This window comes from Lactuca sativa, chromosome 5, assembly GCF_002870075.4.
Source record: "Lactuca sativa cultivar Salinas chromosome 5, Lsat_Salinas_v11, whole genome shotgun sequence".
Classification (NCBI taxonomy): Eukaryota; Viridiplantae; Streptophyta; class Magnoliopsida; order Asterales; family Asteraceae; genus Lactuca; species Lactuca sativa.
In genome coordinates, this window is record NC_056627.2 from 141,599,636 (window position 1) to 141,671,724 (window position 72,089).

General features: G+C 37.8%; 2 protein-coding genes and 1 long non-coding RNA gene across 4 annotated transcripts; 1 reads left to right on the forward strand and 2 right to left on the reverse strand.

Annotated features, from left to right (window-relative positions):
- Window positions 1–20,454: 20,454 nt before the first annotated feature.
- LOC111920606 (putative cyclic nucleotide-gated ion channel 7) lies at window positions 20,455–23,097 on the forward strand. 2 transcript variants are annotated; one of them, XM_023916183.3, is made up of 4 exons: window positions 20,459–21,486; window positions 21,716–21,781; window positions 21,865–22,013; window positions 22,323–23,097. In XM_023916183.3, exons 3-4 carry the CDS (start codon window positions 21,942–21,944, stop codon window positions 22,848–22,850), a joined length of 600 nt encoding a protein of 199 aa, XP_023771951.1. In that variant the 5' UTR covers window positions 20,459–21,486; window positions 21,716–21,781; window positions 21,865–21,941; the 3' UTR covers window positions 22,851–23,097. The 2 variants fall into 2 exon arrangements, with proteins under 2 accessions (XP_023771950.1, XP_023771951.1); XM_023916182.3 differs by lacking the exon at window positions 22,323–23,097 and having other exon boundaries at window positions 20,455–21,486; window positions 21,865–22,287.
- A 438-nt stretch (window positions 23,098–23,535) lies between these two features.
- LOC111920611 (ER lumen protein-retaining receptor A) lies at window positions 23,536–31,317 on the reverse strand. Its single transcript, XM_023916187.3, has 5 exons — window positions 31,288–31,317; window positions 25,635–25,750; window positions 25,410–25,483; window positions 25,221–25,317; window positions 23,536–23,548 (listed from the first exon to the last, which is right to left on the reverse strand). Exons 1-5 carry the CDS (start codon window positions 31,315–31,317, stop codon window positions 23,536–23,538), a joined length of 330 nt encoding a protein of 109 aa, XP_023771955.2.
- Window positions 27,057–27,776, reverse strand: LOC128126234 (uncharacterized). The gene is made up of 3 exons (XR_008223998.1): window positions 27,720–27,776; window positions 27,237–27,296; window positions 27,057–27,145 (listed from the first exon to the last, which is right to left on the reverse strand). It is a non-coding gene; the product is annotated as an uncharacterized LOC128126234 (long non-coding RNA).
- Window positions 31,318–72,089: the final 40,772 nt, after the last annotated feature.

Consider the following 72,089-nt stretch of genomic DNA (forward strand, 5'->3'; position numbering starts at 1 on the left):
ACTTGTTTTTAAAATGAAATTTTTGGCTCGTATTTTTGGAATGTTATAGATGGTGTTGTGGCAAAATTGTTTTACGGAACTAGCGGGGTTGTTTAAAGGCAGTTAAGAGGCGGTAGGGTTGAAGACATGAAACAAATAAGGAATGGGCGAAGTAGGCATGTATGGGGTAGGTGGGCCCTTAATTTATTTTATATTTTTTAAGATTAGAAATCTGTGTTTCGATATGGACCAAGGGACGTTCAGTGTAATTTTCGAAAACCACATGGATATACTTGTGATGCTAATCTTTTCTAGATGATATCTAGTGACAACTGCTCTACAAAAAGATATGTGGGACAAGTTATATGAATTCTTCCTCAATAACAACATGTCGTGGATGCTCCAACTACAAGAGCAATTTCGAAATAGAAAGAAAGGATCATTTTCTATCATTGAATTTTGTCACTCATTGAACAACTTAGCCAAAGCTCTTGCAGATTGTGATTCAAAGAATGATCAAATAGAGATTAGTATGCAAATTCCATACCTGCTCCCGCCCTCCTACCACAACATTGTTGATGTGATCACTAACACCAAACCATCTTGTCATTCCTTGATGCCAAGAATATGCTACTCCTACATGAGTCTCATGGTGAATCCATTGAGCCAACCGAGGATGCTACACTAACTTTTTTACACTGCACTGTAGTCATACGCCTTAAGCAAAATGAAAATCAAAAAAATAATTATAATAGTTCAAAATCAAGCTTTTTTTAGCGACTAGGGACCCTTGGTTTAGCTCCACAGTCGGCCCTCCTAGGCGCTTCGCCAGCTGCTGTTACACCTGCTCGCTACGTACCTGCTGGTGTCTCTTAGTATTCGTAAGCTACTCCTTTCAATGTTGCTTCCTTCGGTTCACATATGTTGTTGCCCATTGATTTTCCAAATCAAATCCGATTAGGTCCATAATTGAACTTCTACTTTTGGTAAACCCTAAAATATCTCATGAATCATTAATCATGAAGGCATAAGAACCCTTTCTCCAAATTACAACCAAAAATTTCATGAATTATAATTTTTTTGGGGTTGTTTTATGAGAAAAATTACTTGTAACACTCTTGTTGAAAAAAAAAACGAAACAAAAAAAAGGAATAGGGATTCGGGGAGGAGTTCAATATTTTCTATGGTGTTTTTCTTTCCCCTGTTGACCTCATCGGAAAAAATCGAACCCGTATATGATTTCCGCTCCATCCCCACTAGTCTTGTTGCCTTGGTTATTTATGCTATTCTAGTTGTTTGCTAGATCCCTCATCTACCACCCAATTGGTATCCTCTCCATAGTTCTGCAATTGCAATTACGGATTGATCACTTCTCCTTTAGCATCAAAGGTTTTTATCAGCAATTGAGTTGTAGAGTGATGGTGTTGTGACAAAATTGTTTTACGGAACTAGCGGGGTTGTTTAGAGGCAGTAAAGAGGCGGCATCGTTGAATACATGAAACAAATAAGGAGTGGGCGAAGAAGACACGTACGGGGTAGGTGGGCCGTTAATTTATTTTATATTTTTAACGATTAGAAATTAGTGTTTCGATATGGACCAAGGGACGTTCAATGTAGTTTTCAAAAACCACATGGATATACTTGTGATGCTACTCTTTTCTAGATAATATCTAGTGACAACTGCTCTACAAAAAGGTATGTGGGACAAGTTAGATGAATTCTTCCTCAATAACAACATGTCGTGGATCCTCCAACTACAAGAGCAATTTCGAAACAGAAAGAAAGGATCTTTTTCTATCATTGAATTTTGTCACTCATTGAACAACTTAGGCTAAGCTCTTGCATATTGTGATTCAAAGAATGATCAAATAGAGATTATTTTGCAAATTCTATGCCTGCTCCCGCCCTCCTACCACAAAATTGTTGATGTGATCACTAACACCAAACCATCTGTTCATTCGTTGATGCCAAGAATATGCTACTCCTACATGAATCTCATTGTGAATCCATTGAGCCAACCGAGGATGTTACACTATATTTTTTTTTCACTGCACTCTACTCATACGCCTTAAGCAGAATGAAAATCAAAATAATAATTATAATAGGTCAAAATCAAGTTTTTTTAGCGTCTAGGGACTCTTGGTTTAGCTCCACAATCGGGCCTCCTAGGCGCTTCGCCAGCTGCCGTTACACCTGCTCGCTACGTACCTGCTGGTGTCTCTTAGTATTCGTAACCTATTCCTCTCAATGTTGCTTCCTTCGGCTCACATATGTTGTTGCCCATTGATCTTCCAAATCAAATCCAATTGGATCCATAATTGAACTTCTACTTTTGGTAAACCCTAAAATATCTCGGGAATCATTAATCATGAAGGCATAAGAACCCTTTCTCCAAATTGCAACCAAAATTTTCAAGAATTATAATTTTTTTGGAGTTGTTTTATGAGAAAAATTACTTGGAACACTCTTGTTGAAAAAAAACAAACCAAAAAAAGGAATAGGGATTCGGGGAGGAGTTCAATATTTTCTATGGTGTTTTTCTCTCCCCCGTAGACCTCATCGGAAAAAATCGAACCCGTAAATGATTACCGCTCCATCCCCACTAGTCTTGTTGCCTTGGTTATTTATGCTATTCTAGTTGTTTGCTAGATCCCTCATCTACCACCCAATTGGTATCCTCTCCATAGTCCTGCAATTGCAATTACGGATGGATCACTTCTCCTTTAGCCTCAGAGGTTTTTATCAGCAATCGAGTTGTAGAGTGATGGTGTTGTGGGAAAATTGTTTTACGGAACTAGCAGGGTTGTTTAGAGGCAATAAAGAGGCGGCATCGTTGAATACATGAAACAAATCAGGAATGGGCGAAGAAGACATGTATGGGGTAGGTGGGCCCTTAATTTATTTTATATATTTTAAGATTAGAAATCAGTGTTTCGATATGGACCAAGGGACATTCAGTGTAATTTTCAAAAACCACATGGATATACTTGTGATGCTAATCTTTTCTAGATGATATCTAGTGATAACTTCTCTACAAAAAGATATGTGGGACAAGTTATATGAATTCTTCCTCAATAACAACATGTAGTGGATCCTCCAACTACAAGAGCAATTTCGAAATAGAAAGAAAGGGTCTTTTTCTATCATTGGATTCTGTCACTGATTGAACAACTTAGCCCAAGCTCTTGCAGATTGTGATTAAAAGAATGATCAAATAGAGATTATTTAGCAAATTCTACGCCTACTCCCGCCATCCTACCGCAACATTATTGATGTGATCACTAACACCAAACCATCTTGTCATTCCTTGATGCCAAGAATATGCTACTCCTACATGAGTCTCATGGTGAATCCATTGAGCCAACCGAGGATGCTACACTATATTTTTTTCACTGCACTCTACTCATATGCCTTAAGGATAATGAAAATCAAAAAAATAATTATAATAGGTCAAAATCAAGCTTTTTTTGTTGTCTAGGGACTCTTGCTTTAGCTCCACAGTCGGGCCTCCTAGGCGCTTCGCTAGCTGCCGTTACGCCTGCTCGCTTCGTAGCTGCTGGTGTCTCTTAGTATTCGTAACCTACTCCTTTCAATGTTGCTTCCTTCGGTTCACATATGTTGTTGCCTGTCGATCTTCCAAATCAAATCCGATGAGATCCATAATTGAACTTCTACTTTTGGTAAACCCTAAAATATCTCGGGAATCATTAATCATGAAGGCATAAGAACCCTTTCTCCAAATTGCAACCAAAATTTTCAAGAATTATAATTTTTCTGGAGTTGTTTTATGAGAAAAATTACTTGGAACACTCTTGTTGAAAAAAAAAACAAAACAAAAAAAAAGGAATAGGGATTCGGGGAGGAGTTCAATATTTTCTATGGTGTTTTTCTCGCCCCCGTAGACCTCATCGGAAAAAATCGAACCCGTAAATGATTACCGCTCCATCCCCACTAGTCTTGTTGCCTTGGTTATTTATGTTATTCTAGTTGTTTGCTAGATCCCTCATCTACCACCCAATTGGTATCCTCTCCATAGTTCTGCAATAGCAATTACGGATTGATCACTTCTCCTTTAGCATTAGAGGTTAGTGATCGTGTTGTGGCAAAATTGTTTTACGGAACTGGCGTGCATGTTTAGAGGTAGTAAAAAGGCGGCATCATTGAAGACATGAAACAAATAAGGAATAGGCGAAGAAGACATTTATGGGGTAGGTGGGCCCTTAATTTATTTTATATTTTCTATGATTATAAATCAGTGTTTCGATATGGACCAAGGGACATTCAATGTAATTTTCAAAAACCACATGGCTATACTTATGATGCTAATATTTTCTACATGATATCTAGTGACAACTGCTCTACAAAAAGATATGTGGGAAAAGTTAGATGAATTTTTCCTCAATAACAACATGTCATGGATCCTCCAACTATAAGAGCAATTTCGAAATAGAAAGAAAGGATCTTTTTCTATCATTGAATTCTGTCACTCGTTGAACAACTTAGCCAAAGCTCTTGCAGATTGTGATTCAAAGAATGATCAAATAGAGATTATTATGCAAATTCTACGCCTGCTCCCGCCCTCCTGCCACAACATTGTTGATGTGATCACTAACACCAAACCATTCTTTTCATTCCTTGATGCCAAGAATATGCTACTCCTACATGAGTCTCATGGTAAATCCATTGAGCCAATCGATGATGCTACACTAACTTTTTTTCACTACACTCTACTCATAAGCCTTCAGCATAATCAAAATAAAAAAAAAAAATAATTATAATTGGTCAAAATCAAGCTTTTCTTAGCGTCTAGGGACCCTTGGTTTAGCTCCACAGTCGGGCCTCCTAGGCGCTTCTCTAGCTGCCGTTGCACCTTCTCGCTACGTACCTACTGGTGTCTCTTAGTATTCGCAACCTACTCCTTTCAATGTTGCTTCCTTCGGTTCACATATGTTGTTGCCCGTTGATCTTCCAATTCGAATCCGATTAGATCCATAGTTGAACTTCTACTTTTGGTAAACCCTATATCTCAGGAAGCATTAATCATGAAGGCATCATGTCACACCCCGCTAAAGCAGAAACGCAAGATATGACAGCGATAATGGTTTCATTGCAAAAGATAAAGATATATCACCATAGCAGTATTTAAAAGTTTACAACCCATAGCTTAAAAGAAACAAAGTACAAGTTTTTCCAAAACAACATTGTTCAAAATATAACTTCATAATAGCTTAAACACGATGCAGCATGCTCTATGATGATGAATCTTTACATCCACTTACTAATTATTTCCTGAAAAAGCATGTAAAACGAACGTCAACTATGAAAATTGTTGGTGAGTTCACAAGTTTATAAAATCGAGCTTGAAATAAGGCTTTTCGTAAATACAAGTACATTGCTTTAATGATAAACAGAGTTGATTGCTATTAATAAATACAAGTTTATTGCTATAACGAGAAACAAGTTTGTATGTGTATGAGCAAACAATGAGTCTCAACCAAACCTATGACTGAAGCCCTATCGAGATCTATGCTTATCGTTCCATAGATGAATATGGTATCATGCACTCCAGCGATTCGGGAGAGTGAGGAGTTTTCAATTCCTAATAGCGCTATCCATAATGACCATTGGCTCAAAGAGTTAATGGTTAAAGATAAGGGAAGGGCCTTAGTACGATAAGTTCTCATGTTCCGTGTTGCATAGACATACATATAGAAACATAGCAATACAATAGCAATCATGTATGATAATAATCAATTTAAATACAACATGAAAACAATAGTTTTTCTGGACATGCTTTTCCACCCCAAAACATAAAAACTAAAAATAGGGGAGTGCGTGAATACTCACAATATGAAAAATATAGCAACCAAGTTTATACGAGTAAAATAAATACAATGAACATAAAAATAGTTTAGGACATGCTTTTCCACCCCAAAACATTTGAAAACCGAAAATAGGGGAGTGCGTGAATACTCACTATGTGCAAAATATAGCAGTCAAGTTTATATGAGTCAATTAAATACAGCAACATAAAAATAGTTTAGGACATGCTTTTCCACCCCAAACCAATTAAAAACCGAAAATAGGGGAGTGGTGAATACTCACAATGTGCAAAATATAGTAATCAAGTTTATACGAGTCAATTAAATACAACGAACATAATTAGTTTTTCGGACATGCTTTTCCACCCCAAAACATAAAAACTGAAAATAGGGGAGTGCGTGAATACTCACAATGTGCAAAATATAGTAATCAAGTTTATACGAGTCAATTAAATACAATGAAGGTAATTAGTTTTTCGGACATGCTTTTCTACCCCAAAACATAAAAACCGAAAATAGGGGAGTGCGTGAATACTCACAATGTTTCGAGTAGATACAAGTAGTACTTCGGAATGCACCAACGTCTTACTACCGGGATCCTACGACATCAAACACACATTAGTGAGTTTCCATGTCGAAATCTAATGTTAATATACTAAATTCTACATATAGTGAAATGCCAATTTATGTTTTAGTATTGGATTTTATATTAATTGGTTACACTTTTTCTGAAATAATGAAATTCTACAAGTCGTGCGATTAATTACAACTTTGGAATATAAATTTTCCAAATTTTTTAGTCTTTATAACAACATAAATTCATGAAAAATAGCATTCACAGGATAAAAATTCTCAAACTTTTTATTTAACTGTTATTACACAATACTAAGCTGGGAAAAATATAAAAATGGGTTTCCAATCTGCTTGATTATATTTATGATTTTTGAGCATTTATTCCAATAAAAATTAGAATAAATAGAAAACAGTTTCTAAAATTACCCAAACTTTTTTGTAACATCATTTACGGTATAAATAACCTGGGAAAAATATAAAAAGTGGTTTTCGTAATGTATAATCTGGTTTTGGGTATTTATTTGTAATTAACTTTAGAAAATAAGACAAAAATAGTTTACAGTAGAGAAAAATCCTCAAAATTTTTATGTAACCTCCTACTGTACAATATGAGGTTCTGGTAATTTTTCCTAAATTTTGGATAAGCAGAACTACTTTTCCAATTTTAAAACCATTATAATTACCAAAAATCGGGAAAAATAGCAACGCATGATGAAAAATGTTGATATTATTTTTCTGAGTCAGCCATCACACTTAAAGTATGAGAAAATTGTTAGAAAAAGTTTTCACACTTTCTAAAGTGGTTTTGAGATTTATTATACCCTAACAAAAATAAAATCGGAAATCATACCAAACAGCAACAAAAATTGATGAAATTTAGTGAGGGGTCATTATTCAGCATAAGGGTCATCCATGAATTTATTCCGGATTTATTGACTTCTGGAAGTATCTTTATGTGATTTATGCCCTCGGTTTCTTGCAATAATTTTAATAAATCAAAAAAAATGATAAAATCTCTTGAAATTTTCCAGATTATCACATGCATGTGAGGGCTTTCAAAAGAAAAAATGTTCAAAATTTATTCAGAAGGGAAATAGGGATATTGAACCCAAACAAGTTAAGAAATGCTACATGCAATGGTGCATGAGATGTAAATGTGGCTGAAGTTCATGAATTTGTGTAGCTTATTCAGTGGGGTTTTAAGACACGAAATTTAAGCCATCATTCTCTGGATATGTTATGTTTCTAAATTATTTTTCCCCAGATTTATGGTTGGGTTTAAGGCCATTGATCATGCAAGGCAAAAATGGTGATCACAGAAAAAGAGCTGTTTGCGCAACCATTTTGTAAAAATTGCCAAAAATCGGATATTTAATATTTTACTGTGATACCAGTTGGGTTTGAAATTTAACTCGTGGAGCTATCCAATACAAAAAGAATATCATGATTTGGTTAAGTAATGATCGAGTTATGGCCGTTCAAAACTGAACAATGTAATCTGGCAGATTGCATGTTTGCTTTGAGTGCATTCTTAGGATATTTTGACAAGAACATCATGCATGCCTTTGTTAAGGTCCGATTTCTAGCACATGCATGGAGTGAATGAGCATCCAAGATGTACTAGAAATGGTTTCAATGCTTTTGGTCATGCAAGAACACAAAAGAAATGGAGAAGGAGATGTAATACTCGGTTTCGAAGTCACATGAACACATGTGCATCTTTTTCACTCCTTGCATGGGTTTGATCCCGGATTTTCACCATCTCAAACACATGCATTGTGTTATGGTGAGAATCTACAAACCACAAGGGAAAAATAAGGATTTCTAGCCATGGAAAGTCATAGAATCCGAAAAGAAGAGAAAACTAAGAAGAAGAGGAAGTAGAATCATGAAATTATGGGAGAAGATGTTGTTGTTTACCTTGGTTTTGATCTTGAGGGAAGTAAGAACACTTCAAAGTCTTCAAAATCTCGAAATTTGGCAGAGGAATGAGAGAAATTCCGTGAGTTAGAGAGAGAGAGGAGGAGAGTTTATGTGTTAGGAGGGTGGAGTGTGAGAGAGTGAAGAGGGAAGAGGTAGAGTGTAGGAAATGAGTTAATGATTGAAGTTTTTGGGAAGAGAAAGAGCATGGGGAGAGGGGATGCCAGATTTTTGAGGGTATTAAAGCCTCCTCTCTCCTAAATTCAAACTTTATAATTTCCCTCTTCAATTTTTATAAAACCATAATTTTTATAAAAATGATTCTTTATGTAATTCTCTATTCATTTAAAAATCTTGTTTTTATTTAATAAATTATGATTAATGTATAATAGTTTAAATTTTTATTTCATTGATTATAATCCATAATTTGATTAATAAAAATTTGATATTAGGAAGCTTATAGCCAATTTTATAAAGTTTTTAAGCTTTAAGGTTTATAAATTTGGATTTTGTCTCTTTAGTGTTTTTGGAACATTGTTTGATATTTACCATCATATTGAAATATAATTAGAATATTTTAATTTATTTTTAGGGTTTTAAACCCTTTTTCAATTGTAACAAAGTTTGAAGTTTCATTCTAATTATAGCGTAGGCATTTCCTATTATAGTTAAGCCACTTACTAGAATCGTAAGTGTCAAGTATATTAGTACTAGATCTTAGTTGGATCCTAGTTTATGCAAGATTTTGACCTAATTTGTACTACTAGGCCATGGCATGTTGTGCATGAATGGTTTTTATAAAGATGCATGAGTCCGAGAATGACCTGAATTGACAGTTGTCACAGTATCCCCCACTTAAAAAGAATTTCGTCCCGAAATTCATTCTATGTCATCGTTTGTCGTCGCAAGGGAAAAGTTGTGGATACTTTTCCTTTATGAAGTCCTCGCGCTCCCAAGTGAACTCCAGCCCGCGTTTTGAGTTCCATCGAACTTTCACAATCGGGATCTTACTCCGCTTGAGTTGTTTTACCTCCCTATCAAGGATTTCTATCGGTTCCTCAATGAAGTTTAGCTTATCATTGATCTTAATTTCCTCCAGGGGTATTATCGATGCTTCGTCGGCTAGACATTTCTTAAGGTTGGAGACGTGGAATGTGTCGTATTTCTGTCGGGGTTTTGGGGGCTTCCCATTTCTTGATTGCCTCGATCTTAGCTGGATCTACATGAATTCCTCTTTCGCCGATCACATGACCAAGAAAATGTACTTCCCGAATCCAAAATTCACACTTAGTGAACTCGGCATACAATTTCTGCTCCTTTAACAGCTCCAACACTAGCTTCAGATGTCTATTGTGATCTTCTCTGGTTTGCGAGTAAACAAGTATGTCATCGATAAATACAATTACAAACTTGTCTAGGTATGGTCTACAGACCCTATTCATCAAATGCATGAAAACAGCGGGTGCGTTCGTTAGTCCAAAAGGCATGACTAAGAACTCATAATGTCCATAACGGGTTCTAAATGTTGTTTTGATGCAACTGATCGAACAAGTCATCTATTCGAGGGAGGGGATATCGATTCTAGATTGTCAACTTGTTTAGTACTCTGTAATCAATGCACATTTGGAATGAACCATCTTTCTTTTTGACGAATAACACCGGGGCTCCCCAAGGTGAAGAACTTGGTCGAATAAAGCCTTTGTCTAGAAGTTCTTGAAGTTGTACGGATAGTTCTTGAATCTCGGATGGAGCAAGGCGATATGGTGCTTTTGCTACTGGTGTTGCTCCGGGAATTAAGTCTATCCGAAATTCGACCTATCTGTGAGGGGGTAAACAGGGCAATTCCTCGGGAAACACTTCGGGATAATTTTAAACCACTGGAATCTCCTTGAGTTGCTTAGCTTCAGGTTCTCTTTCTAGCACGTGGGTCATGAATGCAATACAATTTTTCTTCAGGTACTTGTGAATCTTCATGCTTGTTACTATGTTTAAACTTCTTCCTGGCTTCTCACTGTGTATGATAAGGGTTTCTCCATTAGGGAGAGGCACTCTAATGACTTTCTCGTAACAACCAATGTCTGCTCTATTTTTGGATAACCAATCCATTCCTACTATCACATCAAAACTACCTAGCTCTATAGGAATTAGGTCAATGCTAAAGAGTTTATCAGCTAAATTCAGAGTACAACCAGCAATTATATCATTAGCCCTAATTCCATACCCATCAGCAAGTTCAATAGCATAAGCATTCCTCATCTTTTTCGATTTCAAGCCAATTAACGGTCTAAATGCTAAAGAAACAATACTCCTATCTACTCCCGCATCGAATATTACTGATGCAAAATGGTTGTTCAGGAGAAACGTACCTGTTATCACTTTAGGGTTCTGACGAGCTTCTACTGCACCAATCACAAAGGCTACACCTCTTGGTCGTCCAACTTGATTTCCTTTGGAAGTTTTGCCTGGCTTCGCCTTCTCCATTGTTACCAGGCCCTTTTTTTAGTTTGGGACATGCTCTACAGAGATGATCAGTACTCCCGCACTCGTAACATGCCCTTTTTCCCTCCTTATTCAGATTACAATACTTTGAGTAATGGCATGTTTGCTTACAGTTTTGGCAGACTAGGCAAGCTCCCTTGTGATGAAAGTTACACTTATTGCACATCAGAAGCGGTCCTGAGTACTGCTTTCTCTCCTACACTTCCATGACTCCCTGATCTGCTGGTTTCCTCTTGCTACTAGAGTTTTCCTTTGTCGATGCTCCCATCCTTATCACATCATTGGTTAGTCGATTTGCTAGACTTACTGCACTCTGAATAGTAGTTGGGTTTGCTGAGATAACCATTCCCCGAATCTCTGGTGCCAGACCCCAGATGTAACGATCTATCCATTTCTCCTCAGGAGTAACCATGTGAGGTACCAGTTTTGCTAGTTCATGAAATCGGACTGTGTACTTCTCTATTTGTGTTCCAACCATAGAATGGTTCCAGAATTCAAATTCAAGCTTCTGAAGTTCATCCTTGGGATAATACTCCTCTATCAGCAGCTTCTTTAGGTCTTCCCAAGGTAGCTGGTATGCTGCCGTACGGCCTCGGGTTTGCACTAGAGTATTCTACTAGGTTAATGCCCTATCTTGGAGTAGGAAAGTTGCATACTCAATTTTGTTGCGCTCGAGGCATTTGCTAATGTGAAGGACCGACTCCATGCTGTCAATACATTTCAGCAACCCGACCGTACCTTCCTTTCCGTGGAATTCCTTAGGTTTACATGCCATAAAGGACTTGTAGTTGCATTCTCTTTCATTGTTTCCCCGGTTTCCTCCACTACTTCCTTGGATAGCATTAAGTCCTTCGGTTACTTGAGTAACAATGTTTGGGATTACTTCCATAAGTTGTTGGGCTACAACTTGAGCAACATCGGGTGTTTCGTTCTGTGGGCGCCTGCGATTAGGTCTTCCTGACATGGTTCTAGCGGATAATATGTTGTCATCGCATGACCTGCCTCTCGTCTAGCAGCACTAGCAGTGTCAGCAGCCTCCATCGAATGCTGAAACAGGATTTCCATCCTTGTCATCACTTCATCCAAAACTTCCCGATGCCCAGCTATCACAGCGAGACTGTGACGTAGGCCCGCTACCATCGACTGCAATCTCTGGGACTCCTCCGGGGTCATACCTGGCTGCCTGACAGGTATCCCTATGACTTGCTGTGGTGGGGGTGTTCTCGGTCCTGCAACGCTGGGTCCTACCCCGCTAGGTCCAGCCGTGTCAAGTCCTGCTGTGCTGGTGGCTATCCTTCCTGGAATGGGAACACTCTTCCTCACCGTCCTCCGAATACGAAGTCCATAAAGTGGCGGCTGTGGCAACACCGATGCAGGTGATGCCTCGCGTCGTTGACTCGGGGCGTTGTCATTGCTGATCTCCACCGAGTTTCCTGTACCTTATGTGTCCTCCGATGGGTCTTCTTCTACCGAGGCGGGGGATTACGTCGAGGGATAATAGTGACGTAGCCGGACTCATCGGCTGAGGCGGTAGTGCGGGAAGATGACGATGTTGACATAGTGGACTGGGACATAGTTTCAATGAGATATGAAATAAATGACAATGCATGCCTATAATATGCAATGCTTACACACACCAAAATTAACCTTTTGAAATTTTGAAATAAAGTTTTCTCAAAAATTTTGTTGAACATATTCCCATTATATTTAGCTCAGGCTTTGTATAAATCTTTCCTTAATTAAACATAGGTGATCAGGCTATGTTTAATCGAGGTCCAATGATACAACTCCCAACCTAATTATACTAGTAATATGTTTGATGTAAAAAGAATTTCTTTGTAAGTTTTAGTTATAGGTTGTGTTTTCTTAAAGAAAAACCGATGTTCTCTATAACTTTAGCTCTGATACCACTTCTGTCACACCCCGCTAAAGCAGAAACGCAAGATATGACAGCGATAACGGTTTCATTGCAAAAGATAAAGATACATCACCATAGCAGTATTTAAAAGTTTACAACCCATAGCTTAAAAGAAACAAAGTACAAGTTTTTCCAAAACAACATTGTTCAAAATATAACTTCATAATAGCTTAAACACGATGCAGCATGCTCTATGATGATGAATCTTTACATCCACTTACTAATTATTTCCTAAAAAAGCATGTAAAACGAGCGTCAACTATGAAAATAGTTGGTGAGTTCACAAGTTTATAAAACCGAGCTTGAAATAAGGCTTTTCGTAAATACAAGTACATTGCTTTAATGATAAACAGAGTTGATTGCTATTAATGAATACAAGTTTATTGCTATAACGAGAAACAAGTTTGTATGTGTATGAGCAAACAATGAGTCTCAACCAAACCTATGACTTATGCCCTATCGAGATCTATGCTTATCGTTCCATAGATGAATATGGTATCATGCACTCCAGCGATTCGGGCGAGTGAGGAGTTTTCAATTCCAGAAGGGCCTTAGTATGATAAGTTCCCATGTTCCGTGTTGCATAGACATACATAAAGAAACATAGCAATACAATAGCAATCATGTTTGATAATAATCAATTTAAATACAACATGCAGACAATAGTTTTTCTGGACATGCTTTTCCACCCCAAAATATAAAAACTAAAAATAGGGGAGTGCGTGAATACTCACAATATGAAAAATATATCAACCAAGTTTATACGAGTCAAATAAATACAATGAACATAAAAATAGTTTAGGACATGCTTTTCCACCCCAAAACAATTAAAAACCGAAAATAGGGGAGTGGTGAATACTCACAATGTGCAAAATATACTAATCAAGTTTATACGAGTTAATTAAATACAACGAACATAATTAGTTTTTCGGACATGCTTTTCCACCCCAAAACATAAAAACTGAAAATAGGGGAGTGCGTGAATACTCACAATGTGCAAAATATAGTAATCAAGTTTATACGAGTCAATTAAATACAACGAACATAATTAGTTTTTCGGACATGTTTTTCCACCCCAAAACATAAAAACTGAAAATAGGGGAGTGCGTGAATACTCACAATGTTTCGAGTAGATACAAGTAGTACTTCGGAATGCACCAACGTCTTACTACCGGGATCCTACGACATCAAACACACACTAGTGAGTTTCCATGTCGAAATCTAATGCTAATATACTAAATTCTATATTTAGTGAAATGCCAATTTATGTTTTAGTATTGGATTTTATATTAATTGGTTACACTTTTTCTGAAATAATGAAATTCTACAAGTCATGCGATTAATTACAACTTTGGAATATAAATTTTCCAAATTTTTTAGTCTTTATAACAACATAAATCCACGAAAAATAGCATTCAAAGGATAAAAATTCTCAAACTTTTTATTTAAATGTTATTACACAATACTAAGTTGGGAAAAATATAAAAATGGATTTCCAAGCTGCTTAAGTATATTTATGATTTTTGAGCATTTTATCCAATAAAAATTGGAATAAATAGAAAACAGTTTCTAAAATTACCCAAACTTTTTTGTAACATCATTTACAGTATAAATAACCTGGGAAAAATATCAAAAGTGGTTTTCGTAAAGTATAAATCTGGTTTTGGGTATTTATGTGTAATTAACTTTAGAAAATAAGAGAAAAATAGTTTACAGTAGAGAAAAATCCTCAAAATTTTTATGTAACCTCCTACTTTACAATATGATGTTCTGGTAAATTTTCCTGAATTTTGGATAATCAGAACTACTTTTCCCATTTTAAAACCATTATAATTACCAAAAATCGGGAAAAATAGAAAGGTATGATGAAAAATGTTGAAATTATTTTTCTGAGTCACCCATCACAGGTAAGGTATGCGAAAATTGTTAGATAAAATTTCCACATTTTCTAAAGTGGTTTTGTGATTTATTATACCCTAACAAAAAGAAAATCGTAAATCATACCAAACAGCAACAAAAATTGATGAAATTTAGTGAGGGGTCATTATTCAGCATAAGGGTCATCCATGAATGTATTCCGGATTTATTGACCTCTGGAATTATCTTAGGTTATTTATGCCCTCGGTTTCTTGCAATAATTTTAATAAATCAAAGAAATGATAAAAGCTCTTGAAATTTTCCAGATTATCACATGAATGTGAGGGCTTTCAAAAGGAAAAATGTTCAAAATTTATTCAGAAGGGAAATAGAGGTATTGAACCCAAACAAGTTAAGAAAAGTTGCATGCAATGGTGCATGAGATATAAATGTGGCTGAAGTTCATGAATTTTTGTGGCCCATTCAGTGGGGTTTTAAGCCACGAAATTTCAGCCATCATTCACTGGATATATTAAGTTTCTAAAGTATTTTTCCCCAGATTTATGGTTGGGTTCAAGGCCATTGATCATGCAAGGCAAAAATGGTGATCACAGAAAAAGAGCTGTTTGCGCAACCATTTTGTAAAAATTGCCAAAAATCGGATATTTAATATTTTACAGTGATACCAGTTGGGTTTGAAAGTTAACTCGTGGAACTATCCAATACAAAAAGAATATCATGATTTGGTTAAGTAATGACCGAGTTATGGCCGTTCAAAACTGAACAATGTAATCTGGCAGATTGCATGTTTGCTTTGAGTGCATTCTTAGGATATTTTGACAAGAACATCATGTATGCCTTTGTTAAGGTCCGATTTCTAGCACATGCATGGAGTGAATGAGCATCCAAGATGTACTAGAAATGGTTTGAATGCTTTTGGTCATGCAAGAACACAAAAGAAATGGAGAAGGAGATGTAATACTCGGTTTCGAAGTCACATGAACACATGTGCATCTTTTTCACTCCTTGCATGGGTTTGATCCCGGATTTTCACCATCTCAAACACATGCATTGTGTTATGGTGAGAATCTACAAACCACAAGGGAAAAATAAGGATTTCTAGCCATGGAAAGGCATAGAATCCGAAAAGAAGAGAAAACTAAGAAGAAGAGGAAGTAGAATCATGAAATTATGGGAGAAGATGTTGTTGCTTACCTTGGTTTTGATCTTGAGGGAAGTAAGAACACTTCAAAGTCTTCAAAATCTCGAAAATTGGCAGAGGAATGAGAGAAATTCCGTGAGTTAGAGAGAGAGAGGAAGAGAGTTTATGTGTTAGGAGGGTGGAGTGTGAGAGAGTGAAGAGGGAAGAGGTAGAGTGTAGGAAATGAGTTAATGATTGAAGTTTTTGGGAAGAGAAAGAGCATGGGGAGAGGGGATGCCAGATTTTTGAGGGTATTAAAGCCTCCTCTCTCCTAAATTCAAACTTTATAATTTCCCTCTTCAATTTTTATAAAACCATAATTTTTATAAAAATGATTCTTTATGTAATTCTCTATTCATTTAAAAATCTTGTTTTTATCTAATAAATTATGATTAATGTATAATAATTAAAATTTTTATTTCATTGATTATAATCCATAATTTGATTAATAAAAATTTGATATTAGGAAGCTTATAGCCAATTTTATAAAGTTTTTAAGCTTTAAGGTTTATAAATTTGGATTTTGTCTCTTTAGGGTTTTTGGAACATTGTTTGATATTTACCATCATATTGAAATATAATTAGAATATTTTAATTTATTTTTAGGGTTTTACACCATTTTTCAATTCTAACAAAGTTTGAAGTTTCATTCTAATTATAGCAGTGACATTTCCTATTGTAGTTAAGCAACTTACTAGAATCGTAAGTGTCAAGTATATTAGTACTAGATCTTAGTTGGATCCTAGTTTATGCAAGATTTTGACATAATCTATACTACTAGGCCATGGCATGTTGTGCATGAATGGTTTTTATAAAGATGCATGAGTCCGAGAATGACCTGAATTGACAGTTGTAACACATCAGAACCCTTTCTCCAAATTACAACCAAAATTTTCAAGAATTATAATTTTTTTGGAGTTGTTTTATGAGAAAAATTACTTGTAACACTCTTGTTGAAAAAAAAAACGAAACAAAAAAAAGGAATAGGGATTCTAGTCTACGAGTATGCATCCAATAGAAGTCTTGACTTGCATCTCGACAACAAATATCTAATGTGGGTTTGATGCCTTAAGGTTTGCCTTGGGGCAGCTCGTGGACTAGCATACCTTCATGATCCTGGTGAGACCCAACAAAGAGTACTACATCATGACACTAAAAGTTCCAACATCCTATTAGACGAAAACTGGAATGCAAAAATCGCAGATCTGGGTCTATCCAGATTTGGTCCAGCTAACCAAAAGTATACATTTAGTGTGACTAATAATACTGTAGGTACACCAGACCATTCCTGTCATTCCTCGATGCCAAGAATGTGCTACTCCTACATGAGTCTCATGGTGAATCCATTGAGTCAACCATGGATGCTACACTAACTTCTTTCATTGCACTGTACTCATCGGATTTAACAAGTTGAAAATCAATAAATAAGTATAATAGGTCAAAATCAAGATTCTTTTGGAATCCAGGGACCCTTGGTTTAGCTCCGCGGCCGCGCCTCCTGGGCGCTTTGCCAGCAGCCGTTACACCTGCTCACTACTTACCAGTTGGCGTCTCCTAGTATTCGCAACCTACTACTTTCAATGTTGCTTCCTTTGGTTCACATATGTTGTTGCCCATCGATCTTGCAATGCGAATCCGATTAGATACATAATTGAACTTCTATTTTTTATAAACACTAAATATTTCAGGAAGCATTAATCATGAAGGCATAAGAATCCTTTCTCCAAATTAGAACCTAAATTTTCCAGAATTATAAATTTTTTGAATTGTTTTTTGAGAAAAAGAAAAAACTTGTAACACTCTTTTTTTGAAAAAAAACGAAAGAAAAAAAGGAATAAGGATTCAGGGAGGAGTTCAATATTTTCTATGGTGTTTTTCTTTCCCCCGTTGACCTCATGGGAAAAAAGTCGAACCCGTATATGATTTCCTCTCCTTCCGTACTAGTCTCGTTCCCTTGATTATTTCCGTTATTCTGGTTGTTTCCTTACAGATCCCTCATCTACCACCCAATTGGTATCCACTGCTTAGTTCTCTAATTGCAATAAAGGATTGATTACTTCTCCTTTAGCATCAATGGTTTTTTATTGGCAATCGAGTTGCACAGTGATGGTGTTGTAGAAAAAAAAAAGTATGGAACTTGCGGGGATGTGTAGAGGCAGTAAGGAGGCAACATCGTTGAAGACATGAAATAAATGAGGAATGGACGAAGAAGACAGGTATGTGGTAGGTAGGCTCTTATTTTATTTTATAATTTTTAAAATTATAAATCGGTCTTTCTATAGGACCAAGGGACGTTTACACCCCATTCCTAAGTTCAATTTAACGAGAGAAAGGAAAGGAAATGAGTGGAAATGAGTAGAATAAAAAAAAAATTGGTGTTCCCGAGTTTCATTAAAGGAGGGGAGTGGAAGGAAGTGGAGGGAAATGGGAGGATCACTTTCCCTCCTAACTTTCCTTCCGATTTGGGAAGATTTGGAAAGAAAGAAGAAAATGATTCATTTTCCATCCACATTTCTTCAACTCGGGAACAGAAAAGAAAATTTTGTTTTCCATTCCTTTCTCTTTCTCTCTCTCTCTCTCTCTCTCTCTCTCTCTCTCTCTCTCTCTCTCTCTCTCTCTCTCTCTCTCTCTCTCTTTTTAAACTCGGGAACGAGGCGTTAGTGTAATTTTCCAAAACCACCTGGATATAGCGTATAAATATTTTTTGGCCAAAGTCTAAATGCACAAATTTGACTAAACCATAATTTCATTTAAGTAATTTACTCTTAAACATACCCGCTTACAGAAGTTATCAACACTGTGAATAAACCAAAAAACTAATATATATATATATATATATATATATATATATATATATATATATATATATATATATACACACACACACACTACAAGAAATCTTTGGCATTACCGGCGGCCCCTTTAGCGGCAACAACGGGCAATACCGGCAACATGTAATTGACGCGTTACATGTCGACGCTATTGCCCCTTGTGGCTGATAATACTCGCAAACGGCGATCCGCGTCAAATTACCCCCATCCGTCTGATCTGTTTTCAATCCAACCGTTATAGAGGAAAGCGAAAACGCGCTGACTTTTTCCCCCAAGGTGTCGCCGCTATTGCCCTATTGTCGCCGCTAATACACTAGTGTCACTGCTATTGCCTATCGCCGCTAATACCCGTGCAGATAACCCCTTTCCAGTTCCTTTTTCCGCGACATTTCCTACGGTTTCTTTCCTTCTTTTGCTCTCGTTTCTTGTTACTGCTTCTCAATAAATCTTGGACCAGTCGACTAAGTGGAGGAAGAAGATTTAAGGCAGTGCTAGCCCTCTTGCCACCACAAGACCGCCAGACCTTCCCTGTTACCGGCTACCATTGAGCTCAATTGCCCACATTCAAGGTCAAATTCCTCCTATTTCCTATTATTTTTCTGTTTTGGATGATAATTCGAAAATTGTCTCTTGAATTGTTGTTATATTACTGATACACACAAGACCCATTTGTATTTTTTTCTTGCTTATTATCTGTTCATGAATATATAAATTGATGCTATTTGTGGCGACATATATTTATTAGCGGCGACAAAGTGTTAGCGGCGACGCGTAGTATTAGCGGCGACAGGTCAATAGCGGCGACGTGTAGTATTAGCGGCGACAAGAAACGTATTAGCGACGAAGCATTACCAGCGACGCATTTGCAGCGACACGTCGCCACTAAAGGTATTAGCAGCGACATCCCTAACCTTTAGCGGCGACAGGCGTCGCCGGTGTTGCCCAATCTTCGTATAGTGATATATAATAGTCATTTTATAAGAATATAAACAATGAGAACCGACAAACATAGGCTAAGACTAAAGAGCGTGGTAATATTTTTACCAATGGTAGAAATATGCCAAATAAGCGCCACATAAGTTTTTATAATTTTTGCCACATTTTGGCTAAAAATAGGGTGTGGTGGTTTTTTACCAATGGTATATATAGAAGTATTTATATTAAAACGAAAAAAAAATTCAATGAATAACCAGGAAATAATAAAATGTTTTTACCATTGAAATTTTGCATTGGTGGAAGTTCACATATTAGATTTATCATTGACAAAAGAAAAGGTTGATGTATGTTTTTTACCACCAGTAAAAGTGCCACAAAAGGTTTTACCGATGCAAAAAGTCTCCCACACCATGTAGCCTAAGGCCATCTCCAATGGATTAAACCTTTGGAGAGTTGTATGAAATGCCAAGTAGGAAAGAGAATGTATACATTCATTTAAATTCTTAAAAAATTCATAAATTTCCATTACAAATCCATTGAACCATTGTATGGCCATTCAACTCCACACTTTCTCTCCTATTTATTATATTCATATTTATTCTATTAAACCCTTATAGAACTCCCATTGTGAATGGCCTAAGGATAAAACTTTTGAAGATCAAAGGACGAACAATATCAACTTTGAAAATATGGAATCAAACCGCAAGTAGGTGCCATGGAGCAAACTGTACGTAGTATACTCAAATTAGATACGGTTATGGTTTCTTGAATTCTAAACCAAGTATTAAGCATTCCTTAATATTTGAATTCAATAATCTACGATACAAACATCTTAAAATATTTAAAAAAATCTCTATTTCATAACACATTTAAAAATGACAGCATGATCAAAACTTTTTGAAAAGCCGGTAACTTTTTCTCCCACTTATGTCTCGTCTCCTTTTTGAGTTTCGCTACCGCTTTTCCTTTTTCGCTCTTCGCCATCCTTAGACACCTTCAACTTTAATTATTTGGAAGTTTTATTCTTGCTTCGTATTTTTGATAAAAAAGGATGTCTGTTCTAAAACAATTCGAACACCTCAGAATTAGACTGGAAGTTATAGAATCAGCAACCAACAACTTTTCTAAAGACAGCTGCATTGGAAGAGGAGGATTTGGGAGAGTCTATAAGGGAGAGTTACTCCACTCGAAGGGGCATAGCATGGTTGCTTTAAAACATTTAGATCGTGCGTTTGGGCAAGGAGACTCTGAGTTTTGGAGGAGGTAATTATGCTTTCAGTTTATAAGCATCAAAATATTGTCTCTCTCCTAGGTTTTTGTGACGAGAAAGACCAGAAGATTCTAGTCTACGAGTATGCATCCAATAGAAGTCTTGACTTGCATCTCGACAACAAAGATCTAATGTGGGTTCGACGACTCAAGGTTTGCCTTGGGGTAGCTCGTGGACTAGCATACCTTCATGATCCTGGTGAGACCCAGCAAAGAGTACTACATCATGACATTAAAAGTTCCAACATCCTATTAGACGAAAACTGGAATGCAAAAATCGTAGATCTGGGTCTATCCAGATTTTGTCCAGCTAACCAAAAGTATACATTTATTGTGACTAATAATACTGTAGGTACAGTTGGGTACTGTGATCCGTTATATTTAGAGTCTGGGATACTAACAAAGGAATCGGATGTTTACTCTTTTGGTGTTGTTTTGTTTGAAGTTTTGTGTGGGAGGTTGTGTTTTGTCAACAACGGATCCTTTACTCAATTGGTACGGAAGCACTATAGACAGAACAACCTAAATGAATTTGTTTGGGGTAATATAAGGGATGAAATACATCCTAGTTCTTTTAAGGCATTTTCAACAATTGCATATCAATGTTTAAAGAGTGACAATGAAAAACGTCCATTAATGAGTGACATCGTGAGAGGACTTGAAACTGCCCTGCAATATCAAGTAATTTGCTCTCTTTTTTCTTCTCTATTCATTCATTTTTTTTTTTCTATTATAATTTCAATCTATATTTTGATGATAATTTGAAGAAAAAATATAACAGAAAACAAAAGTTTATATTGAGTATGGTTATATTATCATATATGAAATAAAAAGCAAAGATTCTAATTTTGACATATTAGTTGGTTCGGTTTGTTGCTTAAAAAAATCTATGTATACTTCCTCATGACAGCTTTCAACAGCTTTAATGTCAATGCAGACAAGCCACCCCAGTTTTGAAAAGCTCCAACCAGAAAAGGTTTGTTTGGTTTGGTTAGTTGTCTCGTAAGTGGTAAGCATTGACGAGTTATTTTGATGATTTTTCTTAAATTTCCTTTTCAGGTTGATCTCTTAGAACAAGTGAGACGTCACGATCAATATATAAGTGGTTGGAAACTCATGGAGTGGGTGAGGAGACCATGGTTCGAAATCCATCCAACTATCCTAGAAGAGACATAAATCGTCACATTTGTGTTGATTTGCTCAAGAGGGTATTATTATACCGGTTATTCAATCTTTTTAAAGTTTTGTCACAATTGATCCCTAAAGAAAATTGCACTGTTTACTTCTGATGCTCTTTTCCTTATGATGGACATGAACAGAACAGATAAGTTGTAATGTTGAACACTTGTATTTCATTACAGAGTTTATTAGACTCAGAACGAGACCAACATTGTCAAGTAAAATCAGCTTTTTGTCTTTATATTATCAAGTTGGGCCCATGAGTTTCCTTTGTATCGTGAAAAGTTGAGGATATTTTGTCAATGATCAAAAGATTGTTTGTTCCAACTGTATTGCAGGTTCCTTTGTTCAAAAACATGAATGAGCGGTTGCTTGATGACATTTGTCAACGATTGAAGCCGCGTTTCTACACCGATAACAGTTACCTCATCCGAGAAGGAGATCCCGTCAACGAAATGCTCTTCATCGTACGTGGTTGTCTGGATAGTGAAACCACAGATGGTTTATTCAACAGTGGTTTTCTAAAAGAAGGAGACTTCTGTGGGGCTGAGCTTCTAATCTGGGCAGTAGACCCTGAATCCGGGGTTAACCACCCATCCTCCACTAGAACCTTGAAGGCCGCGAGAGATGTGGAGGCATTTGCATTACCAGCAGAAGAGTTGAAATTTGTTGTCCTTCATTTCAGGCATTGGCGGACTTGGGCGGCATCCTTCATTCAAGCAGCATGGCGGAGATATTCCATGAGGAAGAACAAAGTAGCATCAATCAGACAGATAATCGCCTTCCGGACTATCATACAAGACATGAAGATTGCTAAGGAGTTATTGAAGTTACAAAAGCCTCGGGAACCATATTCACGGCGCTGATTATAATTAGTCAGTGATCATCGGATGCCTACATAGTATTGCTAGTTTCTTGCATCTTGTGCTAGTACGTTAATACAATTATTTGTAGACAAAACAACAAGATTGGTCTTTTATGGTTTTTTTTTTTCCAAAAAGTGTAGAAAGGATTAAAATTCCACTATGATACTCTCCAAAAACTGTGGATAGGATCAAAATTTTACTATGATACTCTCCAAATTTTAAATGTAATGCATTATATTTGAGATTGTGATTTAGAACACAATAAAAATAATAAACAAAATTATATAAATGGTGCCTGTGGTTTACCAAAAGTTACACCTTCAGTTCTTATGAATTATTTTTGATATGAATGGTCCATGTGGTTTGTAACCTTATATGAACAATGAGTATGATTTCTAAAACTTGCATGAATGTTCTATGAGCTATATAAAACTGTTTTGCCCTTTTAACTTCTTTTATCTTTTTTTTAAACTAAATTTAATTATTAAAAAATCTTAAATTAAACAAATCATCCTCACCGTGTTCTCCACCTCCTCCTGATACGTGTTTCCTTCTCTACTTTCTTCTTTCGGTCACTCATCCTTCCCTCACTACCTCAAGCCACATGCTTGGTGTTTATTGGTATAACAAAACCTCAAGCCATTTTCCCTCCTTCGGTCACCTACTCTCCTCCGACCACATGCCTCTACGCCTCATATCTGCAAGACAAACAAAAAAAGTTTGTAAACATAGAAATTGAAACCTAAAACCCAAAAATCAATAACCTTGAAATCGAACCTAACCCCCACCCCCACAACATCTCATCTAAACCAAGAACACTGATTTTGGGGTTCAAATCGGAACCATGTAACTCGGAATTAACTAGAGGTACAGGAAAAAACTCAGGCAATGAAGAAAATAGTTAGCAAAGGGAAGGGATGGTTGATTGCCTCCTAAGTTGTTGTTGACTTGGTTATTTCCAAAAATTCAACATCCCCATCTTGTTACATGTTTTTAAATCAGAACCAATAGAAACGCAAGGAAACCGACAAATAATATTGAGAATTATATGTCGATTAGCTGCGAATAATACATCCAATTATAATTCATATAATTAAGTTTCGTCAAGAAACCAGATTAAACCTTCTCATTTAAGAAAGGTAGAAGGAGAGTCTCCTTTTATTGGACGAAATTAAAAACAAAACAATAATATAAAACCAACCTATTGGTGGTTGATCTTCGATCATGATTGTGGAATAACTGCACGCACTACTAGAAAAACAGCCTTTTACGACGCTCATTGCGCGTCGTAAAAGGCTCAGATGACGCGCAAATGCGCGTCAAGGGAGGCCCTGTCATAAAGAGAGACGACGCGCTTTTGCGCGTCGTCTACAGACGACGTGCATTCACGACGCTCATTTACGACGCACATTTACGACGCGCATTTACGACGCGCGTTTACGACACACAATGCGTATCAAGGAAGGCCCTGTCATAAACGAAGACGACATGCATTCGCGTGTCGTAACCTTACGACGCGCGTGTTATTGACACGCAATGCGTATCAAGAAATTCTCTGTCAAGAAAGGCCATGTCATAAATGAAGATGACACACATTTTTGCGTATCATAATTTTAAATGTTTAAAAATATATATTTTTTTATAGATTTACTAATTTTCAAATTAATTTTGCATTTAATGTCTCATAATAGAAAATAAAATATCATATACAAAAAATATAATCCATTTCATAAAATTTAATGTCATACAAAATATCATATACAAAAAATATCCATTGAATAATATTTTATTACAAATTTGACATTTTTTTGTTTCCGTACTTTGACAATTTTCCGGAGCCAATCCGCGACAGCATTCTAGAGCTGATTCAATTTGTGTTGCTGCTGATTCCGGAGCCAATAATGTTCAATAAGAAGCCTAAATAATACTTATAGGAAAATTTTATAACAACCAAGACTTACAAAGAACACCATGAGTTGTTATTCGTCTTTTGGGGTCTTTAATAAGCATTTTCCTAACCAAATCTTTAGCACTTTCAGAGATACTAGGTCATGGATCTTAGGAAAAGTCGAGTTTACCCCTCAAAACCTCTCCAAAGATCTCATTTTTAGATTCTATCATGAAGAAAAAAAGAACATAAATTCAGTCACTAAAAAGAAAGTTTAGAGCATTTGAATAAATATTCTGAAACTTGGTTTATTGAAAGCAAGTATTAAATGGTCATGGTCATGGTCATGTAATGTAGTAGTAGTCTTATTCAGTCTGGAAAATTGCAAATTTTGTCCCACTGCCACCCAGGCGAAGAGTAAAGACGTAAATGCCCTTCCTCATAAAGCGTGTGTTATTATGATTATGCTTAAAGTAAAAGACAGAACAGAAAGAATGGGAATGGAGGTTGTGTACCATATGAAGTAATAGTAGAAGAAATCAGCATAAAGAGCTGTTTGTATTAAGCCAAAGAAACAGGCTGAAAACAAACAAACAAACAAACAAAACAAAACAAAAGTCAAATGAAATACATGTATAGACAATAAGAATAAGAGAAAAGCTTTAACTTACATATCCATTCATTGAAATGGGGCTGTGTGAGATACCGACAAATCCAGTTGAGAATATACAATGCACGGTATGCCCTAACAATATAATGCAAACAAACAAATTTTCATTCATAGCATCCTATTTTCTAAATGATTATTATACTATTTTTGATCATTTAAAAAAGCCATTTTTCATGGTTATCCAGCTTCATAATGATATCATGCCAAAATATAGAAGGGAGAATACCCACGAAAGAAAACATATTGACCGGTCAAATTGTCAACATTTCCCCTTCGCTGCAGCAGAACCAACTGTGGGAGAATAGCAACAGCTTCCAAATAGATAGAAAATGCCCAACATATCTTCACATTCCTAATAATATTAAAACTATAATCACAAAATAAAAAGATTTAACTTGGGTGGAAAATCCTAATGCTTACTCATTAAATAGACCATGAACATCAAGATCATTTCCCCCTAGCTTTGGGCCAATGTTGTACCTTCCAACCACATGCTCCTTAGCTGCAACAACAAACTTCAAATTTTCAAAAACAACTTTACTGCATAAACTAGGAAAAAGATGAATTATAAACATATCAATAATATATGTTTTCTTGGTTATCTTTATCATTTATAATATTGATAATTCTTGACAACTTAGTAATTGAAAAGATCATTATTTATCATTTTACTCTTAGTTGCTGTAACTTTTGGAGCTTCACTTAATGTGTTGTGAATACATGGTACTCTCTAATCATATAACCTAAAATACCCTTTGCATAATTTCTAATATTGTTCTTTATTTAGTTTTCAAGGTGCGATTAACAGGGGAGTAATCTCAGCAAACCCAATTTACTTTAATCTGAATACAAATTAATCAAACAATGTAACTTTGTCAAGCCATGGAAGTAACTTCATATTCAAGTGGGAGAGGTAAACCAATAATAACTCCAAAAAAAGTACCTCTTCTGGAGCAGTATATCGAAAGAGAGCTTCAACAAATTCCACAGTACTACCCTGGGCAATTGCCTGCCGCCCGGCTACTGCCCCAACTGACCCATGCGGTTCAACAGTTCCTATAGAAGGAATATTATATGATGATGTTTGATTGTTAACTTTGCAGATCGTGAAGGATCAAACAGGTATCCTAATGTTGCTTGTGGCTCATGATTACAAAGTATATACAATACAACATTTGAATCTTTCAAGTAAAACTGGACACAGTGAAGTATATACAATACCACATTTGAGTTATTTTATCAAGCATATATATATATATATATATATATATATATATATATGTATATATATATATATATATATATATATATATATATATATATATATTGTGTATATTGGTAAAATAATTAAGGATATTTTATATTTTTTGAATATAGCTCCTGAAATACTTTGATGACAGGACATTCCCTTAGTCGTTTAAAGGGTAAAGGAAATAAATTAGTATCATGAATTCATGAGGCTTTCTCTTTCTTTTTTCCTTTTGGCCCAAAGAAAAAAAAAACTATATATGAAGGTAAAAGACAAATTTCCTGTTGCATTTATTTTAGAAACTTATAGATTTATGGAAAGATAAATTTTCCTGTTGCATTTATTTTAGAAACTTATGGATTTACTGAATTCCATGAGTTCATGCAAATATTTCTGTAGATGAAGGTAAAAGATAAATTTCCTGTTGCACACTCTTTCAATCTCAATGTAAACTTGTCTATTGCCTCTGTAGTTTCAGGATCCACTTTCTGAAGAAAAAAATTAACATGAGAAAGTCAGACCATAGGAGAAAGTCAGACCACATGAAATCACAACATGTGATATCATATGAAGAGTTACCTTTCTCTCTTCTTGAAGGGCTTGCAATTCTTTAGAAGCTCTTAGTAATATCCCTTCCACCTGAAGCAGATATAAGCCTGGATGTGTCAGTAGGCTCCAACTCCAAGACCCAAAAGACATAAATACCCTTTTGAAATATGGTGGGACAGGGACTCGTTCTTGATCTCTCATATGTGAAAAAAGACGTGAAAGCGCTCCTCATCGATGTAGATACCTCTAGAAATCTTTCGAAGGCTATTTTTTACGGTGAGGATGAGAAGGGCATTAACGTCTTTTCAACAGAGAAGAGATCGAGGGTGATTCTCTAGCCTACCTCTTTGAATGGGAGAAAATTGCAATTTTTTTCACATCAACAAGATGTGTAATATCCAATTGTTAAATATTGTATATTAACATCACTAACAAAAGACCATGTAAATATAAATGACTAATTTTTTTATATTCCAAATAAATGTAGTCATTAACACTAGATACATAACATACAGTTGATAAAGATCCACGTTGTGCTTCTGGAGGAATTTCAAACTCCAGCTGAGGAATATACAAACATATAAAAGAAAGTCAACATACTTTGGGAAAAGGATTAGAGAAAAATTCTTTCATCATTAATCCAAATCAAATTTAACGGGTAAAAGAATGCAGTTTCCTCTATTGAACCAGAATCATATAAAGTCAAAGTTGTTTTTTTACTTGCTAAAACCATTAGCAATAATGTGTAAACCGTTAATCAAGATGAACCTCATAAAGCTTCATTATTAATGGAGAAATCAGAAACACAAATAGTAAATTAGAAAAAAGTTATTTTCATTTGCTATAAGCATTTGCAGTTTTAATAAATAAAAGCCAAGTTAGTCTCTAAAATAGAAGTTCGTTTTAACAGAGTTTGAAGCATCAGAGTTCCTTTCCTTAAATAAGATAGAAGTGAGTTTTTTGTGTGGTAATATAATAACACACTAAGGCATGCCTTATAATAACATCAAAGAGAAAAATGATTACAAATTATATACAATACAACATTTGAATCTTTCAAGTCAAACTAGACACAGTGAAGTACCTTAATTGTAGCAGTTTGAGACTTCACTACTTGTCGATTAAGCATCTGTATTTGGGCAAAGAAAAACATTAGTATAATTTTATAATAAAGGAAATTCCTATGTATGTTTGTGAAAAAAAAGGAAAATTGCAGGAACTGAATGTGGAATAATATGTTAGAATAGCACTTACATAGGCAGGAACTGAATATGGAAAACGAATGTATTGTACAAAATACTCACATTGTCCTCATGGCCACAACTATGTATAATAAAAAAATGCATAAGGTAAAACCACATACAATAATAGAATAAAGCAACTTTATAGAAAGAGAGAAGAACCTTAAATTTGATCCCTGGCTAATATTAGCCATTGTTGATGTGGCCATGGAAAGCAGAGACAAGTTGAAGACACTTTTTGAATTCACCAATCAGCAAGACCAACCATTGATGGTGCAAACATTGTGCCATGGATTCCAAGTTTTTTCAGACACCTAGCAGGATTTTTAGGTCACAAGAAGATACTGTTGAATTTATGAGTGGTTTTACCCTAAAAATTTGTTCATATAGTTGAATGACTTATTGACGATCTGTGGATGAACACATTCTTTGGATGTATACAGTGTTGAGAAAGCATCTTTCCCTCAAGTCTTCAGACTCCTTTTTCAAAATTATGGCATGTACCTAATAATAAGAAAAGAAGACACAATATAAACATAAGAAATAGAATGAAGAACAAAAATTATGTTAAGGAGTGTTTCTGTGAAGCAATCACAACGAGAAGCACACCAACATGTTATATATATATATATATATATATATATATATATATATATATATATATATATATATAGCTCATTAAGAAATAGAATTAGGGTTCTTATCTAGTATTGTCGGACAGAGGAACCACCGCCACACACCACCATCTCCAAAACCTTCTGCAAAAAAATTGAACGAAACCATACCAGATCGACGATGGCATTTGATTCCGGATGAACGAAACCATATCAGAGAACGAAACCTGCAAATGAGGTCTACGATTTACATGGAAAGGCAAGTCTACTATTGCCTTTATCGACGGATGACCGGGAATTGCAAGTAACGTTGGTCGAAGCTAGTGAGAGGGAAGAAGTAGGCGGCGTCCATAATTTGGGCAAGAGGGAAAGGATGGAACGCGTGTTCCATTAAAAATTATAAAGCGACATCCTTAGACGACGCGCATTTTATTATAGGTGCCCTCCGTGTTTTTTTTTTTTAGACACTAATTTAAGGGCACGCAATAATGCGTGTCCTCTATTGTTAAATTTTTTGAAGAGATGACACTTTTTTAATGTCACTCTCTTTTGCGTAACATAAATCAATGAGTGTCGTGGTTTGCGTGTCGTAAAAGGGTCTTTTTCTTGTAGTGACGTATCGAACGCATGTCCTTAAAGGGTTTTACTTTGCTTCTATCAGTTGTAAGCAACAGAGTAAAACCCTAGGATTTAATGCAGATTTACTGATTTTCCAACAAGAATTGAAAACGATAAACGCAAAGTGAATACAAAGAAACCGAGAAGAAATTGTAAAGAGAATGAAAGAGCTTTCAATTTTCGTGAGTACCAAATATGGCTCCAAGGGAGCTATATTTATAGGTATCCAAACCCTAGAAGGCAGAAAAGGGGCCCACATGGGCCGATCCTTGGAAACCCTAGGGTGACGACTTTCTCTCCAAGCTAGCCATTTCCTAACCCTTCTAGAATATTTTGTTGCCATATCTACGAAGTAAACCATTTGACCAGATCGGTCAAACCAACTTCACCCAAAATCCATCAAAAGAAAAGCTCCTCAGCTCCCAGCGACCGACGCATCGTGAAAAGTGCCAAGTCGCCTAAATTGTGCCATTCAATGCACTCACGATGTTGGCTGGTGCTAGCCTACGCTAGGCGTGCATGTGGGCTTGGCCCTTTCCTTCTATCCAATAAATCCTTTGAAGGCCTATCAAGCGAAATGGTATATAAAGCCACTAAAAGTTTCTTCCCCCGCCAATGCGGGATAGAGGAAACTTGCCAACTTGCGAGATTAGCTCTATGATTCCCAACATTGCATGCACAAAAAGTCTACATTATAGAGAAATTAAGGAGTCGTAAGGATAATTTTTTCCCAAAATCAACCTACATATCACAAACATGAAAATAAGCTAAACCAACAAATAAGAATTGGGTTTTCTGATAAACATGCAAACATCCATTTCCCCAAGTTCTTGGCTCGGCTGTAACTATAGTTGAAGGTATAAAATGACCGGTCGAAATCCATATCAAATTTAATGATTTTAGTGTTGAGATTTGTATCGATCAAATGATTTATTGGTACGATTTGTATCCATTGATTTCAACAAGAGAGGTGACGATGGTGGAGATTGGAAAACAAAGTTGTTGTGATTGGTGAATTAATGGAAGATTATAAATCATACAGATATAATGAATCTAACATCAATTTCAATATCTTAGAGTGAAGCTCCGATTTTGATATCCCTATCTCTTCCTCCATATTTTGGTCTTCAATAGATGATCATGGTGGTTTGATAGTTTAGCTTTATCGAAAGAGAAAAAGGCATAGGGTAGAGAGAGAAAGAGGGGATTTTTTTTCTTTTTATTTTTTTTAAATAATTTTAGTTTTTAAAAAATGATAAAAGAATATATATAAAAGGGCATAAATGTCTTTTACATGATCAGGGACCAACCATGCAAAAATTTAAAACCATAGTGATCATATTCGCCAAAAAAATTAACAATGACGGATTTAACAACTTTTGATAAATCATAGGGACCGTTGATGCAATAAAAAAAATGTTAACATATGATTTTAAATTAATTGTTTGTTTAAGTTGGAAGTAACTGATTAATTAATATAATAAACAAATATTAATATACGAACCTCATGAACGAGGAATTCATTGTGAAGATTAGAATGTAATTTGATCTATTCAAAAAATTGTTAGACTCAATTCTTTAATTGACATGCCTCAACAACTAAATTACTTCCTTCATTGTGAATTTAATTGTACCCATATAGCTACACTTATGTATGTTGGTTATGCTATATAAAGGGTAATGCTAGATCAACGTTCCTCTATAATATTTGCATTTATTTTTTCAATTTGTTACCATCTTTTTACAACCTCATAAAACAAAGTAAATTTTCCAATTCTTGCCTGCATAAATTGCAATTAGTATTGGTACCTAACGACAGCATTCTCTACTTTTTTTTAGGTTCTGATACTAAATAAGCTAGGTTTCTAGATCAGATCCAACTTTGGTTGAGATATCTATCGATTCTGTTCTCCTTGTGTCATTCCTTTTCAGATCGCGTGGTTTTGTTTTGAATCTAACCATAAGGTTACAATTTCTACCTTTATATGTGTTCTTATTACAATCTTCGTCTATGTGAAAGATCTACTATGCTCAAGAATCATATTAAGTGATATTGCTAATTTACGTATGATACTAATGGGTCACACAAACAACAACTTGATACAATTGATTATTAATTAGAAATTGATTTTAATAAATATTCAATAAACTCTTATAATTAAAGTGGAAATTATTTATTCCTAGGAAATAATGGTTTTCATTAGCAAGTAATATTACATAATTCTTATGGTATGAATTAATAAGTCATGTACAATAGGTTGGAATAGATAATTTCTTTTGTATTTTACAAAAAAGTTAATTTATATTTTATAAACTTGATTATAGAATATAAGACTCACGCTTTCTTTTTATATATGAAATCCAAGCAAATTGATGTATGAAAAGGGTGTATGGCCTTTTGATTATTTTAATCAAAAGGTAAGACATGTCTTTTGATTATTTAAATAAGTTATATGTTTGTGACTCATTTAATGTAATGTAATAAAAAGCATGGTGAATCATCTAGCTAGTAGGTGCATGGGTTCTTAATGGTTAGAGACCCATGAGTATTGTATACTATATATATATATATATATATATATATATATATATATATATATATATATATATATATGAGAAAAACATTTCATTCTTCTTACTTGTGCATGTCAAAACTGTAACATGATTAGAGCATGTTACTTACTCCATTTTGTTCATTCTTTTGAAGATAAGTTGCTTGCATTTTACTCTCTTTGAACCATACTTGGCTTTGGTTCAAAGCTTAAGATTTTTCATATAAAGGACTAGCATTCTACATCAATTTGGCTTCTTGTTGGTGACTCTAAAGTTCCACATTCTTCATCAACTTCCAAGCCTCCCAAGAGGACCCAAAAAACTACAAAGGTTGTAATTTTCTCCATCTCTTCTATGGTTGGTGTTGTTTTCTTTCCAAATTTGCAAGAAGCTCATTGGTGGGTTATAAACTTGTTTTATGTTATTCAAATTATCAAGTCTTTCATTGCTAAATTTTATGTTTTTGAAACTGTTTTTTTTTTAATAAAAACCCTAATTGGTATCAAGAATCACCTTGCATGTTTGGTGAGACTTTTTAATTTTTGGAAATATCAGTTTTTGAAGAATATGGATAACTTGGTTATGTATAAAAACAAGTTCATACATATTTTCTATAACAACTTTATAATTTTTATTTTATTTGACAAAAGTTTTCATGCATCTTTTGTCATTTTATAGTTGTCTTAGAAAAACAAAGGATGTTCAATGTACATGTTGATATGTATGATGTGCATAAACTAGCCAATGACCATTGTGTTTATTGTATTGTTGTGTTGGTTGTTTTATGAAAATGGTTGTAATAATTTATTTATTCATATGGTATGTAATAAATAAAATATATTAGTTTTCTTGGTTTATTTTTGTAAGTAATAGATTAGTTGTTAGAAATAATTTATTTGTACAAAAATGTAACAACAAATGAAGTTGGAACCTTTTTCTGAAGACCATAGAGTAGTTTTCGACTCTAAATGGTGTGCAGGATTTTCACTGATAGTTTCTGAAAAAGTGTAACTAATTCTCTTTACAAATGGCTATAGGACTTTTAGCGACAGTTGTTGAATTTTAGCTTTCATGAAGTTCATCAAATCATTTTCATGTAAATGGTGCTTACTCAAGTGGGAGATTCTACAACAATATAACAAGAAGATTTTTGGTCCCGTAAAATGTCACTTTAGGAATGGACATGACATTTTTTGTGCTGGCTTAGAATAGACGTCATTATTTGGTTATGTTTATGCACATATAATTTTATGCATATTTGTGCTTTTTTATTTTATGTGATTATTATGTGTGGTTGATAAATTAGTTTTTCACATGCTAAAATAATTTTTAGACAAAGTAAACATCACACGGAGTTTGGTTTTCAAAATTTATAATGTGGACATAAGATGTAACAAGTGTTGATTAGATGTCAAAGCCCATAACTATTATTGGTATGTACTCGAACTGAGAGTAGCATGGTCCATTTGGGTTGCATAACACTATGACAATTTCTTAGGATGGACTCTTGAGAGAAGGTTATATATGATTTGTTAATATATTATAAGTTATAATATATTAATATGAAATCATATGTTTTAATCAATATTGATCAAGAATTAATTTGGAATTAATTTAGTGATCAAAGAGACCACTTAAATCTATGGGGATTAATTATGGTAATTAGTTATATTTATATGTTGGGCTTATGATTCATGTTGGACCAAGTTTATGTATGGATACATAAAGAGTTGGGCCACATGAACCATGGATCATAACACCCATGGGTATGGATTTGGATTATACCCATGACCCTTGAAATACTACACATATAAATACATACATCATGACCCAAAATCGCCACTTGTAATCTACATGAAGTTCTTGGAGTCCATGGTGGTTGTGGTTCATGGATTTTCTCTCTCAAGAGTCACCTTTGTCCTAGGTGAGTTGTGATTCCATTTGACGTGCAACACTTAGGGCACTAAGTTCTTAAAGGCCAAAGTCTTTCAAGAAACACCAAATACGTTAAGACTTCAAGCCACATAAAAGGTATGTTACTCTAACTAGTGTCTTGTATGGTATATGACAATTGCATGCTAGTTATAGGTTTAATACCTTGGAAACACAGTTGCATGTATAATTAGTGAAAACATAGATCTAAGGTATTTAGGGTTGTATGTGCACCATAGGATGTTGTAATATACTAAAACCCAACAACAAGTTATTGTTTTAAAAGAAAATTCGGTGTTATAAAAACGTTAATAACATCAAATTTTGAAATACTCAAATATAAATTTTAAAATATTGATTATATAACTTATACAAACTTCAAATATATAAGTAATAAAAAAAAGTTTTATTAAAGATATAAAAGGTTCAAATGCTCTCAAACTTAATACCAGTTATTAAAATTGAATCGCGTTAAATTTCATAAAAATTAGCTTTTTACATAGAACATTTAAAAGTGATTTTCTTTTGGAAATTGGTACCATGGTTTATTATATGCATGTAATAACCATGATATCATATGTTTTTAAAACTAGAATTATAAAACATATAAAAGACCCTTTTACAAACCTTAAATCTATGCAATCCCTTTTGAAGAGCAATCGCACATCTCTTATATACACTAGTACGATAAATGATACCTATCCACTTAGTGTTATCTTTGGATGGTCGGGGTGTCTTCGTGATTTCTATAACCAAGTTATATGCGATCTTTTATGATAAAGTATACCTAAGAAAGATATTTTCGAGGCATAGATGAGATCAAACATGTCTAATTAGATTTTCTATTAGCTCTTCCATAAATCTAGGAATTATATAGTAAGATATGATTTGTTATTAGTGATCCCATAAATGTAGGAATTATATAGTAAGATATAATTGACAATCGATACCCACCAGGTGAATTTAAATGGATGGGATAAAAGATACGTAACCATTAACTTGTTTTGCAACATTGATCCCAGACTTTTATAATTAATGTTTTTGGAAACTAAAAGGGTATTAATTATTAAAGAGTTTAAATATTGAAAATACTAAATGAATTTTGTTAAAATTTTGTGGTTAAATAATCCATTCTGATTACCATGAAATTGTCATTTTCTTTGATGACTTAATGAAACAATAACTTTCATTAGAGACAACTTCAATGAATGGGTTGATGTCTTACGAGACAATCTCGTGAGAGATACGAAATTGTATACACTTAAAGATCCTAGTCTTAAACTATTTGCTTTGAATTATAAACATGAACATGATACCTAGTAAAGGCATCATTGTGATGCTAAAGATATTTCTAACATCAAACTAGGAATAGTTCAAGCTCCAAAAGAATCACTTTATGTGATCTAAGAGGCCCATGTTTTATGTACTGAACACCTTTAAGCCCAAGAAATCCAATAAGGCCCACACAGATGCATCTTGTTTCTTTTTAAGAGAAACTAGACACTAGAAGATGATCTACTCCTCTTATTCGGAAAGAAAGTCTGGAAGAGACTAGTACTTCAGGTATCTACTAGACAAAACTCATACTTTTCATATAACACTTAGGTACTTGGTAGTTGAACGTTAATCTAATATTTGTAATTGGCTTGCAGATATTTAAAAAAGAGTAACTAGTTTAGCACAATAAAGTTTGAACTTCACTCTCGGAGTTTAGTTTATTAATTATGCTTGGAACATAATTCACTTGTACTATGAAACAATGTTTGTTTTGGAACAATGTATGTTTTAATTTAGCTTGCCTAAATGTATGTCTCAGTTTAATTTATGAATGATTGACTATTTACTTAAATCGTTTTATATAACGATCACCTTCATATTCAGAAATGATTAAAATCCATTATATGAGACTAGATCTCTTGATAAGAATTATAAAGTAAATATCAATGTTTTATAAATAACAAGTTCTATACACAAAATACTTTTGACTTAAACTGTCATACCCCGGAACCAGACGGTGGAAACGTCTGACGGCTTGAGTGACTTCATTCTTGTAGTATCATCACAGTGTATATAATATAAACAAAACATCATCATCATCACACATGTAATATTACAGCTTTCATTGTTTACATCAAGTATTGTATTTCAATATTACATGCCAAAATATACAAAGTATGATGAAAACAAAGCATAACAAAATATCCAGGTATTCTTGCTGACCAACCTGCTCAACGACTTCCTAAGAATAAAAGTTAATTTTAAAAGGTCAACATATATAATGTTGGTGAGTTCATAAGCATGTTTGAGTAGAATGTTGTGTATTACTTTGTAACTGTCAGAAAATCCGATATTTTCTGAAAAACGGTTTTAAATGTTTGTGTCCGATCTTGTATTAATGCATGTGTGTTAATGTTTGTATGAATATAAATAGAATGAGCCTAGATAACCTGATGTTGCTTGTTTATGAAAACATTGTGATCTCAACACCCGAGGTTGAGTACCAGTGCATGTAAGTTACCGTGTTATCCAAAAAAAGATTGTTTCCCATAAATTTTATAATGGTGTTAATTCCTCTAAGTGAGTCGTTATAACCAAACTTGAAAATGACAATTTCACCTGTCATGATGTATTTCAGACGTTGACTTCTTTAAGGTAAGTTTTGTCACCCTAGACTGGCCTAGTCTAACTGTAGCGAACATCTCAGGTGTGGGGTATCACCCCCGTATAGATCTATACACAAACACTCGCTCTCTCCAAGAGAGTCTGGTTATAACTACAGGCTACAGTTGTACACTCAATAGGTGCCAAACAAAGTGTCTCACAAGATCCTTAACTGAGTTTACACGAATTAAACAAGTAAGGTATATTACGGGCCTAATAAACATGTAAGAGGAGAATTAAGGCCCACTAAGCATGTAAATTATATTCCAGGCCCAATAAGCATATAAGGTATACTACAGGCCCATTAAACATGTAAGTGGACAACTAAGACCCACCAAGCATGTAAATTATATTCCAGGCCCAATAAGTATATATGGTATATTCCAGGCCCAATAAACATGTAAAAGGACAACTAATGCCCACTAAGCATGTAAATTATTTTACAGTCCCAATAAAAGTGTAAATGACGTAATTGATCCGTGGGTTGTTTAAGTTTTGTTGTTTACCAAAATGACATAAAATGGCTCACTTTTTGTAAAAAAAACATTTTTTGTCCTTAAACCGAAATTTACAATTAAGACACATTTTTGGTAAAAATGTCAGTTTAGGTCCTTTAAGACCGAAATTTACATTTTTAGGCTTGTTTCAAACGAAATAGCATCACTATCTCCCTTTGGTTTAGAAATAACACTTAAGGCCTCAATTTTATGAAAAATTGACATTTTCGGCCCAATTATAAACAATTTATCTTTTTAACCCAAGATTTAATAAAATGACATTTCCAGCCCCTTTTTAACCGAGAATTTACATTTTTGGCTCAACTTTGTTTAAAATGACACTTAAGTCCACAAAGTCCAAAAATTCTACAATTTTAGCCCAAAACCGTGAAAGCCCAAAAGGAGGCCCATTTATGAAAACTTACACTTTTAGCCCTTTTAAAATCACAAATACCATAAAGATTCATATTTATCAAAATAAATCCTTTTTGGTCCCTTAATACCGTGAGTCACATATAATAACCTCATTTTTTATTATTTTGTCATTTTTGGCCCTCTTATGCAATTTTCTTAGTTTTAAACAACTTTGAAGTGTTTTAAACCTTTTCTTTGCATAATAAGTTGCAATAAGTGTTATGTTCTACAAATATCATCATATCTTAGCATATTTTCAAGTTTATGAAGTTTATAACAGATAATCACACTTATATCATGAAAAACACACAAGATCATGCATGTACTTATAGATCTGCACAAAACAACTTGTATTCTACCCCAAATTATAGTAAAAACTTAAAATAGGGGGTATGAACTCACATTGGTTTGATGATTTCGGTTTTGGAAGGAGATTTGGAAGAGTTTTTTGGCCTAACTTACTTCTTTGAGGAGATCTTCGAATTCTAGGAGATTTCATAAACATGGATCATGAGATGAAGTGTTAAGAAGTCAAGGACTTATCATATAATGAAGTTAAACACTTTGATGAGGGAATAACTTACCAAAAATGATGATCTTTGATGAAGAGTTCTTGTAAAACACACACAATCACATGAAATCTTAGAGAGATAGAGAGTGGGAGAATGTTAAATGTTGAGAGGAAATGAGTTGGAATTGAGGTGGTGAATGAGGGTCGAGAGGGGAAGAGTAGACGAAAGGTAGAGAAGAGGAGGGAGGATGGAGAGTTGACTTATGAAGAGATTGATAAGTAGTTTGCCTTGATACATGCAATCTTTGCATGGATACCCACTAAAAAAACATGAGGTGTCAAGCCCTAAATCCACTCCTTTGTTTATTATTTTTTTATATAACCGAGAATGAGGGCGACAGAAAAGAGAAAGAAGAGTTTGGGCCATTTTTGAATATATTTGAAATTATGGGGCCCAATATGAAAATTTTCGACCCATTGGGCACGTATAATGATAAAGAAATAGGGTTTACGGCCCAATATGGATCAAAAGTTGTTTATGGTCCAACAAGGCCCATGAAATGTTATGGGACATTTTAGGCCCAATATAGCCTAAAATGCTATAGTTTAAAGAATGTGGGTCCAACTAGAGCCAAATAGGGTTCCTTGACCCAAAATAACCAAATTGAGGGTTTACTGGCCCATTAGGCCCAATAAGAGGATCCTGGCCCAACAAGATGAATTGAATTAGTTTTTGAACTTCACGATTGAATTTTGATTCAAATAGTTGTTTTTGGAATTATCATTTGCACAAAACTTAAACTTAGGTTACAAGTTACACTGGAGTTGGTTACATGAATACAAAATTTCCTAGCCAGAAATGCTAGTTGTGACATAAACTTGTTTTAAATCAAACTCATCTTTGACATTGTTATCTTTATTATATAAATGACGTTTACATATTCCAACTTGAAGAAGGGGATCCTTGAAGGAAAATAATGTAGTTTATTTGACATATATAAATATTATTTATATGTAAAAGATTCCTAACGATATTTTCACTAAGTAGTAGAGAAAATAAATTGTTAAGAGATTATATACTATGGTGTATGACTTCCTTTCTAATGAATGTTTAAGATTTTGCACAAGATACCAAATCAATTTTATTAACAACTATAGTAGTTATATATTATATTTTACATGATAAACCATAATTGTAAAATATTTGTTGAAGGTTTCAAATATAAAGTTGAGATACAACCTGGTAAAGAAGTATCTAAGGCCTTAATGATAAAAAAAGATGGGTTAAATCTTACATTGTATAATTTACTTTCTAAACGGTAGAAATGTCCTCCCTTTATTTCCTTAGGATAACACCTAGGACACTATGGATTGTACATTGAGTACAACCATGAACTAATTAGTAGATATAACATTTGTTCATAAGATGTTGTATGGAAAGGCTCCATCCATATATTATTAAATGTTTTATTGATATAAAGCCTATGTTAGACTAAAACTGTTAAACCCAAAATCTACTAGATACATATTTGTATAATAATCTAAATTTGTCTTGGATTACTATGTACAAACCCACCAAGAATAAGTTCTCTTATTCCTAAGATAGATGAGTTAGTAGAAAGCAAGCTTCTGATGACAAAGCAAGTGAGAGGTACATTGAACTTGAAGATGCTCAAGAACCATAACCTGATGTAGTCAAAGTTGGCACTAGATTTAACAAGGATAGTTAAACCTGAATAATAACTATTCAGAAACACAAATTGTTCGCATTAGTGGCATGAATCATCTATGACTTGATAAATGTGGAATCTCTCGTTGATGAGATTTTATTGATGGTTTCTAGCAAATCATCAACTAACAAGATGCTATGTCAGATCTTGAATCTGATAAATGACTTAGATTCATGAACATGAGACGTAATCTCTGTATGATAATCAAGTATGGTCTTGATTGAACTTTGTATGTACAGAAAGGGTGAAAGGAGTAAATGATTCTTGTAGAAAGAATACATCACATGGATAACCATACACATTTAAAGCAAGACTTATTATAAAAGGATTTTCTCATATTCATGTCATCGATTATGGTCTTTATCATACTCATGACACTGACTATGATCAAAAAATTTCACAAGTAGCTATGATTAGATCGACAAGTATACTGTTTACTATAAATTCGTGTTCTCAATATGAAATATAGCAAATAGATTTCAAGAAAGACCGTTCTTCGTAATAGACATCTACTAGAAGATATATATATATATATATATATACATATATATATATATACATATATATATATATATATATATATATATATATATATATATATGTATATGTATATAGATTAGCCTAGAAGTTTTCTTAATCCATGTTATCCAAACAAAATGTGTAAAGGTTGAGATCCACTTGTGGATATAAATCAAACATCTCAATATTACAATCATCATTTCAATGTAAAACCACAAGGTATGTTTTTATATCAAAATGAATAGAACATGTGTGTTTACTAAGAACTAATGGGAGCATAGTGACATTCCTAATCTTGTATGAATGATACATAGTTAATCATAAGAAATTACATTCTTACTATGTCAGGCTTTTTCACCTTGACTAGGAATCTATTTCTAAAATGAAACACTTAGGAATGACAATATACAATCTTGGAATGTAAAATCTTTAGAGATAGATAGAATAAATGTTAAAAGTTTTAAATCCTTATACATACATGGACAATATCTTGAAAAGCATTAATATACAAATTTAATTTGGAGGAAACTTTGTATTGTCATAGGGAAGTAAGTTTTGATCCAACCTCAAAGTAACCTAGCTCATAGGTTTGAGCTAGCTAAAATGATTTATATTTAATTTTCTTGGAAAATGAATCCATCATTTATGTCATATTATGCATAAGACCTAGTATATGATCATGCTATGAGCATATCATAATACACCAATTGATTACATGGTTATGTCATGGGTGACTATTGAAACAGTCAAAGAGTTCTTTGGAAGAACTAAGAGAATGTATATAAGACATATAGTTTTAAAAAAATCTTCATGCAAAGAGATACATAGCATTCTGATTCTAAACAAATGTATGTAATTACGAATTATAATTGGATTATGACTTCATTGAGGGATGAAGACTAAGTTTAGTTGGAATGGGGTCCAAGAAAAACAAATTACATGATATACAACAAAATAAGAATACACTAATTTAGAAGTTGAAATCTAACATGATTGAATGAATGAGTTCATTGAAAAGCTATGTTGATCTCTGCCATTCAAGGATCATACATAAATCTTTGTGACTTAGAGAATATACTTAATCAAGATAAGAGACTCTATATCACAAAAGTACACAAATCATATACTCCAATATATTAAACTATACCTAGAGTAAAGTCAAGTATGGAGATGACAATATTCTCAAAATTCACACAAATTAAGTTAAGTCAAAGTGGGATTTTGATTTGGATAGTAGAACATTGTGACAAAAACTATTATATAATGTTTTGATATACTGGGATATGATCATAACATCAATATTTGTTTTGTTCTATATTAACATGTTTAATCCATGAATAATCTTATTATTCTAAAAGTTCATAGCCTATTATAATTATGGGAGCCATTATGAAGTAAGACAAATATGAATTGGATTGGTTGACTCAGATGAAGGTAGGCAATGGTTGTAACCAAATTTCATAGGTACTTGTTAGAGAACAGGTATTGAATCAACCCACATCAAGATCATTTCATGGATTACTATCATGAGTGACACTTGATTAAAAGGTACTACCTTTGTATCCTTAGCACCTGAGATACATAGTGGGACTTAAGTGTGGGGAGTATCATGCGTAAAAATGGTCAAATGCAAGGTAGAGGTCCTTTTATACCGAGGATCCTCGTGATGGGTTTTACACAAAATAACATCCTATGTGTTCATGCAAACCCTAAACCTTGGATCTAGGTTTCTCTATTGTATATGCAATTCATCCAAGACTTACAAACCCTAGATCTAGCATACATGATTCAAAATTGACATAAGAAAACTGATCTAGATGATTACCTCTTGAACAATAGATTGAATCTTGTTGTCTTGGAGCTTAGAGTCACAAATGTCACTCGTCTAATGGCTTACAAACAACACACAAGAAAGATGATGATTTGGAGAGGGAATGAGGCACTAAATTTTGGCTATGATCTCTCTAGGGTATCAAGTCCCTGAAAATTGGAAGCCTTAGGGTCCTATTTATACTGGAGCTGATAGGGTTTCAACCTAAACCCTAATAGACAGCTTAGGCCTTATGAAATCCACGGAAGCTTCTGGAATGAAGCCCTTATGGCCGAAATTATGGATGGGCACATCCTAATTTTGTCCATGCCTAGTACAAGAGGCTCCTCAGTCCAATACTCAACTATCACACATTTGACAGTTTAAGTCCCTGATATTAAATTGACGTTTTTATCCCCAAAATTAATTTCTTAATTAATTTTTGTCTAATATTAAATGACTTATATGATTTCTCTATTAATATATTATTCATTTAATATATTAATAAACCATATTAAGCTCTCTATTCATAAATCATCCTGTCAAGTTAACTATACTCCCACTGGCTTTGACATATACACATGATTCATCCTCGCTTCGCAGAAAACCAAACTCTTTGACTTTCTCGTCAAAACAAAGATTCTATCTGCGAGATGCTTGTTTTAGTCTATAAAGAGACTTCTCAAGCTTACACACTCTATTAGGGTACTTTGCATCGACAAAACCCTATGGCTGATCCATGTAAACATCCTCAGCTAACTTCCCGTTAAGGAAAGCAGTTTTGACATCCATCTGCGATATCTCATAATCATGAAATGCAGCAATGGTCAACATCATCCTAATAGACTTTATCTTTGCAACCGGTGAAAAGGCCTCATCATAGTCAACTCCAGGAGTTTGAGTAAAGCCTTTCGCAACCAATCGCGCCTTATATGTGTGCACATTCCCATCCATGTTGGTCTTCTTCTTGAAGATCCATTTACACCCAAGCGTCTTACGACCCGGTACATTGTCAACCAAATTCCAAACTTGGGTTACATACATGGACTGGATATCGCTGTCCATTGTCTCTTTCCACTTTGCAGACTCCAGGCCTACCATGGCTTCCTTATAGCTGTTAGGTTCATCTAAATTCAGTAGTGTATTGTCACTAACGAACGTATCCCCTTCTATAGTAATATGAAAACCATAAAACTGGGGTTGAACCCTTACTCTTTCGGAATGTCTAAGAGGTAAGGACTCGTCAATCAGTTCAACCAGTGTTTTCTCCTTGGGTTGAGTGCCAGCATTAGAGGTTCCTTCATTGCTCGACTCTTGAATCTCTTCAAGATCGATTTGCCTCCCATTATCCCCTTGGCTTATGAGTTCTCACTCTCGGAATACCCCTCTCCGTGCAACAAAGACAACATTGTCACTCGGTCTATAGAACAGATATCCAAAGGACTTCTGCAGGTAGCCAATGAAAATACACCGCTCAATACGAGGTTTGAACTTGTCATAAGTCTCTCGTCTTACGAATGCCTCGCAACCCCAAACCTTGATATGTGCCAATGAGGGAGATTTCCATGTCCACATTTCGTGAGGTGTTTTGGCAACCCTCTTGGTAGGGACTAAGTTAAGGATATGGGCGGCAGTCTCTAAGGCATGCCCCCAAAATTAGATAGGTAGCGAAGCTTGACTCATCATGGAACAAACCATGTCTAGAAAGGTTCGATTACGCCTCTCTGCTCCACCATTTAACTGCGGTGTCCTAGGTGGCGTCAATTGTGAAACGATTATGCATTCCTTGAGGTAGTCGTGGAATTGAAGACTTAGGTACTCTCCACCTCGATCGGATCGAAGCATCTTGATTTTCCTGCCCAACTAATTCTCCACTTATTTTTTAAATTCTTTGAACTTTTCAAATATTTCTAACTTGTGTGTGATTAAGTAGATATACCCATATCTGCTATAATCATCGGTGAAACTCACATAGAAGTGATTCACGTCCTTTGCGGCGGATCTAAAAGGACCACACACATCGGTGTGTATGAGATCCGATAAACACTCACCCCTTTCACAAGTTCCAGTGAAGGGTGACTTGGTCATCTTTCCAAGTAAAAAAGACTCGCACACGTCATCATCCCTAAGGTCGAATGACTCCAACACTCTATTATTTTGGAGTTGGGCTATATGTTTCTTGTTGACATGTCCAAGACGACAATGCCACAAGCATGATTTATCCAAACGATTGGAAGAATCAATACACAACACATCATTTCCTAAATTATCTACAATTATCACAGTTTCATATATTCCATTACAAGGCAATGCTTCAAAATAGAAAAGACCATTAAGATAAGCATAAATAGAACCCTTTTCTTTATTAAATGAATGTCTAAATCCTTGTGAAGAGTTGAAAAACTCTTTAGATCGATTAGATCTTTGACAGGTAAATCAGTAAAACAAGCAAACACTTGAATACGCAATGAATCAAACGTATGTCGAATGATTAAATTATAGTCACACCTCAGAAGAGCTCGATTAAGAACTTCTACTATAGAGGTGTGCTAGGGTTTACAGTACGATCAATATGATCATTAAAACATTAGTGGGTAGACAGGCGTAAACCATGAGTACAAAATGGACTGAACTACTAAGGCCCAATAGCGCAACCCCTTAAACTCAACAATCTCAGCCTTTGTGCCAATTGAGGCGAGAGATCACTTCGGTTGAGTGGGAGCAGATGACTTCACGTTCTTGAAAAGCTTTGGTATAAGGGCAAGCAGAGTTTGACGAAAGTGAATATACCACCAAAGAATATCCTTAAACAACTTCTTATCTGCATCACTGTTCTAGTCAGACCGTTATATAATTTCAAGAATGTGCTCTAAGCACACGGTGGAGAACAAGTGCTTATCAGCTAGAGCGAACAAACATCTTTGACCTTCACCCCTTGTGAACAAAACGGTGTAAAATTGTGGATCAATTTTACCTTTAATAATCACCGTCATGTCACTTGCCTTCCCAATTGGCTTTACCAGAGGCTTCTTTTTTATTGTAGAGACAACCTCCTGATCCATTTTCGCCACTTCAAGAATATAGCATACCAACATCCGCTTGATATGATCAATAGTAGGCCCATATTCTTATTGATTGGTCAAAAAAATGTTGTTCAAAAGAATCCAATCATGGGGATTTAAGTTCGGAAGATCAACAAGGGAGATCTCATGAACCGAGCCGCTTGAGCCTCGTGTCACCTTGAATTTGACATTTGTATACTTCCCTGCCGAAGTGGGTTTCAATACCCTCACAATTGTGATCTTCTTATTACTCCAAGTGAGGTATTGTGGTTGAGAGAAAGAAAGATAAAATTCGACCAAGTCTCTATCAACCTTTGGATCAAGAGAGGGGATAGGAACAATTGAATCAAAACAATGAAATAAGAATGCTTTTCGGGTGATGGGCATATCGAACTAAGCATCCTTGGTATTTTCAAGACCGAAGGAAAGAACTGGATCAAGCCAATGCGTGCTCGGGGATTTGATAACCTCTTTCAGAAGACTTTCCATTGACCACAAAGGAAATAAGGACTTCTTTTGTTCCAGGCCCTCATACACTTCTTGTTCCTTCTTCTCTCTTTCAATATCTTCATCAACCTTTTTAAGCTTCTCGGTGAGCTCTTGACTACAATGTTTGAGTTTTGGATTCTCAGGTGCAGTGGCTTCACCTTCAATTGCATCATCAATAATTACATCATCTTCAACCACAACTTTGTTCTTTTCTTTGTCCTTTAAACTGACCGAAGCTACATTATCCTTCGGTTCAGCTGTGACTTTCTGTTGGACAACCTTATGTCCCCCTTGTTTTGGAGGGACACCAGACTTCGAAACACTCTCAATCCGACTAAGGATATCTAGAGTTGGTCTCAATTTCTCAGCCAGGTGACAACAAACAGTTATAGTAAGAATCGAATCATGAGCGTCCAAAAGATGTAGAAGGATAGAGTGGACGAGACCAACATTGCTCCGAATGACAGCTCAGTTGGATTTGTGCTCATCATTTTCTTTTTGAAGGTGGGTGATCTGGTGAGCTTGAGTTTGGACCTGAGATATGCTGATAACTAGCTCATCTCTAAGTTTGTTTTCCAGGGCGATATCATTTTGCAGTTTGTCAAAACGAGAAGAGATGGAAGATAGAAGTGTAGTCTGATCAGCCTTCAGAGAATCACGCATCGTCTCAAACTTTTTTCGCTCACTCTGAAGAGACTGTGATAGAGAGTCAATTGCAGAATTAACCTTGTTAGCATTGGATGCAGCAACCCCTTTTAGTGAATCTAGAAAAATTTAGGCATCATTAATAAAGTTAGTGACATTATCAAAAGCAGTTTTGCATGACAAGGTTGAGGCATCCACCGCCTTAGTCGCTTGTTTGATCGACTCATCATACTGCTTGATGGATGTTTCAATAAGAGCTTTGACAGCAACGTTTGTATAAGCAGATGATGATGAAGAAGAGGCTAAAGCAAGCAACATATCAAGTTTGGCAGTAGGATCCTTGAAGTGCCGCTTAGTGAGGGGAGCATCGTCATCCTCATTGCTCAGAACCCGATATGGACTGAAAGAAACCGAGTCAAACTCCATATCGTCTTCACCAAGAACTATATTAGAATAGGTTGAGGGAGGTGGGGATAAAGGTTTTGAAATGAGTATGATGGTGAGAACTTCGGTAGTTGCCCCATATTAGATACGTTGTCAATAACAGGAGGTTCGGTTGTAGTGGTTGCTTGCGTAAGGACCGGAGGTGGAAGAGGAAAAGTTGAAACATTTGTTTGAGTAAAGATAGGAGGGGGAAGGAGTATAGTGGATGTAGGTTGAGAAGAAATAGATTGAGAATCAACCGGTGGTGGAAGTGGAGCAAATGAAACAGGCACAGTAGTATGAGGTGGAGAAGGAGGCGGAGTAGGAACCGATTCAGTTATATGTACCTCAGGAGATGGAGACCGAGGAGGTGAATTTCCTTACAGTGAGCTTTCAAGATGAACGGTTTCGGCTTCAGTGGACTTCGATTGATCTTGATCTGGCTGAAAATAATCTTAGTCAGTGGAAGAGCCAGCCTTCGGTCTCTTAGCCATCTTCTTAACCTTTCACTTTTTGTGGGCAGGAGAATATTTTTTTCTTGTTTTCTCTTTTTAGGCGTGGCCACTTGGGATGATTGACCTTCAGCTTCCTTCTTCTACTGTGCTTGTTTCATTCCCCTCTTTATCAGTTTGTCAACAACCTCCAAGGCACTTTGCATTTCTGGAGTGAGTTGTCTTGGACCTGAAGGTGTAAATATTTTGTAATCAGCCATAACATGGATTTTGCTTGAGACACACCTGGACGTCGATTCAAGAATTGAACTGATGAACATGAACTTTGTGGGTTCAATAATAATTATTTTTATAGTGTGAAAAGTGGTGATTGAAGACTGCAATGCATCCACCATGACGGGAACATGAAAATGCTCAATGGCTCTGCAAGTAACCAGTGTCCAGAAGCATCCACATGAAATTTTAGAGTGTTTGGACGACGAATTGAGGCTCTGCAGCAGTTGAGAACAAATAAAGGAGCCATAATCCAGATTGATCCCGTAATAGAGACCATAAAGAATGGTCATGAAGCCTTTGCTGGCACCATCAGACCCAGCAACCCTTTCGGCTAATCCCTTGTAGATGAGAGTGAAAAGACCATTCCATTGAGGTGATAAGCAAGATTTTTTGAACTTTGTCACCGTAGTAAGGACATCGGTGTACCCCATGTCATAAAACATAGTGAATAACTAGGTAATGGTAATGAAATCAGAAGAGTTGACAGAGGCGTCTGCAGCAAGCCCTAGCAGAGAATGGAAGCGAGCTTTGGAAATAGAAAACTTGTGATTGAAGATATCAAAGAAGATCCATTTCTTGCATTTGTCATCAGAAGCAGATGAATAGACCTGTGAGAGTAGTGGCATGGGAACAGATTCAACCTGCGTGAGAGCAACCACTAGCGGGGAATACTTCAGACATTTGACCACATGAAGCATGTATGAATCATATACGAAGGGATTCAGTTGGATCATAAGATTCTGATTGGGTTTGATAGTCAGAAGATATGAGGTAGCAGTTTGTTCTTCAACGGATGATGATTCTGCCATTGTTATAGAAAGGAAGAAGATGAATAGTTGAAAATTGTCTGTTGTATTCGTGAGACATTTTGGAGGTGTTAAGGAGGTACAGGAGGTGTGAGAAACCCTTGTATACCATTTCCATGAGAGAGAAAGAATCTGCTATGATGATGATACGATCCCCTGAAACGGGGCCTGAAAAAGCACGATTTGACAGCTTGGTTTCCCTAGATATACGTCACCAGGCTTGGGTTTAGGAACTGTTTCAAATTCACGCGCCCATTGCAATTCTTATCCAATGACTCGGCTTAAAATCTTATCAGGTTACCACCTTATCATCTCCAAAAACGATTCAAATTCCGTTCGCTTCAAATAGCTGACGAGGTTCACTCTTTAATTTAGTGTTCCTCCAGAAAGCGACAACCGAACCATCAATTCTGCAAATTTTCCATTATTACCATAACAAGAATTGAGAAAATCATAAGGACCTTCGTGCAAGAGTGTGCCAAGAGAAAAGAAGTGAAGCAAATTATTTGTGGGATTTAAGTGATGTCTAGATAGACACGAAACTATGGATCCCAGGCATGAATCACTTACTTCAAAGTCAGGAGAGACTTAGAAGTGTGTAGCACCTGGTTCCTGGTTGAAAATTTTATCCAAGTGTTTTGCATTTTTAGCCTTGGACTCGGCGAGTTGTAGGCCCGACTCGCCGGGTAGAGATGGGAATCGGGACGCGTTTAAGTTGGCAACTCGGGGAGTCCATATTCTAGACTCGGCGAGTCCCCGCTGTCTGATGAAACTCTAACTTCCAGGGATTGCACCCTATTTAAACCAGCCTTATGCGCCCCAAGCTCTCCCTCTTCACTCTCAGAGCAACCTTAACCTTCCCATTCCTGATTTAAGTGTTTGTGTGTTTGTTTCTTTGAAGCTTTGAAGAAGAGAGGAAGAAAGGTCAAGGAGAAGGAGGAGAATGGAAGTTGTGAACCCATTTCAGAGATTAGTAAGGTAAAACTCGACCCCCCTTCTTATGTTTCCATGGTTGAACCTTCATTAGAGCATCTTTGAGACTTCTTGGAGCCATTTATTGGCTTGGTTGTGGTCTAGAGGACTCCTTGGTTCGTTTCGCCTTCAGATCTGACCACATATGAGCTATTGAAGCTCACATCTACAACTTTTATGGGCCATTTTCATGATCAAGCCTAGATCTACACTTCTAACCCCATTAAAGTCCTGAAATCACTTGAATGAGTAGGTATACACGTAAAGTTGGAAACTTTACGTGTAAAACCTACCCTCAGAACCCAGATCTATGTATGGCATGAGCTGGATTTAAGCAAAATCGAGTGTATAGTAATTGCATGTGAATGACTCGGCGAGTCGAGTCGCGAGTCCCCGAGTTTTCCACCTTTTCGTGTTTGTTGAGTGGAGTAGTAAGTCATGGGGTGTGACTCAGTGAGTCGGAAGCCAGACTCACCCATGAAGGAACTAGGCGAGTCAATGCCATGACTCGAGGAGTCCAAGGCAATCTCCTTGCCTCAAGAACAGACTCGGTGAGTTGTTCATACAACTCGACGAGTCTCAGCATAGAGTGTTCATCGGATGAAGATGAACTCAGTGAGTCAATGCCTAACTCGACGAGTAGAGACGAGATTAAGGACAATTAAATGGGTAGGGACTCGACGAGTTGGCAAGCCAACTCGGCGAGTCGGGTCAACTGAAAGTTGACTTTGACTTGGACACTAACCAGGTCAAGGGTAAAATGGTCATTTTACCCTAAGTACAGCTAGCAGTGTTTGACTGAATGTTTTGTGAGAATTACAGCCGGAGGATTTTCGGAGCAGCAGCAGTAGCAGACAGACAGTTCCCATGCAGATCAACAGCTACTACGAGGTAAGTTACCTTCCAGTAGCGGTGGGTCTACGGCCACAATGCCGGCCCACCAGTAGGAGTTGTATGTTAGATGAGTGTCTCTGTGAAATTCATCTAGGATTGCTACTGCCTATGATATGTTTATGTGCTAGTATGATATGATGCTATGTGCTAGTGACAGAAGGGGAGATAGTCCCCAGGTTACCGGTCGATAGGGCCGAAGGGGCGGTCATGCCCAACCATGCTAGATAGATTATGTGATATGTATTATGTGGTAGTATTAGGGGGTGAAATAGTCCCCAGCATCCGGTCGAGAGGACCGAAGGGGAGACCAGCACCCAGATATGCTTGTCGGTATCCGGTCGAGAGGACCGAAGGGGAGGCCAGCACCCAGATATGCTTGTCAGTAACCGGTCGAGAGGACCGAAGGGGTAGGTCGGGCACCCAGATATGCCTGAAAATATATGTATGTTATGTGGTTATATGGTATGTGGTACAGTGGTTATATGGCGCATCACACACATACTCTTTTGGTTTTCAGCATTATGAGTCATACTGGGATTTATACTCTGATATTATTATGTTATACGTTTGGGTTTACAGTCACGAGACATGTTTTATTAAAATGGTCCTAATCGTATGATGTTTTTTTACAAACGTTTTGAAAATCACTTAATTAAAAATGAAATTTTTGGCCCGTATTCTTGGGATGTTACAAGTTAGTATCAGAGCCCTGGTTTGAGGGATTCGGGCACACCTTCGGGGGTGTCTGAACTCAAATCGAGGGATCAAAAAGATTTTGAAAGGAAAATGTTTTCTAAAAGGTTAAGTAAAGAGTTTTAAGAAGGAACAAAGTGTGTGATGTGTGCAACCGGGCAAGCTCAAGTAATCATTCCCCAAAGTACCCATACAAGCTTATGTTATGTTTATCAGTTTCAGTAGAACAACATGCTAGAATAGGACTAAGGATCTAGGAGTGATGCCTTATGTGCTGCTTTATGTGTTTCAGTGTATGAAAATTACATGCTAGAATTGAGTAGACAGCAGTAGGGTAGCCCGTTTAGGTTATGCCTGATAGTATGAGTTTAGCATTATATGCTAGTTTAGTTTCTCTCTATGAGAGCGAAGTTGCTTGAGATTGTTTCCTTTTGTCTAAATGCTGCTTGCTTTGTGCTTCGTGGGACTCTGAGTGATGGGAGATAGCTATTAGGTGAATGCATCACGTCACATGTGATCAGGGTTGAATAATCTTAGAGTGCGGGATTTGGCCCTATTGCGCAGCTCTCGTTTGAGTCTAACCGTTGTAGGGACGAGTCTGTTACTCGAAGGATTATCTGAGCCTCATCACATGTGATGGTATTCAGGTAATGGCTAATTGGCATTACAATGAGGCCTTCAGCAGTTGAGGACCGGTAGGGTGGAGTCAGAGATTTCCCTAGGGTGAGTATAGCAGTGATCAGCAGTAGAAAAAGGGATCTGGTGGAGTCAAGGTAGTCCTTGAAGAAGGTACAGATAGATGTGGAAGGTAGTATGAGCCCGTACTACTGAAAGCAGAGGATCCGTACCCGAACCAGGGAAGGCCAAGATAAGGCCAAGTGTCACAACTAGAAATTTTTGTGCCTTGTAACTACAACACCTATGTCAATTATGAATCAAAAACATGAAAGCATGTATGATGCTTACTCTTTGACAACAAAATTTCACTCAAACATTTCATTCAAGCACTGCAAATAGTCAGCAAACATGTGGAAACCTTAGAAATCCTTGTTTAAGTCCATTTTGGATTAGGATTTCCTTATTGGGCCCAATGGACCAATAAGCTTCCAATTGGACTATTTTGGGCTTAGAACTCTTGAATGGGTTCTAATTGGACCCACTTCCATTTATTTCAATATTTTGGGCCATATTGGGCCTAGAATGAAATAAATTATTTAAATGAACCATATTGGGCCATAACTAACCTAATTTAGCCCTAATAGGTCATAAAAATCACATTTATAATTATTTAGGCCAAAAATCACTCAGCATAACCATGAAAAATTGGGCTTAAGCAGTTAAGGCCCAAAACCTTCTTCTCTTTCCTCTAAATCTCGGCCCAAGCCCAACCAAAGAAGAACGAGTTGACTTGTGAGGTTGTCACCTCATTTATACATCACATACCTCCATGCATGGACCAACATGCATCTAAGTTAGTCACCTCAACCCTCTCTCTCTTCTTCTTCTTGATTCTCAGCCGAGAGCCTCCCAAACATACACACTTCCTCCAATTTTCTTAAACAAACTCTCTCAAAGAACATCCTCACCTTTCTTCATCAAATTTTCGAGAATCATGAGCTTTTCAAAGAAACTTTCCACAAAAATCATCATCTAAGGTGAGTTTACATTTAGATTTATGATCTAGATTATTTTTTTTATCAAACATCTTCTCTTAACTCACGCAAATTCATGATCTAACTCCCTAGAGCCATCTAAGTTCGAAAACTTCCTCAAAAAGTTGCTAGGGCCGAAAATAGCACCAAACTTCTCCGAATCTTCTTCAAAACCAAAAACACAACCCAAGGTGAGCTTCATACCCCTTTCCTTTCGGTTTTTATGAGTTTTTATGGGGGAGAATACAAGTAAATGTGTAGATCTATGTGTAAATGTATGCTATGTGTGATTTGATGCATGTTTGTGTGATATCATGTGTTGTGATGAATATGTTATCCAAAAAGTATGTAAAACCAAGATCTAAAACATAGGAAAGGAAATAAACATAACTTAAACTATTTTACCCTAATCAAGTCAAGAAAAATAACTCATATGGTTAGGATGAACATGCTTGAACATAAAACCCATTTTTGGGCCTAAATTGTCAAAAATACAAAACTAAGGGCCCAAACTGACAAATTATAGTTTCTGGAGGGTCAAAAGAGTCCAAACAGTTTCTATAATAATTTTTCTGAAACAAAACATTTCTGAAGGACTTAAAATGTAAATTTTGCACTTAATGGGCTAAACTTGGGCTTTTCGGCCCAATAAGCTTCAATATGCGAGATTTTCAAGTTTGAGGGACTGAAAAGGAAGTTTTCTGTAAAACAGGGGGGTTTAAAGTGTATTAAAACCATTTCAAAGGTCAAAAATGTTTTTCAAATTCCAAAAGGATCAAAAATGTAGAATTTTTCTGTTTTGGGCCAAAACTGTAAAAGTTGCGAAAATGGGGGTTCTAACCGAGAAAACTTCATTCTGGAAGGACTTAAGTTGTTTACAAAGTAATTTGGGCTAAAAATGTCTTTTCAACAAGTTATGATACTAAAGTGTCAAGAAAAATGGTTTAAGGACTAAAATGGAAATTTTTTTTATATAAAGGAATAAAAGTGCTAATTTTATAAAAGAAGGGTTGTGAAAAGGTAAAAATCTTACTTTTAAACAAGTAAATCCCTTAAGACAAAATACGAGATCTACGACTACCGGCGAAACATAATAACAAATACACTTTCAACAACCAATATCGTTACCAAACGAATTGATTCGGTCTCGAATCAATAACAAAACAAAAATCAATAAACCGTAGTACTTCAATAAACACGTGATAACTAAGAGGAGTCAATATTCAATCTCTGGGCTTGAAAGTTTTAAATCGTGCTTGTTGGGCCTTGCTAGCCCAATAACATGATCTTTGGGCCCGAAGGGGACGCGCTTACATGTTAATGGGCCTTCTATGACCTAATTTCATGTAAAAGGACTTTCAATAGCTCTATTGTGCTGTTGGGCCCCAAGGGTCCATTGGTACTGCTAGCAAAGTCAAGAAGTCAAACGCGATTCGGGCCAAGTGCCTTTCGCATTCCCGATAGCCTTGAACAACTTATGGAAATAAAGGGGGCTTCGTACCCTCCTTTCTCCTCGGTTGTGGGGCTATGAGAAATCGAGTAAACAGATTCGTGGCGTAAATCAAGAGAAGTCAGGGTGGTTGGATTAAGTGAGTAGTATGGATGACGCCTAAAGGATCGTTTGTAATTGATAGTTATAAACTAGTGATTTTCATTAATGCGTGATTATAACAACTCAAAACCCATAATTAATCCAATGTCACCTGGGTAATCAAAAACAATCGTCTTATCGGTATAACAATAAATAAGACATGTAATTTTATGTATTGGGAAAACATCGGGTTTTCCTGGGGAGTTCAACACTTTTACCTATGTGATGTATACATAGTTCAAAAATTATACATGTTTACAAAAATCGACAAGCATACTTACGGATCCTCACACTTTTTATAAACAATACTGTTTTCAGAAAATATCGGATTTTCTGGGTTTTCAAACTTTACAAAAATCATTTTCCATAACATTACTTATGAACTCACCAACATTTCATATGTTGACATTTTTCCAAAATAACTTGTATTCTCAGGTAACAGGTAAACCGAAGAATAAGTACCCAGTGATGTCATGGTGTTTTGCTTAGATTTACTATCGAATGGTTCATGTTATGAAATTGTAGCATCTAAAACAATGTACTGAATGTAAACGTTATCAGTTGTTATATTTCAATGCATGGTGATGAATTATGTTACGATTCATGTATGTTCATTGTGATGATATTCAATTTGAGTCACAAGAGCCCTCGGACGTTTCCGCCGTCTGGTTCGGGGGTGTGACACCAAGGAACATGTAGTAGATGTGATCCCTCAAGAAGTATCAGTATCACTAACGGTTGTTATTCATGTATTTCAGAATGGTGGTACTACGCTCAAGGCCAGCAGTTGGCAGTTCAGGAGAGGGATCGGGTTCGAGATCAGGTTCCGAGCCAGTGGATGAGGGGCTACGTGATTTCATCGCGTCAGAGATCACCAGGGGCATCCTTGAATCGACCCCCATTATCTTCAGGTATATCAAGGAAGGGATAGTTGAGCTGATGGAGGATCGCCTCCGGGCATTCAGGAGCGACATGGCATCTGGCCAGTCAGGATCTCGCGCATTGTCCTTTAAGGACTTCAGGGGCAGTGGTGCGCCGGATTTTCATGGGGCAAAGGACCCCATAGCTTCCAGGCGATGGATTGCAAACATTGAGTCTGCACAGTTGACTAGCTTCTGCCATGAGGGGTCGAAGGTGAGATTTGTAGCAGGATGTTTGAGGGATCGAGCTAGGGATTGGTGGGAGTCCGTTGGTGACTCGTTGGGAGCCTTGGCTGTCGAGGCTATGACCTGGTCGGACTTTGTGACCAGGTTCAGGGCAGAGTTTGTGCCGGCTGTCAAGCTTCAGCAGCTGGCCAGGGAGTTCTTAGATATGAGGCAGACAACGGAGACTGTGGCGGAGATCACCGCCAAGTTCCGGGAGAGGGCGTTATTGGTGCCCAAGTACGCGGGTGATGAGGATATGAGGAGGACCCGCTATCATGACATGCTACGAGCTGATATTCGGGAGCATGTCAGTTTTTCAGCTTGCCCTACCCTGGACTCTATGATTGCCAGGGAAAGGGAGAGGGAGATAGATCTGGAGCACATCCGGAAGAGGAAGGCGGAAGAGGGTCATGTTATGGGGACTTCAGGGAAGAAGCCCAAGGGATCGGATGCGGGGCCGAAAGGCCAACAGGGGCGGGGCCACTACAGGAAATGCAACAAAACGCACGAGGGAGCATGCAAGTTGGGATCGTCAGGCTGCTATAAGTGCGGCAAGTTAGGGCACTTCAGCAGGGATTGTACTGCCCCTACACCAATGATACAGATGTCTGAGTTGCTGTGTTTCCACTGCAACCAGAGGGGCCACAAGAATGCCAATTGCCCCCAATTGACAGCATCAGCGCCAGTGAAGGCGCCAGCTCCAGCGACCCTGCGGATCACTGATGGCCGGCAGGGCAAGGCAGAGGCTCTAGTGGTGAGGAGTCGGGCATTCCAGCTGACCACAGAGGAGGCACGCGCCGCACCCGATGTGTTGACGGGTATGATTGCTTCCATCTATTTTATTTATATGGTGTTATGTTATTCATATGTGCTATGTGTATATGCGTTAGGATCGTTCCATATGAACGGTATCCCTGTGCAGGTGTTGTTTGACTCGGGTGCCACCCGATTGTTTGTTTCTCTTGCACTTAGCAAGAAGTTTATTGAGTCTTCAGGCATGTTGGATTGCCCTCTAGAAGTAGAGATTGCTGATGATCGATCAGTGCGGGCATCAGCGATGTTCAGAGATTGTGTTCTGAGGCTATTCGAGGAGCGCTACTTGGTGGATTTGGTTCCCATTCCGTTGTGTGGGAGCAACGTGATTATAGGAATGGATTGGTTGAGCTCTAATGGGGTGGTGATAGACTGCACGCAGCAACTAGTGCAGATCAGGACCCCAAGTAGGGGAGAGTTGGTGGTCCACGGTGAGAGGCCGCAACATGGACCCACCGTATGTTCAGCAGCGAGGGCTAGGCGCTACCTTCAACAGGGTTGCATGGGATATGTCACATATGTTATGGATACCCGGGAGGCGGGTAAGGCGACGGTGAGCGAGGTCCCGGTGTTGCGAGACTACGCAGATGTGTTCCCAGAGGAGCTTCCTGGAATACCTCCGGAACGACAGGTAGAGTTCAGGATCGACGTAGATCCTGGTGTGGCTCCGATAGCCAAGGCACCGTACCGGTTGGCTCCTCCCGAGATACAGGAATTGTCTACGCAGCTGCAGGAGCTGTTAGACAAGGGATTCATTAGACCGAGCAGTTCACCCTGGGGAGCCTCGATCCTGTTTGTGAAAAAGAAGGACGGGTCGCATCATTTGTGTATAGATTACCGAGAGTTGAACAAGGTAACGGTGAAGAACTGTTACCCACTCCCGAGGATTGATGACCTCTTTGATTAGTTACAGGGAGCATCTTGGTTCTCCAAGATCGACTTGCGTTCAGGTTACCACCAGATGAGGGTCAGAGAGGAGGATGTGTAGAAGACCGCGTTTCAGATGCGTTATGGCCATTATGAGTTCGTGGTGATGCCGTTTGTGCTCACCAATGCTCCTGCCGTGTTCATGGAACTCATAAACCGCGTGTGCAGGCCGATGCTGGATCGGTCTGTGATAGTTTTCATTGATGATATCTTGGTTTATTCCAAGACGCAGGAGGAGCATGAGGAGCATCTGAGAGAGGTTTTGGAGACCCTGAGGAGGGAGAGCTTGTACGCTTAGTTCTCCAAGTGAGAGTTCTGGTTGCACGAGGTGCAATTCCGTCGGCACCTTGTCAACCAGAATGGTATACTAGTCGACCCGGCCAAGATAGAGGCCGTGATGAGATGGGAGGTTCCGAAGTCTCCATCCGAGATTCAGAGTTTCCTAGGATTAGCGGGCTACTATCGGAGATTCATTCAGGATTTCTCCAAGATAGTCGTACCCCTGACACGATTGACTAAGAAGGCCATGATCTTTTGATGGGGGCCTGAGCAGTAGGCAACGTTCGAGATTCTGAGGCAGAGATTGTGCGAAGCGCCAATCTTAGCCCTGCCCGAGGGCATAGAGGATTTTGTGGTATACTGTGATGTGTCCATTTCAGGGTTGGGCGCGGTACTGATGCAGAGAGGGCATGTCATTGCCTATGCTTCGAGGCAGCTGAAGCCTCACGAGGCAAACTACCCGACACATGATTTAGAGTTAGGGGCGGTGGTCTTCTCCCTCAAGATCTGGCGACATTATCTCTACGGGGTTCGATGTACCATTTACACGGACCATAAGGGTTTGAGGTACCTCATGGATCAGCTGAATCTGAACATGAGGCAGCGTCGGTGGTTGGACGTGGTGAAGGATTATGATTGCGAGATCCTTTATCACCCGGGGAAGGACAGTGTGGTGGCCGATGTGCTTAGCCATAAGGCGGCGCCGATCAGAGTTGTGTGTATGAGGATGACGGTGGTGACTCCCCTGTTAGAGCAGATTCGGGAAGCTCAGCAGGAGGCTATGAAGGAGGAGCATTGGAAGAGCGAGCGGATAGTGGGTCAAGCCACCTCCTTCGATTATGATAGCCGAGGATTATTGACACTACACCGTAGGGTGTGAGTGCCGTATCACGGAGGCGTGCACCAGATCTTGATGGTAGAGGCGCACAAATCCCAATTCTCCATTCACGCAGGGGCGACGAAGATGTATAGGGATCTTCGTCTAGACTGTTGGTGGCCCTGCATGAAGCGGAATGTGGCTTGGTACGTCGAGCGGTGCTTGACCTGCAGGAAGGTCAATGCCGAGCATCAGAGACCGCACGGCAAGATGCATCCGTTGGATATCCCGTTGTGGAAATGGGAAGATATTATGATGGATTTTATCACGAAGCTTCCCAGGACTGCGCGAGGAGTAGATTCGATTTGGGTCATCGTGGATCGGTTGACCAAGAGCGCCCATTTTATTCCGATCCAGGAGAGTATCTTGGCCGAAAAGTTGGCCGATATCTATATCAGGGAGATAGTGGCGCGACACGGGGTGCCGGTGTCAGTGTCAGTGATATCAGATAGAGATGTGCGGTTCACCTCCATGTTTTAGAAGAAGATTCATGATGAGCTGGGCACTCGTCTGCATTTTAGCACCGCCTTCCACCAGCAGGTGGACGGTCAGAGCGAGCGGACCATCCAGAATCTAGAGGATATGTTGTGGGAGTGCGTTCTAGACTTCGGTGGTAGCTGGGATACCTATCTTCCCTTGGCTGAGTTGTCGTACAACAACAGCTACCACGCGAGTATTGACCGTCCTCCTTACGAGATGTTGTACGGACGGAGGTGCAGGACCCCTATTTGTTGGGGTGAAGTTGGCCAGAGGGTCATAGGGGGCACAGAGGTGGTGCTCAAGATGACCGAGAGGATTCAGCAGCTTCGGAGCAGGCTTCAGACTGCACAGAGTCGGCAGAAAAGTTACGCCGACAAGAGCCGATCAGACCTGGAGTTCCAGGTCGGAGATATTGTTCTCCTAAAAGTGTCTCCTTGGAAGGGCATCATTCGATTCAGGAAGCGGGGCAAGTTGGGCCCGAGATACATTGGACCGTTCAGGGTTGTAGCCCGGGTGGGCAAGGTGGCAGATAGGCTGGATCTGCCAGCCGAACTCAGTCAGATCCACAGCACCTTCCATGTCTTCTAGTTGCGGAAGTGCCTAGTGGAAGACTCAACGGTGGTACTGTTAGAAGATATTCAGGTTGATGACAGCTTGAATTACATTGAGCGCCCAGTCGCAATCCTCGACCGGAAGTCGAAGGATTTGAGGAACAAGAGTGTGGAATTGGTGAAGGTGCAATGGCAGCATCGGAAGGGTTCAGAGTGGACTTGGGAGCCGGTGGAAGAAATGATGGAACATTACCCTGAGCTGTTTCAGGATAAAGCGGCAGACTTCGAGGATGAAGTCTAAAATAAGTGGGGGAGATTTGTAGCACCTGGTTCTTGGTATGAAAATTTTATCTAAGTCTTTTGAATTTTTAGCCTTGGACTCGCCGAGTTGTAGGCCCGACTCGCCGAGTAGAGACGGGAGTCGGGACGCGTTTAAGTTGTCGACTCGGCGAGTCCATATTCTAGACTCGGCGAGTCTCCGCTGTCTGATGAAACCCTAATTTCCAGGGTTTGCACCCTATTTAAACCAGCCTTATGCGCCCCAAGCTCGCCCCCTTCACTCTCAGAGCAACCTTAACCTTCGCATTCGTGATTTGAGTGTTTGTGTGTGTGTGTTTCTTTGAAGCTTTGAAGAAGAGAAGGAGGAAAGATCAAGGAGAAGCAGGAGACCGGAAGTTATGAACCCATTTCAGAGATTAGTAAGGTAAAACTCGACCCCCCCTTCTTCTGTTTCCATGGTTGAACCTTCATTAGAGCATCTTTGAGACTTCTTGGAGCCATTTATTGGTTTGGTTGTGGTCTAGAGGACTCCTTGGTTCGTTTAGCCTTTAGATCTGACCACATATGAGCTATAGAAGCTCAGATTTACAACCTTTATGGGCCATTTTCATGATCAAGCCTAGATCTACACTTCTAACCCCATTAAAGTCCTTAAATCACTTGAATGAGCATGTATACACATAAAGTTGGAGCCTTTACGTGTAAAACCTACCCTAAGCACCAAGATCTATGTATGGCATGAGCTGGATTTAAGCAAAATCGAGTGTATAGTAAATGCATGTGAATGACTTGGCGAGTCGTTCCTCGGACTCGGCGAGTCGAGTCGCAAGTCCCCAAGTTTTCCCCTTTTTTTGTGTTTGTTGAGTGGAGTAGTGAGTCATGGGGTGTGACTCAGTGAGTCGGAAGCCAGACTCACCCATGAAGGAACTCGGCGAGTCAATGCCATGACTCGACGAGTCCAAGGCAATCTCCTTGCCTCAAGAACAGACTCGGCGAGTTGTTCATACAACTCGGCGAGTCTTATGATAGAGTGTTCATTGGATAAAGTTGAAATCGGCGAGCCAATGCCTAACTCGATGAGTAGAGACGGGATTAAGGACATTTGAATGGGTAGGGACTCGACGAGTTGGCAAGCCAACTCGGCGAGTCGGGTCAACTAGAAGTTGACTTTGACTTGGACTCTGACCTGGTCAAAGGTAAAATGGTCATTTTACCCTAAGTACAGCTAGCAGTGTTTGACTGAACGTTTTGTGAGAATTACAGCCAGGGGATTTCCGGAGTAGCAGCAGCAGACAGACAGACAGTTCCCACGCAGATCAACGGCTACTACAAGGTGAGTTACCTTCCAGTAGCGGTGGCTCTACGGCCACAATGCCGGCCCACCAGTAGGAGTTGTATGTTAGATGATTGTCTCTGTAATATTCATCTAGGATTGCTACTACCCATGATATGTTTATGTGCTAGTATGATATGATGCTATGTGCTAGTGATAGAAGGGGAGATAGTCCCCAGGTTACCGGTTGATAGGGCCGAAGGGGCGGTCATGCCCAACCATGCTAGATAGATTATGTGATATATATTATGTGGTAGTAGTAGGGGTGAAATAGTCCCCAGCATCCGGTCGAGAGGACCGAAGGGGAGACCAACACCCAGATATGCTACTCAGTATCCGGTCGAGAGGACCGAAGAGGAGGACAACACCCATATATGCTTGTCAGTAATCGGTCGAGAGGACCAAAGGGGTAGGTCGGGCACCCAGATATGCCTGACAATATATGTATGTTTTGTGGTTATATGGTATGTGGTACAGTGGGGAAACTCACTAAGCTCTGTGCTTTCGGTTTTCAGTTGTTGTTTCAAGTACCTCTTCTGCCAAGGGGAAGGAGCCGGCGCGGTAGCGGGGCATCACACACATACTCTTTTGGTTTTCCGCATTATGAGTCATACTGGCATTTGTACTATGATATTATTATGTTCTACGTTTGGGTTTACGGTCACGACACATGTTTTATTAAAAAGTCCTAATCGTATGATGTTTTGTTACAAACGTTTTGCAAATCACTTAATTAAAAATGAAAATTTTGGCCCGTATTCTTGGAATGTTACAAAGTTTCTATGTGGTTCCCCGTTAAATACGATCAAATGCTTGTTGAGAAGCATTGAAAGGCATCTTTTTATTATAAGGCTATTAATGGTGGCCAAGCTTCAATCCACGCTTTGGTTCTTGACATAAGACCGAAAGTGGATGAAGTACTTGGGAGACTCATGTAGCCTATTAAAAAAATAGGTTTGAATAATTTGCAGTGACTTGGTGATTTTTGAAGAAATCTCAAAAACAAAATAAACTGGATCTTTTGGGAAGAAAAGTCTTGGTATTTAGACAATTTCATACAGATCTTTCAAAAATGAAAAACAAGATTTCTTGGTACATTCCATCAAAGGGAATTCGTTGAAACTAGGGTGAAAACTAGAACATTTTATTGTTCATCGTCAATTCATTATGGGTGTTGGATATTGGGTCTCACTTAGCACTTGGTAAGCAAAACTAAGATCATCAACACAGATGTTGTGTAACCATAAACATCATTGGTAAAGTCTGAGAGTCTCAAGGGTTACGATAATGAACCGAAAGGAGATGGAGAATAGTAAAGAGATGGCTAAAGAATCGAAAGTACCTTTGTGATGTAAAAATGACCAAGCAGTAAACTCTTTACTCAGAATAAGAAGAGAAAGGTAGCTCGTGACATAAGTGAATTTGAGAGCCTTATTGGGAAGAAACGATTGGTATATATCGAATCATTAAGGCTTCACATGAAGTTTGTGATGCTTCCGTCAACATGCAACAACATGCTTCTAGGGACAGGTAGATAGTCTAAAGGAGAGAGCATGAAGTACTTGTCCCGACTCCATCATGAGTGAACTTCTATGATGCCAGACAATAATATTTTTGGATTTCTAATTTTTCTAAAAAATAATAAATATAGAAAAAAAATATTTTTGGATTTTAAATTTTCTGAAATTTAATAAAAACAGAAAAGAAAATATTTTTGGATTTTGTGAAGTTTTTTGAAAAGAGTTAAAAACTAAGATAAAAATATTTTTGTATTTTGTGAAAAGTAAAATAAGAGCATAAAATAAATTATAGGAAAAGATAGTGTAGAAAAGATACAACCGAAACTTCACCATGAGATATGAGGTGAAATGTATCGAGCATTCTGTTCATTTTGGTTCCCGAAAAATACAGACCCGAAATAGATCGAGGTTTCGCTCTATTTCGCTTTCCAGCTTTTCATGAGGCAAAAGCGATTTCGGTACTGACTCAGCTTCAGTCATTCCTAAGCCTTGTAAAATTTTGTTAAAGCTTGCTTCAGGTAAGGCTTTCGTAAAGATGTCATCTAGTTGATCAGTGGTTCGAAAAAAATGGATTTCAACATTACCATCTTCCACGTGATCCTTGATGAAATGATACCTCAGTGCTATATGTTTCGTTTTTGAATGTTGCACTAGATTGTGAAATATCCTTATTGCGCTTTCAGAGTCACAATAGAAAGGGATTTTCTTCATGTTCAGGCCATAGTCTCTAAGTTGACTTTGTATCCATATGACTTGTGAGGTACAAGACACTATGGCTATGTATTTGGCTTTGGCTGTGGAAAGAGACACACATGTTTGCTTCTTTGATGGCCAGCTAACGAGTTTGCTATCAAGAAAATGACACCCACCGGTTGTGATCTTTCGATCCGGTCCACATCCACCTAGATCAGCATCAGAGAATGCTTGTACGAAGAATCCTGATTTCGCTAGGTACCATTAGACCTGGCAATGGGGCGGGTTTGGAGCGAATCGACCTTGATCCAAACCCTTTTAACAAATTTCAAAATCCGATCCAAACCCGCTCCGTAACCCGCAGGGTTTTGAATAATCAAACCCATACCCTTATCCACCGAATCAGCAGATATCCAAACCCGCCCCATAACCCGTACGTTTTTTGAATAATAAAACACATTTTACTTAAATCATAAAATCACATTTATTAAATAAAACTAAGTTTTGATTTAGAAAACACATTATGTACTCGAGGACTTTCTATTGGAATTAAAATCATTATTTTAGTTACTTCCTATTGGTTTTTGACCGTCGATTGCATTGATAGAGAATAGAAATTACAAACTTTTCTTCTATTTGATGAATAACCTTATTGATTTATAAATGAAATTGGTGATTACATGATGAAATATAAATGAAATGAAATCATGAATCTTGGGAGAAGAGTAGAAGACTGGAAGTCTAGAAGTTGAGTCCTTGACTCCTATGTAAAAATAATTTAGTCTTTGGTCTTTTATCTTTGTATTTATGATTGGAATTTAATGTAAACTTTATGCAATATAAAATATAAATTTATATTTCTAAAATTTATATGGGGCGGGTTATAAACGGAGCGGATCGGTGATGATCCATACCCGGCCCTTTTAATAAAAGGGTTAGTGGGTACGGGTCGTTAACGGGTAAACGGATCAAAAACTATGCTCCAAACCCATATAATTTTTAAGGGTTTGGATCGGATCAGGGTCAAAACCCGCTCCATTGCCAGGCCTAGGTACCATAAACCGAGAGATGAGGTTCGCTTTAGATATCAAAAAATATTCTTCACAGCCATCATGTGAGGTTCACGTGGATTAGCTTGAAACCTGGCACAATAACAGACATAAAACATTATGTCTAGTCGACTCGTTGTGAGATACATTAAATACTCTATCATTTGGCAATAGAGGGTCATGTCAGCAACCGGTTTTTCTAGAGAAGGTCTTAAGTTCGTGCCAAATGCCATAGGAACCTTCACTTTTGATTCTCCCATCATTCCAAACTTGACTAGTAAGGTCTTGGTGTAAGCCTCTTGATTAATAAAAATGCCTTCGGGTCCCTGTCTAATATTCAAGCCAAGAAAAAAGTTAATTGGACCCATTGAACTCATCTCAAACTTAGTCTCCATCAACTTCCTAAATTCATTTGTTAAGCTAGGATTTGTGGAACCGAAGATGATATCATCGACATAAATTTGGACGATCATAAGGTGGTCACCTTCTTTCTTACGAAAGAAGGTTCGGTCAACCGAACCTTGTTTAAACTTAGACATTTTTAGAAATTGAGTAAGTGTTTCATACCAAGCTCTAGGAGCTTGCTTCAGCCCATAGACTGCCTTGTCCAGAACATAGCAGTGATCAGGATATTTTTTGTTCATGAAACCAGGTGGTTGCTCTATGTACACCGTCTCTTCTATTTCTCCATTTAAGAATGCACACTTGACATCCATTTGGTATACTTCAAAGTTCTTATGAGCAGCGTAGGCCAGAAAGATTCGTACCAATTCTAGTCATGCTACCGAAGCGAAAGTCTCTTCGTAGTCAATTCCTTCTTCCTGACAATATCCCTTTACAACTAACCGAGCCTTTTTGAGAATAACATTTCCTTCTTTGTCCATCTTGTTTCTGAAAACCGACTTCAATCCAACCACAGATGCATCTGTTGGTGTAGGAATCAGTCACCATACTTTGTTTCGCTCAATTTCATTGAGTTCGTCTTGCATCGCATGTACCCAATAAGAGTGATCGAGTGTAGTTTTAACAATCTTTGGTTCAACTTTGGAGAAAAACAAATTAAACATGCAAAATTCCACTTGAAAGAATAATGCAGTTTGCTTCTCTTTCAGTTGAGAACGTGTGAGAACTCTTTCCGATGATTCACCAATGATTTGGGTTTTTGGATGATCTTTTGTCCATTTGGTGAGGAGAGGGTAATTTGGATCATAGGAGGGATCCAGTTCGACATTTACTTCTTTGAATTATGACAGTACCTCATCATCATCATCATTTGTATTTACATTCTCCCCCTCGAATGATGAAACTGTTTCGGCTTCGGGTTCAGAATTCTCCCCCTCGAATAGACGTTCATTAGGTATGGCGGTTGATAGGTTCTCCCCCTGGATAGTAGAATGGGAAGATTCACTTAGCTTCTGAGATTTGACACATTTTTGAGATCCACTTGAACTTGAAGGTTCGCTTTTTATGATTTTAGCAACTTCGTTCAGATTATCTGCTTTGTTGTTAGCTGCTTTCGCTTCAGATAGAGTAGCAGTCTCCAGCTCATCAATGAGCTACACATATGTCACACCCCAAAACCAAGAACGGCGGAAACGTTCTGGGGCGGAGGACGTCATGTAAAGTATCAAAACACAGTAAATGTAAATAAGCAAACAACATCATCCATTGCATTAAATATATAATTTTAATACAAGCGTGTTCTGTACAGTTTTAGACACCAAAAATATAACATAAATCAAAATAATAATATGATGAGTCTTGAATGCGCTCCATCTTCTCAAAAGCTGGTATCGGTACCTGTCTACTGATGACCTGAGAATACAAGTTATTTTGAAAGAGTTTATCAGCATTAAGCTGGTGAGTTCATAAGTATTTTAGTGTCGGTGTTTGTTATCAAAAACGTTTGAACGTGTCTCAAGTATAAGTTTGTAAAATGTATGTAAGTGTTTGTAAAAGTTTGAATCTCTCAGAAAAACCTATATTTTCTATTAAAGTAACCTTCTCCCTCCAAGAGAATTCTGGCTACAACTCGGGCCATGACATTTAAGGCATGCTCTGATACAGTGGATCACAATTGTTAACGTATTAATGTAAGGGTAATGTTTCTCGTTCTAGTATAGTTGTATACGTTCTCTTCCTAGTATAGTTGTATATGTTCTCATAGTATAGTTGTATATGTTCTCTTCCTAGTATAGTTGTATATGGACTCATGAATGAACTGACTCATTGATCTAGCAGTTGTAATAGTATGATCGTGTGTTACCCCGATGGTAACTTCTTAATGGTGTGTCTAGTACGTATGAATATGGAAGTACTTTTATGTCTATATATGTATATTTGCTATATATTTAATATTGAAACGACCTTCAGATGGTCACCCGAAATCCCACCAGACCACATCCAAATCGAGAAAAAGGAAATAGGGCGGATGGCCTTCCTAAGCCCTTTAAACATTATTTATACATCTATACATATATGGGCATGCAATTTATAATATAAAAGCATAAATAAGTTTTTATAAGACATTTGAAACATAAGTATTATTTTAAGAAAAGATCGACTAGATGTCAATCTATAAAACAATTTGAAGGCATAGGTTTGATAAAACAGTTTAAGTATAAGGAACATTTGTTTGAATCACAGTTGTAAATAAGTTTAAAAAGTAAAAGGGTTTGTAAAACATTTTGAAGTAAAACAGTTTGATAGACAGTTTGAACAGTGATAAAATCATTGGTTTCCCTAGTTATTAATCACATGTGATTAATGCAATCACATGTGATTGAAGCAATAACTATAAGTATTTATCTTGTATCCCCCCCATAAGTATTTAAAACATTTAAAATCATTTCAAAGGTTGATTAAAGGGGTATGAACTCACTTGAAAGTTTGAAGATAGCGAGATGGAAAACCGGGCAGAGTTTCGTCTTGGGAAACGGATTTTTTCTCGGGATTCTCGGGAATCTCGGGAGTAAAATCGACCCTCGGGACTTGAGCAAAAAGACCAGAGCTACGGGTTTGAATGGGCACGGAAATCGAGGCAAGATCGTGAGAGAAAGGAGAGAAATGAGCAATTTTTCCGGAAACCCTCGCATTCTATTTATAGGGGGTTTGAGAAGCCTCGGTACGCGGGGCGTACGCTCGTACGGAGCGCGTACGCGTACGTCATGCATGAGCGAGTCCTCGACTGCCTCGGCTTCGGATGGGACGGATCGGATGGGACGGGTCGGATGGGGCGGGTCGGTAGCTTCGCATAGGGGCGACGTGGACAATCCGAGGCCCTTGATTCGAGTACGCGGGGCGTACGAGGGTACGCAGGGCGTACTCCGGTCCTATCTGCTGACTCCCCTTCGGATATTACCAAGAATTTATATTTAAATTTATATTTATTTTAAATAAACTTCTAAAATTCATATCTCCTTCATACGAACTCCGTTTTCGACGTTCTTTATATCCACGCGTAGGTGAGACTAAGATCTACAACTTTCGTTTAGATTCCGTTGGCAAATTATGAAATTATTTTTATTATTTATTTATTAAAATGACGTGATTAAGGAATTTCTTCAAAAATTCATAACTTCCTCATCCGAAGTCAGATTTGGACGTTCTTTTTATGTACGCTCACGGTTTGAGGTTATCTATAACTTTCATTTAGATACTTAAGGCTAAAAACTATTGTATTGAAACTTCGCGTTTTTCGTTTAATCATTGTTGTCGGTTTTGCCGAGAATCTTTGGTTGGTCATAACTTCTTCGTTATAACTCGGATTTTAGGGTTCTTTATACGATTCCTACTACTTTATTTAACCCAAATAAGATTTTAGGAAAGTTATATTTTGACCTAGATTTGATTGGTTTTACATTACATTGTCTCGAAATATCGGGTTGTCACATCATCCCCCCGTTAAAAGGAATTTCGTCCCGAAATTAGAATTTATGCAAGTAAGAAATTATAAATAACTAAGCAAAAAGGTGAGGGTATTTCAGTTTCATCTGATCCTCACGTTCCCAAGTGAATTCCGGTCCTCGCTTGGCATTCCAGCGAACCTTCACGATAGGGATACGGCTTTGCTTTGTCTGCTTGACCTCACAGTCCATGATCTCTACAGGCTCTTCCACGAAGTTGAGGCTCTCGTTGATCTCGATCTCGTCGAGTGGGATTACAAGAGTCTCGTCGGATAGACACTTTTTCAAGTTAGATACGTGGAATGTAGAATGTACGTTACGAAGTGCGTCTGGTAGGTCGAGTTTGTAAGCTACGGGGTCGACTCTTGCTAGAATCTCGAAAGGCCCTATGTACCTCGGATTAAGCTTCCCACGATTGCCGAAGCGTATCAATCCCTTCCAGGGTGAGACTTTGAGAAGGACTCGGTCTCCCACCTAAAATTCCAAAGGTTTTCTTCGTTTATCAGCGTAGCTCTTCTGTAGGTCTCTAGAGGCTTTCAATCGTTCACGGATCTGAACGATTTTCTCTGTCGTTTCCCGAATGATCTCCGGACCGGTGAGAGTACTGTCGGAAGATTGCCCCCTGGCTAATTGGCTATCACCCACCTCAGCCCAGCACAGAGGGGATCTGCACTTTCGGCCGTAGAGAGCTTCAAATGGAGCAGCCTTGATGCTCGTGTGATAACTGTTATTATAGGAAAACTCGACAAGGGGTAAATGAGTATCCCATGCCTTCCCGAAGTCAATCGCTCAGGCTCGCAACATATCTTCTAGTGTTTGGATGGTCCTCTCACTCTGTCCGTCGGTCTGAGGATGGTAGGCTGTGCTCATGTCCAACCTTGTTCCTAGGGAATGTTGTAATGATTGCCAAAATCTTGAGGTGAACCTACTATCTCTATCGGAGATAATGGACATAGGTACACCATGTAGCCGTACGATTTCCCGAATGTATGTTCTCGTAAGTTTCTCCATCTTGTCGGTTTCTTTGATAGGCAGGAAGTGTGCAGACTTGGTCAATCTATCAACGATGACCCATATGGTGTTAGGTCCACCCGTTGTCTTGGGCAACTTGGTTATGAAATCCATAGTGATCCGCTCCCACTTCCATTCCGGGATCTCTGGTTGTTGCAATAAACCAGAGGGCTTCTGGTACTCGACCTTAACCTTTGCGCAAGTAAGGCATTTACTTACGAAGGTAGCAATCTCTGCTTTCATATTAGGCCACCAGTATAGCTTTTTAAGATCCAGATACATCTTATCTGAACCTGGGTGGACGGAATACCGAGTGTTGTGCACCTCGGTCATGACCAAGTCTCGGAAACCACCGTGTTTCGGTATCCAGATCCGGTTCATGAAATATAAGGCTCCGTCACCCTTGGCTTCTAATTTCTTGTCCATTCCTCTAAGGGATTCACTCGTCACACTTTCAGGTTTCATGGCTTCAAGTTGAGCCGCCTGAATTTGCTTAGACAAGTGTGAATGGATGGTTATTGACAATGACTTGACTTTGCGACCAGAATATTCTTTCCGACTTAGGGCGTCTGCTACTACGTTGGCTTTACCCGGATGATAACGAATATCACATTTGTAATCACTGAGTAGCTCGACCCACCGTCTTTGTCTCATGTTGAGCTCCTTTTGATCGAAAATGTGTTGTAAACTCTTGTGGTCGGTAAAGATAGTGCTCTTCGTTCCATACAAGTAATGTCTCCAAATCTTCAGAGCAAACACTACTTCTCCTAGTTCAAGTTCGTGGGTCGTGTAGTTAACCTCGTGTGTCTTCAACTGTCTCGAGGCGTAGGCGATGACCTTTCCTCGCTGCATCAGGACACATCCGAGCCCTTGATTCGATGCATCGCAATAGACTACGAAGTCTTCTATTCCTTCAGGAAGGGATAGTATTGGTGCGGTGCAAAAGGCTCGTTTGAGCGTTTGGAACGCTCTCTCTTGTTTCTCTTCCCAGTCAAAGGCCACGCCTTTCTGGGTTAGGGTTGTAAGAGGTTTCGCTATTCGAGAGAAGTTCTAAATGAATCTGTGGTAGTAGCCAGCGAGACCTAGAAATTGACGAATTTCTGTAGGCGTCTTAGGTGCTGACCAGTTCTCAATGGCTTTAATTTTGGATGGGTCCACATGGATTCCCTCTTCGCTTACCACGTGTCCTAAGAATTCGACTCTCCGGATCCAAAATTCACATTTCGAGAACTTCGCATAAAGCTTCTCTTTTCGTAATGTCTCTAGAACTTGTCGCAGGTGATCGCCATGCTCTTTCTTACTTCGGGAGTAGATCAGGATGTCGTCAATGAAAACGATGACAAACTGATCCAAGTAAGGTCGGCATACTATATTCATCAGATCCATGAAGACTGCGGGCGCATTGGTCAATCCGAATGGCATCACCACGAACTCGTAATGTCCGTAACGAGTTCGGAAGGCTGTCTTCGGCACATCCTCCTCTAGCACTCGTAACTGGTGATATCCGGATCTCAGATCAATCTTAGAAAAATAGTTCGCCCCTTGCAGTTGGTTGAATAGATCATCTATGCGAGGCAGAGGGTAACGATTCTTGACCGTCAGTTTGTTGAGTTCTCTATATTCAATACACATACGGAATGATCCGTCTTTCTTCTTAACGAACAAGACTGGTGCTCCCCAAGGTGAGAAACTCGGTCTTATAAAGCCCTTGCTGAGCAGTTCGTTAAGTTGACCAGAGAGTTCCTGCATCTCAGCTGGTGCTAAGCGGTAGGGCGACTTGGCTACTGGGGTAGCTCCTGGGACTAAGTCGATTCTGAACTCGACCTGTCGTTGCGGGGGTAACCCGGGTAGTTCTTCTGGGAAAATGTCGGGGAAGTCGCTCACTACAGGGATGTTCTTTAGTTCTTTCGTTTCAAGGCTCGTGTCGACGACGTGAGCAAGGAATGCATGGTAGTCCTTACGCAGATACTTCTGTGCTTGAATACTTGATATGATGTGAAGACTTGCACCGGGTTTGTCGTCATAGACTATAAGAGTTTCGTTAGACGGAAGGTTTAGACGGACTGCTTTCTCATAGCACATGATGTCGGCGCGATGAAGGCTTAACCAATCCATGCCAATGATAACGTCGAAACTTTTTATTGAGACTGGCATGAGGTCGATTGGGAATGAATGGTTATCTAGAGTTAGGGTACAACCTAAGTATATGCTACTCGTACTTTCAGTTTTTCCATTAGCCATTTCTATTGTGAATAGTTCTTTGAGTGCGTGCGGTGGTTGATTAAGCATGCGAGCAAATTTATGGTTTACAAAGCTTCGCTCCGCTCCACTATCGAATAGAATGCATGCATAGGAGTTATCGAGGAGGAATGTACCAGTCACCACTGTCGGGTCAGCAACTGCTTCCCCGTGGCCTATAGCTAGTACCCTTCCTGCTCCACCAGCATTCTTTGCTTTGGGGCAGTCCCTCTTATAGTGGCCTACTTCGCCACATCCATAGCAGGTCGGGCTCGCGCCAAAGCTAGGGACTTGGTTGATAGGTTGTGCCGGGAACTTACAGAAATGGACGGTGTGTCCTTTCCTGTTGCAGTTAGAGCACTACATTTCACGGCAGGGGCCGTTGTGGTGGTAGTTGCATTTGTTGCACTTGGGCGAACTTCCAGCATACCGACCCATCGGAGCAGTAGTAGTAGCAGCAGGGGTTATTGCGGCATGTATTGCCACAATTTGCTGCTTTTTGGTAGCCTGTTGCTTCTTCTTTCCGCTTAGTATCAGCGGGTTTGGAAGGTTCCGGGATGCCTAGGGTGGTTGTGGTTGCAGGGGTTTTGACTCCATGGTCAATGAGTCGTTGTGCTAATCGCTTGGCACTGTCAAAGGTAGCGGGGTTTGATGCTAGAACATTCCCCTGATACGGAGGCACTAGCCCCCATATGTACCTCTCGATCTTCTTCCCCTTGGTGGGAACC

Bases quoted from the DNA above. Each gene is read 5' to 3' on its own strand.
- LOC111920606 (XM_023916182.3), top strand. From the start codon at position 20,806: ATGCTTTCAGTTTATAAGCATCAAAATATTGTCTCTCTCCTAGGTTTT. The intron at 21,487-21,715 runs GTAATTTGCTCT...TCCTCATGACAG, and splicing joins AAACTGCCCTGCAATATCAA to CTTTCAACAGCTTTAATGTC. The intron at 21,782-21,864 runs GTTTGTTTGGTT...TTTCCTTTTCAG, and splicing joins AAAAGCTCCAACCAGAAAAG to GTTGATCTCTTAGAACAAGT.
- LOC111920611 (XM_023916187.3), bottom strand. From the start codon at position 31,317: ATGGGTACAATTAAATTCACAATGAAGGAA. The intron at 25,484-25,634 runs GTATTCTCCCTT...TTATATTGTTAG, and splicing joins CAATATGTTTTCTTTCGTGG to GGCATACCGTGCATTGTATA. The intron at 25,318-25,409 runs GTAAGTTAAAGC...GTTTGTTTTCAG, and splicing joins CCATTTCAATGAATGGATAT to CCTGTTTCTTTGGCTTAATA.